The 56,776-nt window shown below is 44.6% G+C and overlaps 1 protein-coding gene across 1 annotated transcript; it reads left to right on the top strand.

Annotated features, from left to right (window-relative positions):
* Positions 1-13,404: 13,404 nt before the first annotated feature.
* Positions 13,405-33,346, top strand: LOC310866280 (cone cGMP-specific 3',5'-cyclic phosphodiesterase subunit alpha'-like; the record flags this gene model as incomplete). The annotated part of the gene is made up of 23 exons (XM_083775853.1): positions 13,405-13,638; positions 14,717-14,950; positions 15,644-15,796; positions 16,418-16,507; positions 17,216-17,356; positions 18,010-18,084; positions 18,793-18,860; positions 19,926-19,992; positions 20,452-20,499; positions 21,374-21,523; positions 22,440-22,583; positions 23,712-23,777; positions 24,190-24,336; positions 24,657-24,764; positions 25,899-26,008; positions 26,338-26,425; positions 27,479-27,579; positions 28,438-28,545; positions 29,840-29,903; positions 31,694-31,768; positions 32,006-32,089; positions 32,452-32,599; positions 33,309-33,346. 23 exons carry the CDS (start codon positions 13,405-13,407, stop codon positions 33,344-33,346), a joined length of 2,541 nt encoding a protein of 846 aa, XP_083631979.1.
* Between the last annotated feature and the right edge of the window lie 23,430 nt (positions 33,347-56,776).

Here is a 56,776-nt window from a genome sequence, read left to right as displayed (position 1 = left end):
GTTGACAGTTGTGCTTTCATTAGCGGCGTCGATCTCCTCCTTTCCCCATAAATCCCAAAATGGTGTAATAATAATATAATTCCCAAAGTGAGGTCCGGGGACCCCCAGAGGTCCTTGAGCGAGTTCCAGGGGGTACAGCTACATGATAGTTTGGAACCAAATGGACCCTTAAGTGGCATGTCATGTGGACGCTCTCAGTTTTTTAAATTAACATTGATTTTACATTATCAATTGGAGTCCCACAGCTAGAAATGGCATTAAAATAGGGTCTGTCCGTCATTTTTCGCGCAGACGAAATGAAAGCCTATCGAGGCTATCCGTAGCCTAATGGCAAATTAAGCATGTCAAACTGCGGGTCCTTGAAATTAAACGGGTTGAGAATCACTGCTAGAGCTGTATAAATCTTCTCTTATGGGGGTCCTTCTCTTCTCTTCAAATGGGGGGGGGGTCCGCGGGCTAATACGTGTCCATTCGGGGGTCCTTGACACGAAAAGGATAAAGCTTATCCATTCATCTACTGATATAGTCAATACACGTCTTACCAAAAGTGGTGCGTGACACCAAAAGTGGTGACATATTGAATCCTGTTCCTGTATTATTAGAATCATTACAGAGTGCAAAGCACATTGGGTCACTGATGGCGGTGTAACAACTCCCAAACTTCAGAAAACAGTAGAACGGGCCAAACCATTTTGGTATTTACACAGGGGTGGATCAAATATATATATATATTTATGAACGCAGGATTTCAAAAGTATTACTCCTAAGATAACTTTGGAGCCAGGGGGGATACAGGGGGGGACCCCCCCCAGCCAGGGGGGACCCCCTAACTCATTTGGGGGGGACCAATGTGACGCTGGCAGGGGATTCGTCCCCTCTGTCCCCTAAGTTATTGCGCCTCTACATCTGTATTCTGATCTGCTTAGTCTCACAAAACTCTGTTCAAATAAATTCAATTTAATTCAATTCTCAATTCAATTTAATTAAAGTGTCAAATCACAACAAGTTGTCTCAAGATTTTCATCACACAAAAGCATACAAGCACAAACACGTCGCCTTTGGGCTTGTAGATCTACTATTTCTGAATAGAATCCTGCTTTGGTGAGAGGTTTCCAACCGACAGCAAAGATATGCTAACCCAGTGTTCACTTAGACTTCATTTGGACAGGACATGGCCATAATAGATTTGGAAAATAAATTCCATGCCAGCCCTATCTGGGAGTTTAATTTGGAGTTTGAACAAAATGTGTGTTTTTGTTAATTTGTTAATTTTGTTATGTTCATAATATTGTGTCGTAGCACCAGGACCAGTCGAGGGCTGAAGCGTCGCTCTACCATCAGCTCAGAGATGTAAGTATTTATGACACAACTGGAGTTCTGAGATGCTCTGATCGATCGGACGGCCACAGATTTAACCTGCCAATTTTCACTCCAAATGACTGTAATTTTTCCGATCTGTGCGTGTGTGTGTGTGTGTGTGCGTGTGTGTTTGTGTGTGTGTGTGTGTGTGTGTGTGGAGGCCTTGGAGAGGAACCAGCAGTGGCTGGCGTACGAGCGGCAGAGAGAAGGCTGTGTGAAAGGGCTGCTGGCCAGAGTGTCGTGGCTGGAGGAGAAGCTGAACCGGGCCAACGAGGGCCTCTCGCGGCACAAAGAGACCCATTCAGAAGGTGAGCCATGCTGAACCGGGCCAACGAGGGCCTCTCGCGGCACAAAGAGGCCCATTCAGAAGGTGAGCCATGCTGAACCGGGCCAACGAGGGCCTCTCGCGGCACAAAGAGGCCCATTCAGAAGGTGAGCCATGCTGAACCGGGCCAACGAGGGCCTCTCGCGGCACAAAGAGGCCCATTCAGAAGGTGAGCCATGCTGAACCGGGCCAACGAGGGCCTCTCGCGGCACAAAGAGGCCCATTCAGAAGGTGAGCCATGCTGAACCGGGCCAACGAGGGCCTCTCGCGGCACAAAGAGGCCCATTCAGAAGGTGAGCCATGCTGAACCGGGCCAACGAGGGCCTCTCGCGGCACAAAGGGGCCCATTCAGAAGGTGAGCCATGCTGAACCGGGCCAACGAGGGCCTCTCACGGCACAAAGAGGCCCATTCAGAAGGTGAGCCATGCTGAACCGGGCCAACGAGGGCCTCTCGCGGCACAAAGGGGCCCATTCAGAAGGTGAGCCATGCTGAACCGGGCCAACGAGGGCCTCTCGCGGCACAAAGGGGCCCATTCAGAAGGTGAGCCATGCTGAACCGGGCCAATGAGGGCCTCTCGCGGCACAACCAGGGGGGCAGTCAGACAGATATTTTGTGAAGCCACCAAGGAAATCGGGATTTCCTGAAAGTTCATATAATGGCCTGTTGTGGCGCTGTCATTGGGCCCAAAAAAAAACCCATAGCCCCATAGAAGTCCATGTATTTGGGCCCAACTTCACCTAGACTGTATTACCTTAATAAACATGGTCATGAATACTTTCTGCTTCCAGTCACTAGTTTAAAGTCTAATTTCATAATATTCATTTGGGAAAATGATGGTCCCATTTATTTAAAAAATGACCATAAAGTCGCGTATGTTCTGAGGGGCGTGGCTACCGTTACAGTCTATGATCGGGATTCCCCACCCACTCGAGTCAAAATAAAAACCAACTAAGAAGAAGGGGGGAAGTCCCGCCTCGTTGTCTGGGCCAGCCAATGGGCCAGCTGGGCCCAAACGGATCTAGAAAGATGGCGATTCACAATACAAGGACTGACAGGCTTCATTTTACGTTCATGTTAGACCCGGGGAACGCTTTGTCCATATTTTGTACAGTCTATGGGCACAACGAGGCCCATTCAGAAGGTGAGCCATGCTGAACCGGGCCAATAAGGGCCTCTCGCAGCACACGGCCCATTCAGAAGTTGAGCCGTGCACGTCGTGCATATATATCCCATTTAGACCTATGTTTCTATATCAGTCGTTCTCAAACTATTTCATATTTCAAGGACCCCTGGAATTATATGTATTTGGCTGCTGACCCCTATCTGAAAATATGTAGTTCTAGGGACCCCCAGAAGCAAACATTTTCTGAAAGAATATATATTCAAAGATTTGTGCCACATTATATATATAATATATATATAATATATATATATATATATATATATATACATATGCGAGCTTGACAATGTAACTGAACCAGGTAAGATCTGGTATTGGTTCAGAATGAACAGAACCAGAGGATGATGTATCACGATCACAAGTGTCAAGTTTATTCAACAGGTATATAACAGATTAAAACCGAAAGGGAAAATGGAAGACTGACCTCCCAGTCTCAGGGCGGACACTCTAACCACACTCTAACCAAGCTGGTTGGAGGTGAAGAATTCCAAGTGGTTTTCCCTCTCTTGAGTCCAGTATTTATTGACACGCCTAAGAGTTCATCATCATGCTTATATCATGGCCACTTCACCAAAGAAGGAACAAGCAAGGCTGTCTTTTTTTCCCACTTTAAATAATAATTGAGAAAAACAACAACCACTTCACTTTCTAGTCTAGTCTATTAAAAGCATAATATACATTGACTTAACCCATTTAGGCCTGACGTCGAAATAAAAAAAAATGTCTTTCTGAAATACCTAGGTTTCTATATCAGTGGTGCTCAATATTTCATGTCAAGCACGCCAAAAATTATATGTAATTGGCCGCCGACCCCCATCTGAAAATATGTAGTTCCAGGGACCCCCCAGAAGCAAAGATTTTAAGTTAAAAAGTTAAAAACGTTCGCTCTGAAAGAATATTCAAAGATATGCGCCACATTTTCACGACTTAAAAATAGCAGACCTACAAGTTCATAGCTTGTAGTTCATGAGCTTGTAGATCTGCTTAAAGCATAACATAATGCATAACATAATGCTTTAAAACACCAAAAGGGGTTCCGCCCCAAAATGGGTATAACGTTGCGAGTGTGTTTTTGTTTTTGTTGTTGTTGCCATCCTGTCACTGCAGAGATAAGGAGGAGAGTGCAGGAGATGCAGGAGCACTATGACAAGCTCCTGCACAGCGCCAACGTCCAGCGAGACCATCTCAGGGAGCAGGTCAGCGCGGCACAGCAACACACGGCTGACGTGCAGTGGAGGTGAGTCAACACCAAGACCCAAGCCAAAGAATCATTACACCTGTTTTCAAATTCACTTCTCAGCTTCACCCAACAGAGTGCTTCTATCACTCTGGGAGAGTATAAGGGAGGGTGGAGGGCAGTTGGGGTTGGGTGTTAACTAAGTGTCTTGCTCAGTGACCTCTCCTCAACACATCACCTGCATGGCCCTGAATCGAAACCTGGGAACCTTTTGCTTCCCAGGTCGGGCCGCGTAGTAAGCTTGTAGATCTGGTATTTATATAACATCATGAGATGGTCAATAGAACTTTTGAATTGTACTGTACCTATATTGCACTTGCATTAACACTTTTGTTTTTGAGGGGCACTAGCCCTTCCTATATACAGGTTTGTTTTTAGTTAATTGTTTCTTTTAAAAGTGCCATTGACAACATTTACGTCATCTTGTCCCTAACCAAACATTAAATGCCATTAACAATAAAGAGAATGTAATGGGTTTTTTTGTCACCGTTTGTTTTACATCACCTAATCAACATGAGTGAAGGCTCATTCATAGACTGGATTTTCGGTGGTGAGGTGACCACTGCTCCGGTGGTGAGTGGACCACCGCAGCTGAAATATCGTGGTGGTGGTGGTGAGTAAAAACAGAGAGAAGGGCTGTGGCGGTGGTTTGCTCTTCACTGCGGCTCGTGACGTCATGTTGTAGTTCGGTGGTCACCTCACCACCGAAAATCCAGACTATGTATGAGCCTTTAGACTTTAATATATTAGCGCCCCACACTTCACACGGGTGTGATTCTTTTTTACTGTTGTTTGTAATGCCCCTTTGTTGCTGTTTTTAATGTCTTTTGTTGAGTTGCAAAGAACGGTATTTTGCTCCCGTGTAGCCTATGCCGAATGTCTATTATGGAAGTGACAATAAAACAGATTCTCATATTTGATATCATAGCGCAAAATGTCTTTTTCTATCGATTACTCACCCCATAGAGACTTACCTATGGAGACACAAAGAGTCTCCTTTGTGTCTCCGTCTCCATAGGGAACCACTGCTGGTCATCAAATTATTGGCTTAGGAATGCGACAAAAGTAAGAGTAATCGATAGAAAAAAAGGGGTAAGTGGTTCATTCATAATTGCGACCGAAGGTCGCAGTTAACTATGGAATCGTGCATTTCCCGTCAGTGTGTCGGGCAACATCAGTGTGTTGGTCGGGCACCATATATGGTGCCCAAGTCTCGTGACATCATGTGACATTATCAGGGATGGAGATGTGGAGACCCTGATGTCATAGTAAATGCGACCATATATGGGCTTAACTGCGACAGCGCAGTTAAGCCCATATATGGAGACCCCTGATGTCATCAATATTGGCCAGCAACTCTATCTGACCTCAAACCCTTAGATCTCCATATATGGATATATGTCAGAACCCAACCATACTTCCTCGTTTGGGACCTAAGAGTCAGAGTAATTTCCTACAATATTTCTATTTTGAAATGTAGCGGAGTGAAAGTCTATAATATGCTTGCAAAATATATAAGTCAAGTAAATGTACTCAGTTAGCACATCCACCCCTGGGTGTACTGTAGGTGTGAGGCAGCGCAGAGGCAAGTGGAGGAGCTGGAGCAGGATGCGGAAGACGAGAGGCTGCAGCACAGGAAGAGTGTCCAGGAGGAGAGACGTCGCTGGGGCCTGAAGGAGGAGCAGCTGAGGAAAGAGGCCCAGGAGGAGAGGGCCCAGGCCCAGGAGGAGAGGGCAGAGCTCCAGGAGGAGATGGCCCTGGCCCAGGAGGAGAGGGCAGGGCGCCAGGAGGAGAGACGTCGCTGGGGCCTGAAGGAGGAGCAGCTGAGGGAAGAGGCCCAGGAGGAGAGGGCCCAGGCCCAGGAGGAGAGATGTCGCTGGGGCCTGAGAGAGAAGCAGCTGAGGGAAGAGTTCCAGGAGCTGAGGGCTGAGGCCCAGGAGCTGAGTGCTGAGGCTCAGGAGGAGAAATGTGTCTGGGGCCTCAAAGAGCAGCTGCTCAGGGCAGAGGCCCAGGAGCTACAGTGCAGCCTGCAGCTGGAGGTGAGCAGGGCTGCCCAGCTCAGGGCCGAGGCCCAGGAGGAGAAACGTCGCTGGGGCCTCAAAGAGGAGCAGCTGAGGGCCCAGGCCCAGGAGCTGAGGGCCGAGGCCCAGGAGCTGAGGGTCGAGGCCCAGGAGCTGCACAGCAGCCTGGAGCCGGAGGCACGCAGGGCTGCCCAGCTCGCACAGCAGGTACTGTACGAAATGCAGTGGTGGGAAGAAGTACTCAAAGTTTTTTTTTACTAATTTCTCTAACTAGTCTATATGCAAACTAGTGACATGTATTGTAAACTTATTTATATAACTAGTCGATATGCAAACTAATGAAACTTGTGTCTCTAAACTAGTGACATGTACAGTAGTTTCTCTAAACTAGTGACATGTACAGTGGAGTCTCTAAAGTTTAGAGAAACCACTGTACAATGTGTACATGTCACTAGTTTAGAGTCTAAACTAGTGACATGTTGAGGTCAGGCCTAAATGGGTTAAACAGTAATGGAATAAACTGGTGGTAATAAAGAGGAGCCCAGGTTTCCTGCTGTTAATCCACTTGAACCTTTAAACGATACCACAGCCATTCATTCTTCTTTAATGAGGATCATCCACCCGTGTCAGTGACCGTGACACCGTCCATTAGCGTCGCTGAGCTCTGCTCATTCACAGGAGCACAGTCCTTGCTTTCTTCATTCAGACTAATACATCTGAAATTGTAGCGTGATATATAAAATATTATAAATCAACGGCACGGTCAGGACTGGAGACAGTCTTGCGCACATGTTTCGCCATTTTGTCGCAGGTGTGCTTGATGACCAATATTAATCAAGCTTAATTCTTTCTTTCCAATGTCCGTATATATGGACTCCGCTAGGGGATGTCATATCCCAGGTAGGGATGGGTCCGATTAATCGATTATCGTTGATAGGACCCGAAATCGATTATGAAAATTAATAATCGATAATCGTTTTTTTTATTTTTATGAAAATCTGTTGGAAAGGCAATATTGTCATCCAAACAGGACAGGGCTATAGGCCTACCAAAGTGTGCCTGGGATGTGTCTGTGTAGCTGCATGACTGAGAGGAGTGTGAGTGGAGATTGATTCCAATCAAGATACAGGTTTGGAGGATTTAGCAGGTGTTGGGAATTTACCTAATCAGGCCTAGGCTGGGGTTGCTATGGTGATCAATTGGATCAACAGTGGTCCAGGGACCACCAGTGGTCCTCATTTAAAAGATGGAGTTAGTAACCAAATGGACCCTATTTAACTCAAGAGTTACAATTATTATTAATCAACTACATCAGGGGTTCCCAAACCTTTTTGACTTAGGTACCCCTTGGGGGGAAGATTTTTTTTTATTTGTAGGGTTCATTAAAAAAAAAGGAAATTATTAAACCCCCCCCCCCCCCCCCCCCCCCCCCCAAAAAAAAAAACGATTAATCGATTAATCGTTAATATTGAATTATACAAATCGATTTTCATTTTGGACACATTTACACATCCCTAATCCCAGGTCCGTATATATACGGACCCCAATGTGTACTCCGTCTATATAATGGTTGAGTCCCACGGCAGCTTTTAACATTTGTCCGGTTGCTATGGCAACGCCCCACCGCTCCAGCTATGGGATTGAAAATATAATCACCGTCTAAAGCAGTTGAAAGGAGAATTTTCAAACGTCCATAAATCGTAATCCAGGAGAGCTGTCCTTGGTGGATCTTTTGTCATCCGTGTGTGTAGTAAGTGTGTGTGCGGGGGGCGGGCAAACTCCGACTCTTAAAGCGAACTTGTATGGTGTAACCTGGAACTGGGATTTATGCTAACAGCTAGCCGCAATAAAATAGTTAATTAATAATCAACAACTTCAAAATGTCTGCAACATTTCTGAAACAGCTGGAGATATCTTCCAAAACCTTGGAAGACGAGCGGCGAGAGTGCCAGTGTCTGCAGAAGCAGCTGCACAAGGTTCTGAGGAACATGCAGCAGAGAAGCAAGCAGCATGAGGCACAACGCTCACAGGTGGGTCTCATCAGTCATCACACAGGAGCCACAGTGTGACAGTGTCACTTAGTTTTATTTCACGCTCGTCGTCTTCTTTCAGAAGGAACGACAGGGTGCCACCGCCGGGTCAGACGAGGCCAGGCCGTTGCGCTCCATGCGGAGCGCAAGGTCCTCCTCTCTCAGTCCTGGCGCCCCCGACCTGCTGGACGAGACCCTCCTGGAGTGTCCCGGGTGCCTGGCCCTGTACCCTGCCAGCCAGCACGCAAAGCTGCTGGCTCACCTGGAGCGATGTGTGGACTGAAAGGAGCCTGCCGGATGAACCGCTCACACAGCGGTTCTCAAGCTTTTCAGGCCGTTTCAGCGCTCTCTGTGCCCATCGTTTTTTTTTTGCTGAAGCATCCTGGACACGTTGAATCGTTACCGCAACAGTTTTACAGTTTTACAGAATGTTCAAGCTCTACATGCTGTTGATAGATGCTAATGTTGCGGGTGTCAATTTACACTGTGTGCCAGCAATCTGGGCATATGGCGGCCTATTTTCGCCGGAGTCTTACCCTATCTCTAAAGTTCTTTGCCTCTTTTTACTATACTTAAAGATATATATTTTTAAATAGTTCAAATGACGATCTACAAACTCACAAGCTATTTGAAGTATTTTAAAATGTTTTTAAAAATTGTTAAACAAAAGACGTATAGGGATATTTTATAATAGGGTAAGGCACCAGCGAAAATAGAGCCCGATATCCAAAGTGCTCAACCTTGCATTAAAAGGCTTTACATGGATAACGGCCCCTTATGGATCTCTCCTTGTAGCTTTCTGTTCGTTACCATTGGTTTTAAATCGTACACTTGTTTTACGTTTTGCTATTATTGAGTAAACCAGAAAACTGGTTTAAAACGTATTTTGTTAAGTTCAGTGAGCAATACCTTCTTAAAGGAGTATTGTTATAATAGGGTTATTACGTTGCTGAGCCTGTGTTTGTTCAGTATTGCACATACTGTACCTGTAGAACGTATTCGGCTACAAAGCGTTGCTTTGTAAAGATATAGATTACTTAAAAGGAATTAATATTGAACTAACCCTTTTGTTATGTTTATTTATTTTTCTTACATTTCACAATAACTATTACAATGCTCAGCGTGGAGTTATTTGTGAAATAAAAGTTCATACTTTTGATGTGCCACTGTCGGATCATCTTATTCTAATAGCCAAGTGCTTGTTTCGTCACAGTTCAAACCCCCATCAAATGAGCTCAAAACAGATTGTGTTTAATCCCCTTCCCATACTATTTAAGGCAGGGGATTAGTATTGCTGCTGCTGGCCGAGAATATGCAGCAGACGGTATACGTAGGGAGACCGTGACGTGGAACCAGGCTTCCAACACAGTTAGACACACCTCGGCCCTCCTGAGCTGTGAAGGAAGCCGAAGATACATCTCCATGGAAAGTTAGAATATCAGCTTAGCACGTCTGAGAAGAAAGTAAAGCCTCGCCGAGCCATGAGGCCCATAGACGCAGGAGCCTATCTACATTATGCAGTGTGACGCAGCATAATATACAAGTACACCCCCTGGACATGACACTACTATGTCACAGGGACTTAGCCCCGATACTGAGCACCAAGCAAGGAGGCACTGGGTGTTTGGTATGACCCGGCCGGGGATCGAACCCCAACCTCCCAGGCTCAGGGCGGACACTCACACCACAAGGCCACTAGTAGTAGAGCTGCTGGAATACTATACTAGCGTCGGCCACAAGACGATATATGAACATATACGAATGTCTTCTAAAACTTTGCAAATTTTTAATAGCACAAAGTATTAAATAATGGTTACGTTTAATTTGACAGGTGCTTTCCCGGTTTTAGTACTTGGTTAATCTAGTATTGTACCCAACTTCAACGTAGATGCATGCAGGAGCAGGATTGGCACTGAGTGAGGAGTAGAGAAGGAGGGAGACCCGCACACTGTCACTGGCTGCTTCATGAGCTTTTTCACACTGTCACTGGCTGCTTCATGAGCTTTTTATTTTTAATAAAAAGCTCTTGAAGCAGCAAGTGACAGTGTGCGGGTCTCCCTCCTTCTCTACGTGTCTGCAGTCTGCTGCTTTGTCGCCAACGCACCTGTTGTGATTAGTAAGTCAAGTGTCTTCCCTTCACTGAGTGAGGAGTAAAAAAAGTTTAAAAAAAATTGCCACTATGGAGTAATAATGCTGTTTGCTTTAAGCTTTTGTCCCGTGACACGGCAGCCGGAGTAAATGGCATGACAAAGCATCTCATTCTCTGCCCTCCTGCTGGTCTCGCTGGCCGGCCAACACAGGAGCGTCAGGATGGTGTCTGCTGCAGGCGGGCCCCACTCTCAACGTCAGGATGGTGTCTGCTGCAGGCGGGCCCCGCTCTCAACGTCAGGATGGTGTCTGCTGCAGGCGGGCCCCACTCTCAACGTCAGGATGGTGTCTGCTGCAGGCGGGCCCCGCTCTCAACGTCAGGATGGTGTCTGCTGCAGGTGGGCCCCACTCTCAACGTCAGGATGGTGTCTGCTGCAGGCGGGCCCCACTCTCAACGTCAGGATGGTGTCTGCTGCAGGCGGGCCCCGCTCTCAACGTCAGGATGGTGTCTGCTGCAGGCGGGCCCCGCTCTCAACGTCAGGATGGTGTCTGCTGCAGGCGGGCCCCGCTCTCAACGTCAGGATGGTGTCTGCTGCAGGCGGGCCCCGCTCTCAACGTCAGGATGGTGTCTGCTGCAGGTGGGCCCCGCTCTCAACGTCAGGATGGTGTCTGCTGCAGGCGGACCCCGCTCTCAACGTCAGGATGGTGTCTGCTGCAGGCGGGCCCCGCTCTCAACGTCAGGATGGTGTCTCCTGCAGGCGGGCCCCGCGCTCTCAACGTCAGGATGGTGTCTGCTGCAGGCGGGCCCCGCTCTCTCAACGTCAGGATGGTGTCTGCTGCAGGCGGGCCCCGCTCTCTCAACGTCAGGATGGTGTCTGCTGCAAGCGGGCCCCGCTCTCTCAACGTCAGGATGGTGTCTGCTGCAAGCGGGCCCCGCTCTCTCAACGTCAGGATGGTGTCTGCTGCAGGCGGGCCCCGCTCTCAACGTCGGGATGGTGTCTGCTGCAGGCGGGCCCCGCTCTCTCAACGTCAGGATGGTGTCTGCTGCAGGCGGGCCCCTCTCTCTCAACGTCAGGATGGTGTCTGCTGCAGGCGGGCCCCGCTCTCTCAACGTCAGGATGGTGTCTGCTCTGCTGTGTTCGCCTTCATCTGAAGCTTCTCTGCCCTCGCGTCCGTTCCCATAAGCCTGTTCTTCAGGATGGAGGAGGAATTCCCACGCCAGGTATGAAGGGAGGGAGGGAGGGAGGGATGGGTCTGATTCCATTATGCTTTTTGCTCTTCAGGCTGCAAAAGAACAATGTATAGTCCAATCTGGATAGGCCACAAATCTGAGCTTTTGACCTGACGAAGCCCTGATAGGTAGAAACGTTGCAGCTTTTTTGCCATTTAAAATAAAGTAAGTCCTCGGAGCACTAAACTATTGTGCAGATGTTTCTTCCTTCTCCCCCGACATTGATGCCTTGACAGTACATGCATATGATGTGCACACAAATGACACAATCCTCTGAACCACACATCAGGGCTGCCAGTCTGAGCAGCCCTGGCCTGAGCTTCCTGCTCCCTTCGCCTCATCATCGTGGTTATTCTACAGTTAGGAAAGACCGGGGGGGCATACGTTTAGACGTCTTAAAAACAACCGATCTATTATTCAAATAAGCAGCTACTGTTACACCTGTACATTCATCAGCATCGGTTCACCTTGTGAACTAGGCGAACTCGTTGGGATAATCTGATTTGTTTAGCAACAACAAGTGGTGTGATTGCCAAAGGAGAGAATTAAACCTAGAGCAGTGATTACCAAATCCCTAATTAGGCTCATCCCAGGGGTGAATGGCAGCCACCATTCAACTACATTCGATAAAGAAAGACTAATTCTAAAATTAGACCCCGGCGTCGCAAACTGCCTGCGTTCACAAAGAGCAGTCGTCCCTCTGTCTTAACTGGAGCGCTGTCGCCTCAGGTGGTCCGGTGTCACCATCATTAGATTAACACCCTGGCAGCCCTTTGTTCTCTGCGTATTGACCTCTCACTGTGGTAGACACACAACCTGCAACCTGCAAACACTTAGGTATACATAGGTAGGTGGGTAGGTAGGTAGACTAGTACTATGTAGACCTTTAGTGATCCTGCGAGTGGAATTCAGTTGTCATAGCACAGTGGTTATAGTTGGATAAGATGTTGTCCATGCTGTATTGATGTTGGAAAAAAAATAACAATTCTCTAATGCATAGACTTCTTGTAAATTAAGTAATGCAGATGTTTAACAATAACATCGGCCTCTTTACTATTCTGTCGCATGCTGGTCACATTTCTCATTGCAGCTCAGAGTTACAAACAGATGCTGTGTACTCCTCGTAACAATGTCGTCCTGCGCCCGAACTTAGCGTCACACGACCGTCTCTGTACTACTCTGTCCCATGCAGGTCACATTTCTCATCTTCATACAAAGCCTCTCAGACTCAATAAGGCAGTTAAAGGCAGCATTTATCATGCAGACAGCCTCTCCTGAGTCCTGCCCCTCTTTGAAGGGATTTATATTTATGGTATTATCCTTATCCTCCTTAAATGTGCACCGAAATTCATACGTAAGTCCATGAAGCCGCACAAATTGACGCCACTGTCAGCATACAGCAGAGACATTATTCATGATTATTGCATATTTCATGTGTATGCTCTGCTTCAGGGGACCTCCCCATGCACGTGCGTTCAGCGCGCTCCTCTTGACCTCTTACAAGCCCGGGTCAGAGGTGCCATAACTCATGCATGTCATCATTACCGGTGAGGGGATTGTCGCCGAAATGACAAGTTGGGCTGGATGGATTTACAAGTTAAGAAAGCTCAGGTGGGTTTATGACTCTTGCGTGTTACGTCAGAGTCGTCATAACGCCAGGGGATCCCCTTACTCTGTAAGCCACTATACCTTCTGTTGGCCCGAGGGAGTGAAAGGAGCCTGGAGCCACAGCTTGCGTACGTCGCTCAGAAGAAGATACGGAGGTGGAGGGATGCCTCGATAAGTGTCTCCTCTTCTCGCAACACGTCTTTGTGGATTTAGACCGCCGCCGCTCCTCTGCGCATTCTCTCCTCCTTGACACAGCACGGCTGGCACGGGATATACATACAGTACATATCGTCCATTCATACAACCCCTCAGCCTCAGGCAGAGATGGCGGATAAGGACACCTGCGAGAAGTTCTTGGACAACAACCCGCAGTTCGCCAAGGAGTACTTCGACAAGAAGGTGAAGGCGGACGTGATCACCGCCGCCTTCAACAACCAGGTGCAGCTGAAGGACCCGACCTCCTACAAGGATGCCACCAGCATCCAGGAGGCCCAGTTCATCTTCGAGCTGGTCAAGGAGATGCAGACCACGGACCCCTTCGAGAAGCAGCTGCACAAGGTCAGTGGTGGGAAGGAGGAACTAAGTATGTTTGCTTAAGTACCGTACTTATAGTAAGTACGATTTTGAGGTATTTGTATCTTTACTTGATTATGTCAAATTGTCAGTACTTTTGCTTGTACTCCACTGCATTTCAGAGGCAAATATTGTATTTTACTCCACTGAAAGCTTTGACAACTTTAGTTACTATAGCTACTTTGTACATAGTACATTACATACATGATACATATACAGCCCTGTATACATTTTGGCCGTTTGAAAATAGCCGATCTACAAGCTCACAATGCGTCGTACGACGCATTGTGGGCTAGATTTGGAGACTTCAAATTGTACATTCTGCACAATGAGCACTTTTACTTACTTACTTACTTTAAGTTTGTACTTTTACTCGAGTGCATTTTTTTTACTCGTAACAGAGTACTTCTATATTGCAGTATTGATACTGTGGTGGTCGATATGGTGATAAATATCGTGGAAATATCCTAAGTAAAAACATTTGAGTATGGCCTGGGCCGGCGGAGCGGTCCAGGCACCTATAGGCACACTGACAGTGTGTGTCGCGGGTTTGAGTCCTGATCCCGACGAACTTTGCTGTGTGTCTTCCCCCGCCATCTCTCTCCCCCTTTCCTGTCAAACTACTGTAATCTATCAATAAACCCCCTCCCCCAAAAAATACCATTTAGACCTGATGTCAACATTTTAAAAATGTCTTGCAAATCCTGAGAGTTTTCTGAAAAACCTATGTTTCTATGTCAGTCGTTCTCATACATTTTCATGTCAAGGACCCCCAAGATTATATTTAATTGGCCCCTGACCCCCATCTGAAAATATGTAGTTCCAGGGACCCGCCAGAAGCAAAGATTTGAGTTAAAAACGTTGAAACGTTGAAAGAATATACAGTATATTCAAAGATTTTCAAAAACAGCAGACCTACAAGCTCGTAGCTTGTAGATCTGCTATTTTTCAATAGCTAAAGTGTAACATAAAGCCTAAAGTTTTTTTTTTTAAACAAACAAAAAACAACAACATTTGAGTCTTTTTTCTTCCACTGCACGCCACAACAACAAACGAACAACAGGTCCTGCAGAGGATCTGTTTACTGGTGCAGGCTGACCGTCTCAGCTACTGGGCGTGCCGCTCCCGCAACGGCAGCCCGGAGCTGAACAACGTGCTCTTCGACGTGACGCCGACCTCGGCCTACGACAAGTGTCTGGTGAACCCCGGCGTGGAGATCGTCTTCCCCACCGACATGGGCATCGTCGGGTGGTCGGCGCACTCCAAGAAAGCGCAGAACATCGCCGACGTCAAGAAGGTAGGGTGAGGCCTGGGGCCGTGGCTCAGCGGTCCAGGCACCTTGGCCGCTATAGCCCAAGTCTGGCAGTGTGCCGCGGGTTCGACTCCCGATCCCGACGGCCTTTTACTGCATGTCACCCCCCCCCATCTTTCTCCCCATTTCCTGTCAGCATACTGTCTGTCCCTCCATAAAAAATAAAATAAAGGCCAAAGCCAAAAACAAAACCATTTTAAGGAGGTAGGGTGAGCCTTGAGGGAGCGAGGGAAGCATGAGGTCAGTCCGTTGCTCTCCCCAGGTTGGCAGAGGGAGTGTACTGTGTAGCTCCCAGGATTACATTAGATAATTGACACTGGGTGGAAAAAATGGGTTGCAAAAATCGTGGGATAAAAATGATACAAAAAAACAACAACATTCGGTATGTGTGTCACAAGTTAATATATTGAGACGGGCTTAGACCAGATTCTACAAATGTCTTCTAATTTTCTGAATATACAGTACCTACTGGTATGTTTTTATGTCAGTGGTGCTAAATCTTTGTCATGTCAAGGACCCCAGAATGATAATGTACAGTATTTGGCCCGTTGACCCGCATCTGAAAATAATTTGTTTCAGGGACCCCCCCAGAAGCAAATGTTTGCCTTAAAATATATACATTCAAAGATTTGTGTGTGTGTGTGTGTGTGTGTGTGTGCTTTGTCCTGACCATTCCAGGACAAACACTTCAGTGACTTTGTGGACAAGCAGACCAAGTACACGACTAAGTGCATGCTCACCGCGCCCATCATGAATGACAAGGAGCCCATGGGCGTGGTCATGGCACTCAACAAGCAGGGCGCTAACGAGTTCTCAAAGAGCGACCAGGAGGTTGGTATACATATTTATTTAGGCATTTAGCAGACGCTCTATTTAATCCAGAGCGACTTACATTAAGCAAGAACAAAACATGGCGATACATCATATACATAAGGTTTCTATACCCTGTTGTGTCTAACGCCCGGGATTCGAACTCGGGTCTCCCATGTGAAAGTCCAATATCTTAACCACTACTAGACGGGCGGCGGTGGCTCAGGGGTAGAGTGCCTGGATGGTAACCGTCCGTAAGGTTGCCAGTTCGAACCCGGGCTCCCCCAGAGTTACTGTCGAAGTGTCCTTGAGCAAGACACTGAACCCCTAATTGCTCCCGATGTGCTAGTTGGTGCCTTGCATGGTTTCCGCTGCCATCGGTGTATGAATGTGTGTGTGAATAGGTGAATGGGTGAATGTAATGCACAATCTCTGTAAAGCGCCTTGGATAAAGGCGCTATATAAATGCACCATTTACCATTTACTAGACCAAAGGGATATCCTTATGGACCGGAGGAGATATTAGACTTTTGAAGCCATGAGGCTCTGAGCCACTATCTTGTCGTGTCATTCTTTGCTACTGAAAGTGAAAATAGGAAATTAAACCAACGTGATTTTATTTCTCTCCTAAACCTGTTGCAGCTCTTCAACAAATATTTGAACTTTGCCGCTGTGATCATCCTCCAGGCCAACACTGCGTACATGTGGGACGTGGAGTCCCGAAGGAGCCAGGTAAAGCACCTAAAATATCTATCATACATGTGGTACGTGGAGTCTCGAAGGAGCCAGGTAAAGCACCTAAAATATCTATCATACATGTGGTACGTGGAGTCTCGAAGGAGCCAGGTAAAGCACAGTACACAACATGCACAGTAGCATTACCCACTTCACCCTTATATACATTTCGGCCATTTGAAAATAGCCGATCTACAGGCTCACATTTTTGTGAGCTTGTACATCGGCTTAATGTAAGCTTAATGTGAGCTTGTAGATTGGCTATTTTCAAAAGACGTTTTAACATTTGAAACAAGACATTCAGTGCTTTCTACTGCTCGTACTTATAAAGTACATGTTGATACAGATACTTTTGTACTTAAAGGTATATTCAGTGATTTCACTTAATTCAAATATCACTAATTTTTTTGTTTTGTTGTGATAATCCTCTCTACTATAGAGTGTGCTGACCATATAAGGAGTTCCTCCCTGTCCCCAGTTGACCCCTGGGGGTCAAAAAACCTTAGGTTTCGTTTTTGGCTCTCTATCCTGATTGGATGAAAGGCTTAGGTCCCAGCCAAAAACGAAACCTAAGGTTTTTTGAGTGAAATCACTGAATATACCTTTAAGTAAATGTTGAATTCCGGACTTTGCCTTGTAACAGAGTTGCAGTATTGATACTTTTAGTACTTTTCATGTGAGTCCTTTGTCCCCCTTTGGCCGTAGGTGATGCTGTGGTCGGCCAGCAAGGTGTTTGAGGAGCTGACTGACATCGAGAGGCAGTTTCACAAAGCTCTGTACACTGTCAGAATATACCTGAAGTGTGAACGTTACTCTGTGGGACTCCTGGACATGACCAAAGACAAGGTATGTCCACAAACATTCACTTCCGCCTAGTGAATGTTTGTTTTTTTGTGCATAAATCAGTGCTATTGAACGCCCTACCTTTACGTCAGTGTGTTGTTTCGAAAATATTGAACCAATGAAAAGTAGTAAAAAGTGCTTGGGACAAAACCTCTTAACTCCACTGCACCCTCAAACTGTCTGAAACAGTAAAACAGCTAACTCCACCAGCTCTCCTCCCTCACAAGTAATTGACAATATATAAAGTCACAACAGCAACTTTGATGAAGCAGTATTGCTTCGTTTTCAAAATATACGGTTTTCTTCATTTCCTGAAAATAAATATATAGATAGATAGATTTTGTTGTGGTTTCTTCATAATAATATAATAATAATCACGTTAACTTAACCGCTATCAATCCGACGTCCCTATTTTGAGCATGTCACTCATTATAGGCAAACATTTTCAAAACGATTGCAAGAAATGTGCCAGAATTCCTCCCGAATTTAAATAAATGTCAATAGCCGTTCTGCAAGCAACACATTGCATCACTAATCGATGTATTGTGAGCCTGTAGATCCACTATTTTTGGCATTCGGCGTACAACGAGTATTTTTTTGTGGTTAATAATAATATTGCAAATGAAATGACGAGTCTCTCTCCTTTTGTTTGATAGGAATTCTATGATGAATGGGCGATCAAACTAGGAGACCAGGAACCCTACAAGGGACCCAAGACACCTGATGGCAGAGTAAGAACACAGTTACAATGACATCACTACTCTGTGTGACATCATAGTCTGTTACAATGACATCACTACACTCTGTGACATCATAGTCTGTTACAATGACATTACTACTCTGTGTGACATCATAGTCTGTTACAATGACATCACTACTCTGTGTGACATCATAGTCTGTTACAATGACATCACTACACTCTGTGACATCATAGTCTGTTACAATGACATTACTACTCTGTGACATCATAGTCTGTTACAATGACATCACTACACTGTGACATCATAGTCTGTTACAATGACATCACTACTCTGTGTGACATCAGAGCCTGTTACAATGACATCACTACTCTGTGTGACATCAGAGCCTGTTACAATGACATCACTATTTTCAAAATATTTGTATCCATTTGAAAACTTGAAATATGGAACATTCTGCACAATCACTACTTTTACTTTTGGTACATTTTGATTCCAATACTTTTGTAGTTTTACTCAAGTACATGTTGAATTCCAAAGAGTAGTTCTACATTGCAGTATTGATACTTTTACTTAAGTAAAAAATGTGAGTACCTTTTTTCCACCACTGTCTGCCACAATCTTCCGATGCCACGGGATGCGATCGATCCTTTCACAAGGATTCACAAATCACACACACACATTCTGATGATTAAACAAATGCATAATAATCATCAAATGTTTTTGTATCTTTTTTTTTAGGAAATCAATTTCTACAAAATCATTGATTACCTTCTGGAAACGGAAAAGGAGGAGATCAAGGTCATCCCGTGAGTAGCATAACATACTGTATTGTATATGAACAGTGTTTTGATTTGATTTAGATTTTATTTTATTTAGCCCAATATAAAAACAATACACGTAGAATACAAAAAAGGAAAGTTCTAGGAGGAGGCAAGAAGTCCAGAGGGATTATATGAGGCCTCAACCTGTGTACAACAAAACATGAAACACACCCCAGCATCTCTATATTCTGTGTACAACAAAACATGAAACACTTACGCCCCAGCATCCCTATATTCTGGGGGGAACATTCACCAAAAAGAGCCGATCTACAAGCTCACAACGCGTCACAACCAAAAAGAGCCGATCTACAAGCTCACAACGCGAACGCGTCACAACCAAACATAGCCGATCTACAAGCTCACATGATGTGACTAAAATAATTGGAATTTTATTCAAAAGACTGAGTAAAATAAATCAAAATTTGTTGTGAAAACTAACACTGGTCATACAGGCAGCATTGGGTTGGTTACACATGTACATTCCGGGAATCTGTCTGTGCATCTGCATTTGTGCCTCTACGGTTTGTTGCCAAATATTGAGCTGGCGGACATCATAGTACTGTCTGGCACCATAGGGCGTCACTGTCCCGCCCCCTTTCATGACGACGCCAGGCCCAGGAAATACTTCCCCATGCATATTTCCCTCATAGCGTGGTACCGAGCTTGTAGATCTTGTGGCGCAAATCTTTTCTTCTGGAGGGTCCCTGGAACAACATATTTTCAGATGGTGAAAATATGTTGGGGGTCCTTGACATGAAAAAGGTAGAGCACCACTGACTAGAAACATGAGGTTTTTCAGATAACTGTTTTAGAAGATTGTTCTTTTTTAGAATCGGCCTCAATCCTAAATGGGTTAATGAACAGATCTACATCTATGAAGGACATTTTCTGAAGTACTGTACTTCAGTAATATGTTGAGGTGTTTTGTACTTTACTTGAGTATTTACACTTTCCAATACATCTCAGAATATTGTGCTTTTACAAAAAAGCGAGTACTTTTTTTCCCCACCACTGATGTTTCTTTCTTCATGATCTGGTCCGTTTCCACAGAGCCCCTCCTGCTGACCACTGGGCCCTGGTCAGTGGACTGCCCACATACGTGGCCGAGCAAGGATTTGTAAGTTGACCTCTTGTCCAACAACACATTTCATTCCAGTAGTAATCCTGGTCTCTATACTGCCTCCCCCTGGCCAGTCGGGGCGCCTGATGGAGGGGGGGAAAGGAACTGGTTGGAATAACGTTCCAAAAAAGGAAATGTTCCTTCCACGCGCTATAGGTCCAACCGGGCAAACTCCCAACCCCCCCCTTGTCAGGTGAAAAGAAGCGGCTTGGACTCTTCATGTATTGAAGGAATCATGAGGTCAGTCCGTTGCTCTCCCCAGGTTGGCAGAGGGAGTGTATATAGTGTCTAGGATTACATTAGACAATTGACACTGGGTGAAAAAAACAAAAATGGGTTACAAAAATCGTGGGATAAAGAAATTATAATAATAATTAAGTACACTACACATTTCATTCAAAACGTATCCTCCAATGATCCCAGACTGTCTTGAACCTCATGTCTCCTTGATCCCAGATCTGCAACATGATGAACGCCCCAGCAGACGAGTACTTCACATTCCAGGTGAGATCACTTTCACCCATTTTCCTTTTGTTTTGGGCGCCGCCGCCATCCCCTTCTACATCCAGCTTTTGGTTACCGTCCACAAACTTCAAACATTAAATTCCCATTGACAATGAATGGAGAATTTTCAGTGGTGGAAAGAAACAAAGTAATTTTACTTAAGTACTGTACTTAAGTACAATTTTGAGGTATTTGTACTTTACTTGAGTATTTCCAATTTCCAATACTTTTACTTCTACTCCATTACATTTTTACAATCGATCACGTGAACAGTTTCCTGTTGCTATATCAGTGGTTAATTATCAAACCTTTTCATGTTATAATTATATATTTGGACCACCGTCTCAAAGTATTGTGTTCCAGGGACCCCCCCAGAAGCAATGATCTGAGTTAAAAATTCTGCTTTAATATATATATTCATTCAAAGCTTTGTGCAGATTTTCAAGATTTTTCATTAATTGCAGATCTAAAAGTGACGCACTATGAGCTTGCATAATTATCTGCTATTTTTTAATAGCTAAAATGTCACGAATGCTTTTATTCCCGTCTGGATGTTTGATTGAATGTGCCTTTCAGAAAGATAATGGATGTTTGATTGAATGTGCCTTTCAGAAAGATAGTTTGATTAAATTATCTGTATTTGGCCACGGACCCCCGTCTGAAAATATGTTGTTCCAGGGACCCCCCAAAAGCAAAGATTTGAGTTAAAAATGGTCGCTCTGAAAGAATATATATTCAAAGATTTGTGCCACATTGTCACGATCTACAAGCTCATAGCGAGGCACTCAGTGCCGTGTTAACATGTGGATGTTTGGTTTAAATGTGCCTCTCAGAAAGATAACGTGTGGATGTTTGGTTTAAATGTGCCTCTCAGAAAGAAGCCGTGGACGAGACGGGCTGGAAGATAAAGAACGTCCTCTCTCTGCCCATTGTCAACAAGAAAGAGGAGATAGTGGGCATCGCCACCTTCTTCAACAGGAAGGACGGCAAGCCGTTTGACGAGCCGGACGAGCAAGTTACAGAAGTATGAATCGATTTTGACCGTTTCTTTATCAAAGTTTCTCTTGTTAATATTTTCAAGTCACATATGAGTCAAATAAAGATAACATACAAAAAAAAATATTTTCCCGAAAGAGCCACAACCCTGATGGGTCGTACCATTAATTTAAATAAAAGGCACATACAAATATACATATTCAAATATATAAGGGATTGATTTTGACAGCACATTTTGATTTAGTTTTAGTCACATTTAGGTGATCTGAAGTCTTTCACTGTTAGTCGACTAAATATCATACGATTTTAATCGTGTAAATTGTATTTTGGCAGGCCTTGGCGTCCTAATGGCTAGACATGCTGAAAATAGTCAATCTACAATGCGTTGTGCTGCATCGCACTGTGAGCTTGTAGATCTGCTATTTTCAGCATGCAACCAAGCATAAAATGACATGTCTTTTAGCTGTACTGGGTCTCTTATCCACTAGTCCCTCCCTAACATTTTTGTCAATATATTTAGTCTTAGTTTTAGTCATCATAGCTTAGTTTTTATTTAGTTTTTCTCAGTGAGAAAGGTTGGTCGACGAACATTTTTCATCTTAGTTTCAGTCGACGAAACCAAGCCAGTGTTAGACAATATGATTGCAGTAGTATACACAAGATTTGTGTTTCTAACAAAACGGTTATATTGGAATTTAAATATTGGCAGGTAACTTGTGTGTCAGAGCTAAATAGCTGCTATTTTTTTCAAAAGCCAAAGTATAAAATAATGGTTAAAATTGGTTAAAAGCTAAGGTGAAACGGATGTGTTCCCGGTCTTAATATTGGTTAAAGTTGGTGTTTCTGCGATGGATTGTGTCCTGGTATTACTTGTAGGCCCTCACCCAGTTCCTGGGCTGGTCCACGCTGAACTGTGATGGATTGTGTCCTGGTATTACTTGTAGGCCCTCACCCAGTTCCTGGGCTGGTCCACGCTGAACTGTGACACGTACGACAAGCTGAACAGGACGGAGTGGGCCATGGACATCGCCCAGGAGCAGCTCAACTACCAGAACAAAGCCACCCCACAACACGTCCAGTCCATCCTGGTAAGTCCTGACCAGTGTTTTTGTTTCGGCAGCAAATTTAGATTTTAGTTTAGTCATAGTCTTTGGAATAAAACTTACTTTAGTCACATTTTAGTCACCTGGAATGTTTTAGTGTTAGTCTAGTTTTAGTCGACTAAATGTCATAAGATTTTAGTCGACTAAATCTACAGTAGATTTAGTTGACAAAAATGTATTTTGGCATTGATGGTGTCGTAATGGCTGATTTTACACTTGCTGAAAATAGCCGATATACAAGTTCACAACGCGTCGCAGCACGACGCGTTGTGTGCTTGTAGATCTGCTATTTTCAGCATAACATGGCTTGTCTTACTTATACTGGATCTTTTGTCCACTAGTCCCTTCCTAACATTTTAGTCTAGTTTTTATTTGTTGACGAAATTGTCAATATATTTAGTCTAAGTTTTAGTCAACGTAGCTTAGTTTTCATGTAGTTTCCATTTAGTTTTCGTCAGTGAAAAATAATAGTCGACGGACATTTTTCGACATAGTATTAGTTGACGAAATCAACACTGGTCCTGAGACTCCTGACCTGCCACCGCCCGGCACTGAAAAAGAAGAAGAGTAAGCCTTGCCGAGCCATGAGGCCCATGATGAGGCTCCATGAGGCCCATGATGAGGCTCCATGAGGCCCATGATGAGGCTCCATGAGGCCCATGATGAGGCTCCTGTTTCTGTAGCTTGAGGCAGCTTGATGTACAAGTACACCCCTTTGAACATGATGCTAGTATGTCGCAGGGACTCCCCCCCCCCCCCCCCCCCCCCCAACCCTTGATGCTGAGTGTCGAGCAGGGAGGCATAATTTGGATCACATTTTTAAAGTCTTTGGTATGACCCGACCGGCCGGGGGTCGAACCCCCGACCTCCCAGTCTCAGGGCGGACACTTGATCGTTGAACTAGCTGTGGTTTTCAGGTCAAGACTCGACTTTTTCCCTCTAATCAAGTAGTGAAAACATTTTTTCTTCTAATTTACTTCTTAATTATATTTTTTATGTCTTTATATATATTTTTTTATTTTTTTCCCTTTTTTGTTAAATTTAAAAATACATATTTTGAAATGTGTTCATGATGTGTTATTAGATTATTTTACTTTCTTTGTATTCATGCAGAACACTGAGGAGAAGATGGGCAGTGCACCAGAGGACTGTGACCAAAAAGAAATGTACAAACTCTTGGTAAGAACATGGTGAAACGATAATGCTTTTAGGATAACATCATGGTCGACTCTACCTACAGTACAGTATATTGTTTATGGGTGATATGTAGAGCTTTGGTAGTCTGGTATGAAGACGGTAGCTATTTCTTTATTATTATTTAGCCCTACTAGACTCCAGAAAATTACATCTGGCCACAAAAGATCACGGGATGGTTGCCACTTGTTTGAATGCCCTCGCCCCCTGTCAAAAATAGCTGAATTCGTTAAAACGGAAGAAAGCAGCAAATGAAAAAAATGTAACACTCATATTTTACTTTCTCTAATAACCTAAAACGTGAACCTTGGTTGAAAAAACCCCAAAGTTGTCTGTAGTTGAGTCAAGCTAAGATATAACCAACCATCTCTCTCTCTCTCTCTCTCTCCCCCCCCAGAGGGCCAAGATCCCTGACGCCAAGAAGAGTAACCTGCTGGAGTTCCACTTCAGTGACCTGCCCTTGTCCGAGATTGACCTCATCCAGATGGGAATCCGCTGCTACTTTGAGATGGGAGTGGTGGAGAAGTTCAAAGTCCCAGCAGAGGTACAGGGTGTGTGTGTGTGTGTGTGTGTGTGTGTGTGTGTGTGTGTGTGTGTGTGTGTGTGTGTGTGTGTGTGTGTGTGTGTGTGTGTGTGTGTGTGTGTGTGTGTGTGTGTGTGTGTGTGTGTGTGTGTGTGTGTGTGTGTGTGTGTGTGTGTGTGTGTGTGTGTGTGTGTGTGTGTGTGTGTGTGTGTGTGTGTGTGTGTGTGTGTGTGTGTGTGTGTGTGTGTGTGTGTGTGTGTGTGTGTGTGTGTGTGTGTGTGAGAGCATTGCGAGTACTTCTTCCACTAGTGATTATGATGACGTGGTTTTCTTCTCCTCAGATCCTGACCCGGTGGATGTACACGGTGCGTCGGGGCTATCGTGACATCACCTACCACAACTGGAGGCACGGCTTCAACGTGGGCCAGACCATGTTCACTCTGCTCATGGTGAGTCACTTCAATGTGGACCAGACCATGTTCACTCTGCTCATGGTGAGTCACTGCTTCAATGTGGGCCAGACCATGTTCACTCTGCTCATGGTGAGTCACTGCTTCAATGTGGGCCAGACCATGTTCACTCTGCTCATGGTGAGTCACTGCTTCAACGTGGGCCAGACCATGTTCACTCTGCTCATGGTGAGTCACTGCTTCAATGTGGGCCAGACCATGTTCACTCTGCTCATGGTGAGTCACTGCTTCAATGTGGGCCAGACCATGTTCACTCTGCTCATGGTGAGTCACTGCTTCAACGTGGGCCAGACCATGTTCACTCTGCTCATGTTGAGTCACGTAGCGTTGATTATCTCCATTTATTTCACGGCTTGGTTGAATGCTTGATTATGATTGGTGAGTCAGTCGCCGAATTCAGCAGTGAGTTATTTATTGATAACAGACTGCTCCGCTCTATCTATAACGGACCACGCTGTCTAATCAAAGGCTCGGAGCACCTGGCTGTGGCCGCTGCACTGCTTGGACTTTATGCTGTACCCAACATGACAGCCATGTGAATTGTGAACTAACACACAATGTCATCTAACTAAACAACATGCTTTCAAGAATGTTTTTGAAAACATTTGAAGTGAGAAATAGACGACACAGTACCCGAAAATGTATTCCATTTGATCAACGCTCACTTCCTTGTTTCCGAGGCGACTCGTTTGCGCTCTTGCTGCGGGGCCAACTTGCAATACTTTCATTTCCAGCATAAGCAAGGAAATACTTTGGTTTGTTGTCATTTTTGGGTCAATTTAGTAATTTGTGTATTAAGTAGACGTGTAATGGGGAAGTGGGATAATGTATGGCTGGGTGGTCATTGTTGATAGATTAATCACCCTGTCGGTGATTTATCTATCGACAATAACCACCCAGCCATACATTATCCCTTACCTATCTTCAATGTGGGCCAGACCATGTTCACACTGCTCACGGTGGGTCACATCTCTGTCGGCTGTCCACAAACTGTTAACTTTTCAGGATTAAAATTAAAAAGCAGTTCAACAAAAGCACGGGTCAATACAAAAACTGCTACGAGGATAAAACCAGAAGACTTGTTTACATCCGGGTCTCTCTGTCTTCCCACAGACAGGTAAACTGAAGAAGTACTACTCTGACCTGGACATGTTTGCCATGGTCTCTGCAGGATTCTGCCACGATATCGACCACAGAGGAACCAACAATCTCTACCAGACAAAGTACGAGCATGCATTTTTTTAAATCATAAAAATAAATGAAAAAAGTCATTAAAAAAACACGTAGGCTATCACGAGGGCAGTATGTGTCCCCCGAAAAAAAGGTTAACCTTGTTTTCGATGAATCTAACATGGTTAAAAAGTTTGAAGTTACATGGGTTTGTATAGGTAGTCGACGAAAAAGGTAGTCGACGAACATTTTTCGTCTTAGTTTTAGTCGACGAAATCAACACTGCTCTGGCCAAACTGTTAGAATGTTGATGCTTGTTGTCTTGCAGGAGTCTGTCACCTCTGGCCAAACTGTTAGAATGTTGATGCTTGTTGTCTTGCAGGAGTCTGTCACCTCTGGCCAAACTGCACAGCTCTTCCATCATGGAGAGACACCACCTAGAGTACAGCAAGACACTCATGTCAGACGAGGTGGGTTTCATTTAAGGCCTATTCAATTCATACTCCAGTTTTCGGTGATGAGGTGACCACCGCTATCACCGAAAACTACAACATGGCGTCACTGAGTTGCGGTGAAGAGCTCTCTGTTTTTTGAGTGGTGCAACCACTCCTACAACCAGCAATGTCCGTTTGTATGTGTTGTTCACCTACCGTATGTGTTCATGAGTATGAGCACCAGTATGACTGACTACCAGTAGGGGTGCTGTTGTGCCAACAGAGAGAGAGAGATAGTATTAGTGCTGCACTGTTGCCTGCTAATGAGAGAGAGAGAGAGAGAGAGAGGAGGGGGGGGAGGAGAGAGGGGAGTTGCACCACTCAGTTCACACGGGTGTGATTTTATTAACCACCAACACGCTGGTCACAGAGACTTGCTCCGAATGTGATTGGTCTAGAAGTTTGGTTTTGCAAGCTCCCGACGTAAAAACAAAAAGCAAACTCGCGAAACACAGCAGCGGGAGAACGAGAACAAAGGAATTAAATAATAGTGACAGTGACAGAGATAGACTATAATATAGAATAGGAAAGAAACTGAAAAAGGACCAGAAAGGAATAGAATAGAGGGAGATATAGGCAGTGGACTGAGACACTGAGTAGAGCGAAAGTAGAGGGAAAACAATGAACGAATTTGAGGAATTGTTGGCCATGGAGGTTAGGAGATGTGAGCACAGTGATGGACTATGAAAAGGTGGCCACCTCTTCATCTAAAATATCTGAATATGCCTTTAGACTCCATCGCATGAACTTTGACTTGTGTTTCTAGAACGGTCAAACGAGTGAGAACAACCAAGCATACTCGGCAATACAAGCTTGAAATAAAAAAGAGCTTACCTTTCTGCACTGCTCATTCTGGGTGGATCATTTCTATTTTCCTGAAATGTCATAAAATTATAAAGTTTGTAAACTTTCAAATTTTTCCAAATAATTTTTTTCCCATCATAAAAACATTTTCTTTCAATTTCATTTACCGGTAGACACCATTCAAGTCTATCGCGACACTAACACGGGACTATCGTTGCTCCACAGAATCTGAACATCTTCCAGAATCTTCAGAAGCGCCAGTTTGAGACGGTGCAGCATCTGTTTGAAGTGTGCATTATTGCCACAGATCTGGCACTCTACTTCAAGTAAGAAACTTTTGTGTTTGCCATGCTTATTGTAAGTCGCTCTGGATCAAAGTAGTGGTTCACCCAAAACATTCACACCCCATGAAGCCTTGAATTCATGGGGTGTGATCAATTTTTTTTTTCTTTTAAATAAGTAATTTTTGGGTGAACTCCTTTGAGAGCAGTTATTCTCAATATTTTGAATCCCAGTTTGATACTTTATTTTTCTCTCTGGGAACCTATGCTACACTGTAAAATCCTCAGTGTTCATTGAACTGGTTGCACTCAGTGTTTTTGTACACTCTCAAAATAAATGTATTAATGTTATCCTGTAAAGGTCGTGAGACCGAAACGTCGTTAGCTGAATAAACTGCTGCCATTCAAGTGAAGACGGTGTGCGGGATTTCCTTTTGTCTCATTATTCGCACTGGTTGCCTGCTCCGATGCACCTGTCCCTGTAGGTGTGCGGAAGGACATTTTTTTCTACCATTTTTATTTTATCTAAAAAAGATATTATCACAATACAAACTTGGCATTTATAATATCGATATTGAGGTATTTAGTCAAACATATTTAGATATTGGATTTTTGTGATCCTCATGTGTGCCCAGCCCTAGTTGTTTAGTAGCAGTGGTAGTTCGTGTCAGACAGTCTGATTTATCGGTGGTGAGGTGACCACCGCAACTACAACATGATGTCACGGAGCCGCGGTGAAGAGCAAACCACCGCTCTCTGTTTTTACTCACCACCGCTCCACGTTATTACAGCTCCAGTGGTCAACTCACCACCGGAGCGGTGGTCACCTCGCCACCGAAAATCCAGACTATGAATGGGCCTTAAGACAAACTGCTCTCCCACCCTTTTGGCTTTGTCTTCCAGGAAGAGAACACTGTTCCAGAAGATCGTTGACCAGACGGAGCCGATGACGGACGAGAAGGCGAAGACAGACCACATCGCCAACAACGCAACCAGGAAGGAAATCATCATGTAAATACGTGACTTATTGTTTACTAGATGTTCGCAGACCTTTGACGCGCTCACATCTAGCGTAAAAATTAAAAAAAATCATGCACCTGTAACCCAACATGCCTTGCACTGCGTCAACGTGCGTGTCACGTGACGCAGTGACACACGTCACTGCGTAAGGAAGGAAACACAGGAGTCCAGTTCCTGTTTCTGGGCCGTTTTTTAAAAGGCTGTTTTCTCTGAATCGAGGCGGCGTCCGGGTGATTGAACACAACGCAGACGTTCTGGGATCATTTCTGATGTTATGCCGAGTCGACGTTGAATTAAATATATAATAAATGAAAGGTCGCACACACCAAGAAATAAATGGCAACCGATTTATTTGCTCTATTTCATTGGGACAAACATTTCGGCTAAATGCCTTCTTCAGTGTGTGTGGGACCTTTCATGATGTTAATTTAACCCATTCTGGACGGGAAGTCGGGAACCCCTTTTGGTGTTTTAAGCATTATGTCATACTTTAGCTATTGTAAAATAGCAGATCTTCAAGCTCAAAGCGTGGCACAGAGTGCCGCGCTACGAGCTTGTAGGTCTGCTATTTGCGGTATTTTGCGAAAATGCGGCACTTCCGCATACTCTGCATACAGCAGTCTATGGTGACGTTGACGACTTCCGTAGCCAAGCCGCACCAACTCAAATGTATACATAGAATGTATTAACGGCTGCTAAAGTTATTAATAATTAAAGATATTAACCCATTTAGGCCTGAAAAAAAGTCTTCTAAATCCTGACAGTTTTCTGAAATACCTATGTTTCGATATCAGTGGTGCGCAATATTTCATGTCAAAGACCCAAAATATTTGTGGTGCTCAATATTTCATGTCAAGGACCCCAAAAATTTGATGTAATTGGCCACCGACCCCCATCTGAAAATATGTTGTTCCAGGGACCCGCCAAAAGCAAAGATATGAGTTAAAAACTTTCGCTCTGAAAGAATATATATTCAAAGATTTGCGCCACATTTTCAAGATCTTAAAAAAATAGCTCGTAGCACGGCACTCTGCGGTAGATATGCTATTTTTTAATAGCTATAGAATACGATTTTTGAATAGCTATAGAATAAGATTTGCGCACTCTGTGCGGTAGATCTGCTATTTTTTAATATCTATAGAATAACAATGCTTAAAACACCAAAAAGGGGTTCCCGTCCTGAATGCCTTTGGCAGAACCTCATCTCGATGGCTGGACAGTCATTCACCCCAGTTTGTGTGTTGTGTGTGTGTTGACCTCTGACCTTTCGCTGTGTGCTCCACAGGGCCATGATGATGACTGCCTGTGACTTGTCAGCCATCTGTAAGCCATGGGAGGTCCAGAGCAAGGTGCGTTCAATTTGACCCATTTAGGACTGAGGCCGATTCTAAAATAAAATTCGTCTAAATCCTAAAAGTTTTCTGGAAAAACCTATGTTTCTATGTCAGTGGTGCTCAACCTATTTCATTTCAAGGACACCCCAGAATTATCTATATTTGGCCGCGGACCCCCATCAGATTTTTTTTTCCAGGGACCCCCAGAGAAGCAAAGAAAAACTTTAGTTCTGAAAGAATATATTTAAAGATTGGCGCCGCATTTTCTTATTTCAAACATAGCAGATCTACAAGCTATGAGCTTGTACATCTGCTATTTTCAACAGCTAAAGTATAACATAATGTTTAAAACACCACAAGGGGTTCCCGTCCAGAATGACAAAAGAAAGAAAGTTTGTATGAGTTTGTAGACTGGCTATCTATGGCCATTTTTGAATAATTTCCAGAAACTTTACAAATTAAATTGTTGGGATGTATCAAACATTATCCAACCAATCATCAGACAGTATACATTTCCCAACAGGAAATGCATGTATTTAATTCAGCCAATCAGCCCAATCTGGGAACCCATTCGGTGATAAATGGATTCCTTTTTTCCTTTTTGTTTGTTTGTTTATTTGTTTATTTATTACCCTAATGATCTATCATATTTATAATTAAATAAATAAATATGAAATGAATTGAAATGAAAGATATTTCATAAGCCTGCAGGAGAAAACTTTCGCACACCTAGAAATCAGGCGTATGCACAGGTGCGTAGGCCAGTGGACATCAATGAAAGCAATAGAATACACCCGCACACTGTATTTGCTCAGTACATGAGTATTTTCTTATTTAATGAAGCAACGTTTCGGTCCCTCCGGACCTTCCTCAGGCTTTAAGCCTAAACGTTAAATCCTCAATCTGCAATTTCTTCAACACTAGACCTGTACGTGCCCGTCGCAGTTGGCCACCGGCCTACTTGGGAACGATGCAACTTGGGAAGTGGGAACCTAATGATATACATTGCCATAGCACCCGTTTTAACTGTCAGCCGGTGTCCCACATGGAGATCTGTGTATGTGTGTTTGTGTGTGTGTGTGTGTGTGTGTGTGTGTGTGTGACTGTGTGTGTGTGTGGACTGCAAACTGAAAAGTGTACTTGGCAATCATCAACCCGGCCCACTCGCAGAGCATGATTGGTTGAGCCTCAATTTGCTGAGGCAGAGGCTGGAAATTGCACAGGTGAAAGGAGTTGGCCTCATTAGGTCCACTGGCAGAGCCTGGCCCAGGTGAAAGGAGTTGGCCTCATTAGGCCCACTGGCAGAGCCTGACCAGAGACTTTTGTGGTGGTTCTGGAGAACCGTGGGTCTGGCCGACTCGAAAACTGGCACTGCACTCCCTGTGGGGGTGTGGAACGCGTGTGTCGAATGTGAAGTTGGTGGGTCAAACGGTTCTCGAGTTACGTGCATTACAACTGTACACACACACGCGCACGCAGAGACGTGGCACATTTATAGCAGGATGGTTAGCTGTATGGCTAGCCAAAACATCATAATTTGACATGTTGTAGCGAGTGGAAACAAGTGCCAGTCTATGCCCAACTACAGTGTTATACCTGCGACCTATTGTGTGTGCGTTTACTGGTGTGCGTGTCATGTTCTGTTCCATGCTTGGTTTGAGTCAGTTCAGTTCATGTTCAGTTGTGAGATTTCACAAAAGATTCAGCTGTGAGATTTCATTTTGCTTTTAATCCATGAGTACAATACATTATTGTCACTCATATAGTACATATGACTGGTCTGGTCTGGTCTGGTCTGGTTCTAGGTGGCTCTGATGGTGGCAGCAGAGTTTTGGGAGCAGGGGGATCTGGAGAGGACTGTTCTGGAACAGCAACCCATTGTAAGAGCATTTCTTTCATCTTGGACAGTAGATATTGTGTCTGCATTATCATGTTCTTTTGTTGTTCATTATATTGCACTTTATTTAAAAAAAATATTTTTTCCCGTATATGTTTTGATCATGTTGTACTCTACTGAAAAATGGTCTGCCTTGAATAAATAAAAGTCAATAAAACATTGTCCATTCCTCATAACCTTTTTTAAAGCAACAATGTCATCCTGCTCTCTCTCTCCGTAGCCAATGATGGACAGAAACCACTCCGAAGAGCTACCCAAGATGCAGTGTGGCTTCATTGATTTCGTCTGCTCCTTTGTGTACAAGGTACTAAGGAGCCACTTGAACCTTTTAAGAGAGGTCCGTTCGTTTAACTCTAAAGGAGGACAAAGTGTTCTGCCCCCTCGCTCTTTTTGCTGTCCAACGTGTCGCTCAAACAGTCTTCATCAATCCATTCCTAATGGATAGATTGAACGAAGTGTTGAACAGTAATAAAAAAGAAAGGGTAGCTGAGATCCAGGGCGTGGACTTTATTCTCTTTTAATGTTGATCTGCCATTTGTACAGCATCTCTAGTACCATCTCTGTGCTTTCCGTTCAATTTCCCAGTGAAATATCTCATGCAATCGCTCTCCTTCTCCCCCCCGCTCCCCACCCTCGTTCTTTGCGTGTGTGCGTGTGCGAGTGCAGGAGTTTTCTAGGTTCCACAAGGAGATTCTGCCCATGTTTGACGGGTTGAATAACAACAGAAAAGAGTGGAGGGCGCTGGCGGATGTTCACGAGGCCAAGGTGAAGGCCGTCGAGGATGCGAAGAAGGGTGGAGGTGGAGGAGATGGAGGTACGTGCCGGAACCATAGTTATATATGATCTAGAGAACGGACAGCGCCGCCCCCATTGTTCATTTCAATGGAAGTTGCTCAGTGGCGTCGATTTGACCACCACCTGGTGGTCAATGTGCTCACGAGCACGCCATGTTAAACCCCAGCTGCTCGGAACTCGTGCTAAATGCACAGGCAAAAGAATGCATGCTTGCAGTTCCAGCTATGGCCAGTAGATTTGGCGGCTTCAACGTTTCCCAGCCACTCTGGGGGGCTTGGCCAGAACGGTGTAGATCCTTGCAGCCAGACGGTCTGCTGACGTGTAAATTGAGTGGACGGCTGTAGCTGAGTGGCTAGACTAAAACTAAATTGTGTGTTATTCAAAAGACTAAAGACTAAATCAGAATCTTCTGTCAAAATTAACACTGTTACGACCAAGACTAAAGCCCTAACCACACCAAAGGGTCACCATGCAACTCCTTGGGTCCAAACGGTTGCAAGGAGTTAACGCTAAAACCGTCTCGACCCTTTGGTGTGGTTTGGGCCATTGAATTCCATGCGTTGAATCACTATGGTCAACGTGGGTCAACGTGCAACAAGACATATCACACCGCAGGGACAACGCTAAAACAGTCTTGACTCTTTGGTGTGGTTAGGGCTTAAGACCACAGGTTCTGAATCAATCAATCTCTCTCTCTCTCCCTCTCCCTCTCTCTCTCTGTCTCATAGAAGATGGAGGGAAGTCGAAGACGTGCGTTGTCTGCTAGGACCACCCCGGCCAGATCGAGGCACATGAATGAAATGGATGCTTGCAGTAGTGAGGCAGGATGTGTGAGAGATGTGTAGCGTATATGTGAATATGAGAGACCCGAGATTGAACACAAAGACCCCCTGAAGTGGTTACTGTAGGTTTTGTAATAATAATAATAATCAAGTTTTGTAATAATAATCAAAATCTACAAAGTAACTAGTAACTAAGGTTTTCGAATAATTATAGTGGAGTGAAAGGTGCAGTATTTGCAAGTAAAACACAACAAATACCTCAAAATACGTGAGTAGATGTACTTAGTGACTTTACGCCACCGCCTGGGAGTGTGGAATGTGTGATGCATCCTCTCCACAGCCTGGCGGAGAGAATGCCAACATGCAAAATCCTAATTTTTCTCATGCTGTAATGTTAAGGGTCGTCCACACACCGAGCACTATTTTACTCATTTATAAAGGTACAGTTTTTAAAATCTCAATAACGACGACAATACTGGAACAGTATGTATTGCTTGGTGTGTGGACAGCCAACGCCTGACACAGAAAGTGAATTGAATGAAAGTGTGGTTTGTGTACTGTATATATTAACTCCCATATAATGGTAATTTAGCATTACTCATGGAGTTATGTACTGTATAATTGTATATAGACCTTTTAATTAAAACAAACTGCACTGAATGGAACTTTCTGAAATATGCAGTACATGTATTATTATGATCTACTATTATGGATAGTTAGATCTACTATAGACTGGGATTTAGGTATCCTGGTTTTTGTATCGTGTCCTTCTTGTTCGTGTATCTATGGTTGTCTGTATATGTTGAGTATGAACCAAGACAAATTCCTATCAACTTGGTAACATGGCAAATAAATTATTGAATCTTGAATCTTGAAACATCTGCAGTCAATACTGTCGTCTGTCTGTCATTGCGTCAGATCAAATCGATGCAATTGGTGGTATACAGTACGATATGCGCTTTTATTTCTACTGCACACATTCAGAGTTTCTGTGCTTTCGTTTAGTTCAGTTCAGTAAGTTCAGTTTATTTTTTTCCGATATTGGACATACATATACATAGAATACAAATCATTTTAAGCGTCACTTCTAAAGGTTTGTCAAAATGTCTGAAAAGGCGCTAGGGAGACGCACTAGGCTTGTCGGGCCCTACCCCTGGTTTCTTATGTCCTTTCTATGCAAACATAATGTCGACTTATTGTAAACGGTGCTTCTGTTCACATACAGTACATACCTGTACATACATATTTTAACTTCTTCTCGTGACGAGTGAAGTTACCCTGTTCAATATTTCAAGCCTGCTGTATATACTGCATGTACAGGTATGCCTCCATAGAAAATGGTCAAGACGAAGATGTAAGCAGATTTGACTAAATTGGATTTGATTATAAGCCAGGTAGAGCCGAAGGGGCTTTTCATTTTAAGACCCTGCTTACATAAAGTAAAAATACTGCTCTCTGCACGCCTCGTACGTCCTCAATACATGCAGGACTTATTGGACTTCCTGTTGGAAGGCTGGCTGTATGTAATATATCTGGCATATGGAAAAAAGGGGTCAACCTCAAACAAATTGCAACAGAAACTTTTTTTGTTTCATAATAGTAACAACATATCTAAAGACCTAAGAAATCCCAGTGGTGGAACATATAGAAAAATCCTAAAATAGGTGATGTACTGTATTAACAACCTATAGGGCAAAATCCGTTTTTAGCCCAAGGATTGTTTTTCGTGCAAAAACAAATGCTTGCAATGGATTCGGAATCATGAAAACCCCCTGGTTTGACACATGCTACTAAAATCAGAATGAGTGAGAATTTTGCCTTATAATAATAATAATAAACTTTATTTTTATTTATACAGTAGGTTGTTAATGGTACTGTACCATCACTTATTTTTTTGTTCCACCACTGGAACTTCTTACGACTTTTGTTGTTTGTTGTTACGAACATAATGAAGGGTTGTTGTACGATGGAAATGGCCATTGTTTAGGCGTGAAGCGAAATATGCAGTATAATCACAATATATTTTTTCTTAATCTTGAAATACGTGAAGTTTTATTTATTTACTTGTTTGTTTGTTGATTGTTTCTCACTACAGATGAATGTCTTATGTCGTCATTTGGGGGGCTGCGTAGCAAATCACATATTTTATTGTATTTTATTATGCAAATAATTTGTTGTACAAGCAGACAGATATATTATTGTAAAGCTATGACTCGAATCACGATTGCATACTGAATGTATATCTCAATTGATTTATGCACTAGCATCACATGGGGTGAATGTAAGGATAAATCTAAAGAAAATAAAATTAACAATTTTCAACGCTTTTGAAATGCATTATAGCCATGATATTGTACCATGATCCTGACATGATTGTTGACCATGATACTGACCAATAGTTATTAGATTAGTTAGTTTTCTAATTACACCCAGACCATCTATAGTTGTCAACATGCAGCATATTCTTTAAATGTCTGTCGTTAACATATTTTAATACTATGCAAAAAGCAAGACATTGGGTCCAATAATCCAACATAATCCAATGTATTGAAAATACTGACCATGTTTCTGACATGATACTGACCAGATAGTGATACTGACATGATACTGCCCATGATACTGACATGATACTGACCATGATACTGCCCATGATACTGCCCATGATACTGTCATGATACTGACATGATACTGACTATGATACCGACATGATACTGACATGATACTGCCCATGATACTGACTATGATACCGACATGATACTGACATGATACTGCCCATGATACTGACATGATACTGCCCATGATACTGACTATGATACCGACATGATACTGACCATGATACTGACATGATACTGCCCATGATACTGACTATGATACCGACATGATACTGCCCATGATACTGACATGATACTGCCCATGATACTGACCATGATACCACCATGATACTGACCATGATACTGAGGGGGGGGGGGTGCTCTTTGAGAGTGGTTTTGAAGAAGTCTATGGATTCACATTTCTTAACGGCCATTGGTATTGCATTCCACATTTTACTGGTATAGGAGTTTAACCCCTTGTTTGAGCTGAATCTGGGTTGAACGTGGTTTGTGGAACTCCCTCTGGTGTTGTGATCGTGGACTTCGTTTTAAGGAAGTATTTTTACAGGTACATGGGTATCTTAGTGGTGTAGCAAATCTTGTAGACCAGACCCATTGCAAGATGCTGTACTCTGTCGTCAACCCTAAGCCATTCCAACCTATCAAAATGAGCAGGGGTGAGGTGGGTTCTGGGAGTAAGGCCAAGAAGTACCTAGCTGACCAGTTTGTTTTGGCATGTCTGGAGCCTTTGAGGTACTGTGGCACCATGAAGAAACCTTATATGAGGGCTCCTGTTAGGGTCTTCAAAGTATTTTTGCTGACCAGTGAGGATCGAGATTCTGTACAGGAATATTGTTCTTTGGTTGACCTTTTTGATTACATTGGTAGCCATTTTATCACAGGAAAGATTGGCCTCCAGGAGTGAACCTAGGTAGGTAAGTTTGTTTTTCTTGTGATAATATTGTCACCAACTTTAACTGAGAAGCTGTCGGCCTTGCTGAGATTACTATTTGATCCAAAGAGAATGGATTCAGTTTTTCTCAGGTGTAATGAAAGTTTGTTATCAGTGAGCCAGGAGTTCAGAGATGAGGGCCTTTTCAACATGCGATTTGTCCCTGTCCGAGACCAGCAGGGCTGAGTCATCCGCAGACATGATACTGACCATGGTACTGACATTATACTGACATGATATGGACCATGGTACTAACATGATATTGACATGATACTGACCATGGTACTGACATGATACTGACCATTGTACTGACATGATACTGACCATGAATCGATACTGACATGATACTGACATCATACTGACCATGATACTGACCACGATAGGCTACTTAAATAAAACGCCATTGCACTGGTAAAATGATTAAAACACTGATTCATGCAGAGCATTGCTGAATGGAGTTATAAACTTATATTCCTGCATGAACCACAATAGAAATAAACGACCATGAACTGTATGTTGTTCACTGGAAGCGCATGTACTGAAAGAGATGAGATATGTTCTCACCTGGAGGGAGGAGGTGCTGTTTCAGTGCCATTCACATCTCAGTGCTGTTAGTTTTTAGTTTTTTTTGGCTTTCGCCTTTATTTTATATTTTTTATGGCGGGACAGACAGTAGGCTGACAGGAAATGGGGGAGAGATGGGGGAGTGACATACAGTAAAGGCCGTCGGGATCGAGAGTCGAACCCGCGGCACACTGCCAGACTGGATTACCAGCCAAGGTGCCTGGACCATTGAGCCATGGCCGATTCCAACCCTTTTGAAAGGGGCGTGCACAGATAGACACGAGGTAATGCTACATATCGAGGTACCTGCCCTTTTGCCCTTTGGACAACAATGTGCCCTTTTGAAAGTTCGTTTTTTTGTACAGTTTACAGTTTATTTTTGTTTTGTACAGTGTACAGTATGTGGCACATGGTGACATCGACCAATTCTGGATTTAAAGCTGCTATAATATCTATGCCCCAAAATCTATAAATCCCACACTATTAAGGCAGCCGGCCGGTTCCACGAGCTGCACAAGGTGCCCTTTTTCACACTAGCCCTTACCCGTTGTGAGATATTGCGAGTGTAAAATGACCAAATGGACCATTTGTACAGGTCCATTTGGTTTAATTTAACACTATCAAGAGAGTGTTAATGTCAGGACCCGGGAAGTACTTGAACCCATTATGCAGAACTCAACTTCAAAGTAGACTCAGGAACCAAGGTGGAACTTAAACGAACTTTACTGAAAATAACATATTACAAAACAAGGTACACCACACAGAGTGAAAACACAGACACCCGCAACCATCACCGCATGAGATGATGAGAATACAATGAACCAGCACAGAGAGCAGTCACAGACAGTCTTAAATACTCTGGGCACAGAGTGCGACAGTTAAATTAGAGGGTGGAGGGTCACGCGAGAGAGACTCTGTAGAGTCGCTGCTTCTTCGCCTGGAAAGGAGCCAGCTTAGGAGGTTCGGGCATCTGGTGCCTCTCGAGTGTCTCCCTAGGGAGGTCCTTGATGCATGTCCCACTGGGAGGAGACCTCAGGGCAGACCAAGGATGAGATGGAGGGATTACAACGACTCACTGGCCTTGGAATTGGAACCCAGGAGGAAGTTACTATAATGTTGGAGAGGGAAGTCTGGAGCGCTCTGGTGGAGCTGTTTCCCCCGCGACCCGACTACAGATAAGCGGTTGAAGATGGATGGATGGACTCTCAATGGTTAATTATCTAAAAGGGTCCATACAATTGGTTACCAACTTTCAATCATTTAGCTGGGGACCCCCTCAAGGACCACTGGTGGTCCCCGGACCACTGGTTGAAAACCACTGGTTTAGTCCACAAAGCTGAGCTAAGCCTCTATGAGACGTCTGCTATCTTTTTGTCACTGAAACTATGAACTATGAAGTTCAACACGCCACCTGTCAACTGTAATCTCCTAGCTTAGCAGGGGAGACCACACACACACACACACACACACACACACACACACACACACACACACACACACACAGTCACACACACACACACACACACACACACACACACACACACACACACACACACACACACACACACACACACACACACACACACACACACACACACACACATTTACTTATAGTATTTCTACATATTGCAGTATCGATACTTCTATACTCTTCTATGCTTTTTAATTGCAGCTCCATGTGAGTGGTGGGAGGGGAGGCAGAATGGGATCTGTAGCAGATCTCCTGGATATTCTCATAATGACGCACACTGTCACACACACACCGTCACATCTCCCTGCTGCATGGAGGATTATGACACGTCATGAGAGGCTCATACAAGACCAAACGCAATTAACGCATGTCTGCACATGTACTGTAGCCTATGTAAGTGCACTCACTGCACTGTAAACAACTTCTGAACACAGGACAGCTCACTGTACAAATACAATTGTCTACAGGATGATATATTATGGGCAGAGCATGCCAGTGGTAGATAAAGTACTGATATGTGTTACTTACGTAAAAGTATCAATACTGCAGTGTAGAATGTAGAAGTAAAAAATACAGAACATTTGAAATACTCAAGTAAAAAAATATATATGTCATTGATGTCTGGATGGACTGAATTATTTTTAGACAGACTTATGAAAGGCAGCCTGGCTCCAAGTGAAATAGTGAAATGATACACATTTAGTGAACAGGCCTGTGCAAATGGTAAAGTATTCTGCATGCTGACCCTACTGTATATATATATATTTTTTTTTAATTATTGTCTTTTATTTTTTATTTTTTTATACATATTATTTATTATTATTATTATTATTATTTGTTTGCATACTTCTATTAGTCTTCTATTATGTCTATGTATATTTGTATGTGCCTTTTATTTCATATGGTGCAAGATACCGGTGTTGTGGCTCTTTCAGAGCGGGAACTCTGGGGGGAGGGGAGGGAAAAAAGGGGAAAAAAGGGGGAAAAGAATGTTGTATAATATTTTCGTGTGAACATTAATAAAAAAACTTTGATCAAAAAAAAAGTATTCTGCATGCTGCAGACAGATAATTATTCATCTGTACAGTACACTACATGTACATAGGCCTACAGTACAGCATACAGTGTAATTAATAGACTAATATTTTAGCCTTAAATAAATAAAAAGGGCTTGAAAAATCTTGTGGGAAATATTTTTGAACATGCCCAAAATATGGGTGCAATGTAGGAAGAAAGGTTAAGGTCAAGGTTCATAAAGGGTCATGCGTTGAATGATGAGAGCTCAGGAATTGAATGCCCAGAAAAGGGGAGAAGAAAAACACATAGGCCCACATAGGTATCTGTGCGAGGTCTGACCTGAAAATGATTCACAAACTTGCAAAAAGAAATTGCTAAATTGGTAAATATCAGCAGACTGAATTGAGGCGGGAAAAGCAAGTAAACGTCCAGCAGTAATCTAATTAACCTCCTGATTATATAGGTTAATGTGTGGTCACTGCTTGCGTTGACCTCAGAAGCAGATTAGCCGGCTGTGAGAGTAGATGTCAGTGAATGTATACAGATTACAGACAGTGTACAGTGTACACAACATGGGGTTGTGTCCTCAACACTGTGACAGTGAGTTCCAGAAGATTTCGCCAGCTCCCGCATTACAAACTGGAGGGCCCAGAACAGTCATAGTGTACAACAGATGAGGTTGCGTGACACAACAGCAAAAAAAGTACTAATTTGTTTTACTTAAGTAAAGGTCTCAATACCACAATGTAGAAATACTCTAATTTACTTGAGTAAAAGTACAAAGGTATTGGTCAGTATCATGTCCATGTATCAGTATAATTAATGGTCAACAATCATGTCAGTATCAATATAATATTCAACAACCATATGTCAATGTCATGGCCGTAGTATGGCCAGTAGCAATGCATGTCAGGATCATAGTCTGGATAGGCGAAACGTTTGTCCCTTATAAGACATAGAATAAATAAAATAAGTTAACTCACTCTTGTTACTCTGGGTGCTAAGACCCGTCACGTATTTAAATGTTATTGGTCCAAGAGCATATCTTGATTTATTAGGCAATGCATTATGGCTTAACCCAATGTCTTGCTTTCTGCATAGCATTAAAATAGGTTAACGAGTAACGACAGATATTTAGAGAATATGGTGCATGTTGTCTGGGTGTGATTAGAAAATGTATTTATTTTTTCTTCCCTACAACAGAAACCTAACACTAGCTCTTATAAATTTATAATATCAAACAAGGCAAGGTGTTCTTGCCCAATTATGTATTTGGTAACCAGATGATGTGATTAATGAATGTTAGAATACTACTGTTACTCTTATCCACTTTAGATGAGAGAGGCATATCACATTCTCTTCAAGAAGAAATACTACAACCAAAAACCAGACCATCTTAAGACCACCTCAGACTGTGGTCTAAACCGTGGATCTACACTGCCCTCTAGTGGGGAAGCCAGGCTCCGCAGCTGAAGACAGCATGGCTGAAAATTGAATGGTCAGTCAGTATAAAATGAATGGTCTTGACTGCCAAGACCATTCATTTTATACTTTAACAGTTTGCAGACAAAAGCACAGTCCAATACAAGGACGCCTATGGCTTATTGCCTTGTTTCCATTGGGGCACCTTCAATTAATTTAATATAATTCACAAATGCATTAAAATAGCCTCCTGCTTGATGGTAAGAGATCAAAGGGTGAATTGCATTTTTGGTTATGAAGCGGTTGTCCTGACCCCCCCCCCCCCCCCCCCCCCCCTCAGTTTAAAAGTACAGGAAAAATCTCAAAGTAGGCCTACAGGTAAAAATATAGTAGGCTACAGGTAAAAATCTCTCTCTCGATCTCTGAGAGAGAGAGATAGCCACGGATTGGCTGGTTTGGGGCGAGCCGTCTGTAGGAGCCATTAGAAGAGAGGCATTATTTGTATTATTATTATTACCAGTATTATTTTTGACCACCTGGTGGCGGGCTTGAGACACACAGCTGCTAGAAGGTGACCACTTATAAGGTGACACAGGGGCACTAGGAAGGGACTAGACACAGGGAACCAGGGAGGCTCCGTCTTTTGAGCTAATTTAGAACTTCCTGTCTGAGAGCTAGCTAATTTAAGACATCCGGTTGCCTTCAGAATAAAATAAGGTTATTTAATTAATAATTATTACATTACATTATTAGTATTAGTATTACATTACAGTTATTGTAAAGACACACATTATGTTTCTGTGTAAAAATAAGTAATTAAATAACATCAAAAAGTTATCTAAATGGATAAATGCTATTCACTGGAGTGAATATTCTATTATATTCTAAAAACGACTTATAAATCCTAAAGCCTTGTTTATACTTCACTGTGCAACGGTCCTATGCTGGACAATAGCAGATATGCAAACTCACAGCACATCTCATTCAAGACACTGAACTTGCAGATCTGCCATTTTTGAACACACTATAAAGTTAACCATTTATCATGCTGCTCTACGTGGCACTGCATTCTGTGACATTAAACCAAATGGCATTTTCCACTCTATGACACTACTGTTCTACATTTTTGTCTAATAAAATAGGCTATTAATTTAATCAATCAAACTGCATTAACTAACAGAGATACTACTAACCAAGCTATCCATGTCAACATTCTCTATAGGAGTCTCAATAACAGGTATAAGTAACGTTTAATGTTTAGTAATGTTTAATGTAGCAGAAGAGGCCATTCATTGAACAGAGTTTTGCACAATTTTAACATCCCAGATCGATTGAAATATGAATCTACTGTGCTGTGCTACACCATGATATATTAAGAGTACAATAACATTCCATTGTGAATAAAAACCTATTAACCACAGTGTAATGCTAAAGGTTTCATCACAGGGCTGTCTGCTTCATGTAATATCATTAAAAGTGTTGTTGGTGACAGTTATATGAGTTGGAAGCATTAAGACCCATTTTAACCCTCAATGGCTTCCTTTCTGACAAATAACGTTATTGTAAAAAAAAAAAAAAGATTCACGCGTTCATAATATGTAGCTATTTTGCATTAGAAGCGGATGGGACCAAGGGACCCGGATGTAACGTAAGAGGACTACAATAGATTCGCGGTTAAATCTCGCGGGCGTGGCCTCACACCGGAAGGAAGTGCCGCCGCCCTCAAATACGGAAGAGACGCGTGGAGGTAGGTTTGGTCAGTGTTTGTTTGGAACGTGCCACGTCACCATCGCGGGTCCGTCTTCGGAGCAAGTAAGTGATTAAATGTTATTTAATACTTAACGCTGTTGTTGTTTGTGTGTTCAAACGTCTATCACTTGAAGTTACTTGTTATGATGTTTATATATGATGTTTGTACGAAACTGTAAAACAGTGTTTCAGTAGCCGAATGGTTAGTGTCGAAGGTTTATAAACAACTATGCCCGGCCTCAATGTTTACTAACCGTCGACAGTACCCACTCGACTACCGAAACACGGCTTTAAAGAGTAGTATTTACATATCTAAACACAACAAGTAACTTCAAAAGTGATAACATGTTTGAGCCACGGACCACCATTTCACATTAATAGACTCTCACAATGGTGGTCAGTGGCTCAAATGGGTCTGAGAGACTAGATGGCCTCAAATGGTGGTCCGTGGCTCAAACGCTGAATAAATAATCGACTAGAGGTGAAAATAGTATTGTTTGGTAGGTAAAAGGACAAACATTCTGTGAAAATTGGCACGAAGCAACAAACATTCTTTGAAATTGGTGGGAAACGATCCCGGGCACTCATGTTAACAAAGCTCAGTCACTAACCACTATGCTACAATCAGCATTATATAATCAAAGGATCAAAAGTAGCAATCTTCTACATTCTCTAATTGTGTAGTTTTTTTTGGAAATTAAGCAGATGCTTAACAACAATTGAACTATTGAGAGTGTAAAGATCTACTATTGGGGTCAATTTGGTTACCTAAATTAAATTGCTCTGTATTGTGACAGTAATCATTGCTATAGTGTGTGTTCAGTAACAGTGTTAAATAGCTCTATAGTGTGACAGTAATCATTGCTATAGTGTGTGTTCAGTAACAGTGTTAAATAGCTCTATATTGTGACAGTAATCATTGCTATAGTGTGTGTGTTCAGTAACAGTGTTAAATAGCTCTATATTGTGACAGTAATCATTGCTATAGTGTGTGTGTTCAGTAACAGTGTTAAATAGCTCTATATTGTGACAGTAATCATTGCTATAGTGTGTGTTCAGTAACAGTGTTAAATAGCTCTATAGTGTGACAGTAATCATTGCTATAGTGTGTGTTCAGTAACTTGCAACACAGCAGCCAAGTATATGCAGAACACATATACACGCATTTGACATAACACAAACAACAAGACAATTTACATACATAAAGACATGAAGAAAAGAGCAATATCCACCGCTTAGATTATCCTGTGGCTACTACAACTCCTGATTAAACCCTTTTCTATTTATTAAAGAGCTGGAGAGACAGGAATATTCCTGTTACTGAACACACACTATAGCAATTATTACTGTCACAATAACTTTGTACTTTTGCTACTGATGTTTGTGTGCAACATTTGAGCTGGTGTCAAGTCACCTTAATTCAAGTGATAGATTATATACAGGGGCATGCCATATGGTCTACCTGCACAGCCTTTGTGATTACTGGTAGATCACGATGTACCTTTTGGGCACCCCTGCAATACAGGATTCCTGTCCAGAATTGTTTTTTTATTAAATATAGAGGGTTTAAGTGTAGGGTTTGTCATGTTGGTGTTCTCTATAACTTTTCGTCCTGGGCATGACGTTAAACTGTCCAGTGTAACTCCAAGTTACATGGGGTGGGTATGGTTTGAGAGTTTGTGATGCTCAGTTCTTTTTTTGCGTCTCGGTTCCTCAGGTGGAAGCTGCATAGTTGGGTTTTTGATGGGTTGGGTTTCAAGTGGCTGGTCGTTTGTTTAGATATTGAAAAGGAGGGGGGCGAGCGCGCTACCTTGTGGGAGGCAGTTCTTTTCGGCTTTCCATTTACTCCTCTGGTCATTTAACTGAACATAGAAGCGCCTGTTGTTGAGGAGGCTTTTCCTGACCATTGTGCGGTGTTGGACAGTGTCGTAGGCAGCAGAGAGATCTCTGAATGCTGCTCCAGTTATTTGTTTCCCCTCAAACCCATCCTCAATGTGTTGGGTGAGGTTGAGCTCTGTCCAGCACAGGAGCGGCTGGGACGGAAACCAGCTTGGTCTTTAGTCAGCTTGGTATCTATGAGTGGCAACAAGGCGTTGGAGTAGCAGCTTCTCATATAGCCTTGTAGGTGATGCAGAGGGAAATGGGTCGGTAGCTCTTTGTGGATAATGGGTCTTTGCCAGGTTTAGGGATTGCAACCACTTTGGCCTTTTCCCAGACAGAAGGGATGGTTTTCTGTGCTATGCATGTGTTCAGCATCCCCACAAGCCAGGTCTTTGCGTTGGGTCCCAGGTGCTGTAACGTTTCTGCCAGTAGGTCATCAATCCCTGCTGCTTTTCCGGGTTTCAACTTTCCCATTGCAGTTTCAAGTTCTTCTAGGTCGAAGGGTTTGGTTTGAGGGCTGGCTGATTGTGGTTGGTCTGATACCACTGTGCGATGGTATTCTCCTGTGGGTCGGTGGCGGTCTTGGTCACAACTGGTGGCCAACAGTTGTAACCAACACCGCCACCGACCCACATAGAATACCATCGCACAGTGGTATCAGACCAACCACAATCAGCCAGCCCTCAAACCAAACCCTTCGACTTAGAAGAACGTGAAACTGCAATGGGAAAGTTGAAACCCGGAAAAGCAGCAGGGATTGATGGCATACTGGCAGAAATGATACAGCACCTGGGACCTATCGCAAGGACCTGGCTTGTGGGGATGCTGAACACATGCATAGCACAGAAAACCATCCCTTCTGTTTGGAAAAAGGCTGGAGTAGTTGCAATCCCTAAACCTGGCAAAGACCCATTATCCCCGAAGAGCTACCGACCCATTTCCCTCCTCTGCATCACCTACAAGCTCTATGAGAGGCACTACAATTTCTGAACAGACTATATTTACATCAATATGTCTGGGTCCCCACCTACTCACTCAGGGTTGACGTGTCACACCTGCAGTGATGGGAGGGGCACCAAAATGTGGTATTTTGATTGTTTAATGGGGGCACTCCCTTAGTATAAAAGTGTATGTTTTGTGTACACAATGACCTGATGAAGATCAAATGGATCGAAACGCTGTCAGTATTTCAACAAAGAACGTCTTTCTTATACCTGTGGTGTGCGGGCTCCATCCAATACCTACACCAGTTGTGATGCAACAGAGTTTGCTGTGACCGTTGTGAATTATGGGTGGTGTGGTTTTTGCCAAGACGGTGGATTGTGGCCCATGCCTTCCTGCTGTTATTTGACATGTTGGTGTTCTCTATATCTTTTCGTCCTGGGCATGACGTTAAACTGTTCCGTTCGAGAGGACCAGCGACCCTCGAATGTAAACGGCCACGAAAGGAAATTATGTGTGTGTGAGGTGTTCTCTATAGGTTGGGTTTCAGGTGGTTGTATTGTAGTAGCTTGACATTTCTTGGAGGGCACTTTCAAGGACAGACTCAATCTTCTGGAAGTCTGCTTGTTGGGTCGTAATGCAGAGGTTGTCGGCGTAGATGAAACGCTGGCATTAGGCATTGGGTAGTGGCTGGTCGTTTGTGTAGATATTGAAAAGGAGGGGGGCGAGTACGCTACCTTGTTGGAGGCCGTTCTTTTGGGCTTTCCATTTACTCCTCTGGTCATTTAACTGGACATAGAAGCGCCTGTTGTTGAGGAGGCTTTTCCTGACCATTGTGCGGTGTTGGACAGTGTCGTAGGCAGCAGAGAGATCTCTGAATGCTGCTCCAGTTATTTGTTTCCCCTCAAACCCATCCTCAATGTGTTGGGTGAGGTTGAGCTCTGTCCAGCACAGGAGCGGCTGGGACGGAAACCAGCTTGGTCTTTAGTCAGCTTGGTATCTATGAGTGGCAACAAGGCGTTGGAGTAGCAGCTTCTCATATAGCCTTGTAGGTGATGCAGAGGGAAATGGGTCGGTAGCTCTTTGTGGATAATGGGTCTTTGCCAGGTTTAGGGATTGCAACCACTTTGGCCTTTTCCCAGACAGAAGGGATGGTTTTCTGTGCTATGCATGTGTTCAGCATCCCCACAAGCCAGGTCTTTGCGTTGGGTCCCAGGTGCTGTAACGTTTCTGCCAGTAGGTCATCAATCCCTGCTGCTTTTCCGGGTTTCAACTTTCCCATTGCAGTTTCAAGTTCTTCTAGGTCGAAGGGTTTGGTTTGAGGGCTGGCTGATTGTGGTTGGTCTGATACCACTGTGCGATGGTATTCTCCTGTGGGTCGGTGGCGGTCTTGGTCACAACTGGTGGCCAACAGTTGTAACCAACACCGCCACCGACCCACATAGAATACCATCGCACAGTGGTATCAGACCAACCACAATCAGCCAGCCCTCAAACCAAACCCTTCGACTTAGAAGAACGTGAAACTGCAATGGGAAAGTTGAAACCCGGAAAAGCAGCAGGGATTGATGGCATACTGGCAGAAATGATACAGCACCTGGGACCTATCGCAAGGACCTGGCTTGTGGGGATGCTGAACACATGCATAGCACAGAAAACCATCCCTTCTGTTTGGAAAAAGGCTGGAGTAGTTGCAATCCCTAAACCTGGCAAAGACCCATTATCCCCGAAGAGCTACCGACCCATTTCCCTCCTCTGCATCACCTACAAGCTCTATGAGAGGCACTACAATTTCTGAACAGACTATATTTACATCAATATGTCTGGGTCCCCACCTACTCACTCAGGGTTGACGTGTCACACCTGCAGTGATGGGAGGGGCACCAAAATGTGGTATTTTGATTGTTTAATGGGGGCACTCCCTTAGTATAAAAGTGTATGTTTTGTGTACACATGACCTGATGAAGATCAAATGGATCGAAACGCTGTCAGTATTTCAACAAAGAACGTCTTTCTTATACCTGTGGTGTGCGGGCTCCATCCAATACCTACACCAGTTGTGATGCAACAGAGTTTGCTGTGACCGTTGTGAATTATGGGTGGTGTGGTTTTTGCCAAGACGGTGGATTGTGGCCCATGCCTTCCTGCTGTTATTTGACATGTTGGTGTTCTCTATATCTTTTCGTCCTGGGCATGACGTTAAACTGTTCCGTTCGAGAGGACCAGCGACCCTCGAATGTAAACGGCCACGAAAGGAAATTATGTGTGTGTGAGGTGTTCTCTATAGGTTGGGTTTCAGGTGGTTGTATTGTAGTAGCTTGACATTTCTTGGAGGGCACTTTCAAGGACAGACTCAATCTTCTGGAAGTCTGCTTGTTGGGTCGTAATGCAGAGGTTGTCGGCGTAGATGAAACGCTGGCATTAGGCATTGGGTAGTGGCTGGTCGTTTGTGTAGATATTGAAAAGGAGGGGGGCGAGCACGCTACCTTGTTGGAGGCCGTTCTTTTGGGCTTTCCATTTACTCCTCTGGTCATTTAACTGGACATAGAAGCGCCTGTTGTTGAGGAGGCTTTTCCTGACCATTGTGCGGTGTTGGACAGTGTCGTAGGCAGCAGAGAGATCTCTGAATGCTGCTCCAGTTATTTGTTTCCCCTCAAACCCATCCTCAATGTGTTGGGTGAGGTTGAGCTCTGTCCAGCACAGGAGCGGCTGGGACGGAAACCAGCTTGGTCTTTAGTCAGCTTGGTATCTATGAGTGGCAACAAGGCGTTGGAGTAGCAGCTTCTCATATAGCCTTGTAGGTGATGCAGAGGGAAATGGGTCGGTAGCTCTTTGTGGATAATGGGTCTTTGCCAGGTTTAGGGATTGCAACCACTTTGGCCTTTTCCCAGACAGAAGGGATGGTTTTCTGTGCTATGCATGTGTTCAGCATCCCCACAAGCCAGGTCTTTGCGTTGGGTCCCAGGTGCTGTAACATTTCTGCCAGTAGGTCATCAATCCCTGCTGCTTTTCCGGGTTTCAACTTTCCCATTGCAGTTTCAAGTTCTTCTAGGTCGAAGGGTTTGGTTTGAGGGCTGGCTGATTGTGGTTGGTCTGATACCACTGTGCGATGGTATTCTCCTGTGGGTCGGTGGCGGTCTTGGTCACAACTGGTGGCCAACAGTTGTAACGCTGTGTCGACCAATTTGGTGTGACGTGATCGGCTCCAGCTTGAGCAGGCATACTCTGCTGTAGAGAAAGACAGGGCCATGGCAGTTGCACGGATTGTTTGTGGGTCTGCGCCCCACTTGGGAGTTCACTAGTTTTCACAGGATGTTATTGTGGGTGTTGACCGTGGCTTTTGTGTTCTCCAGGTGTTTTTTTGAAGAAGAGTGTCCTGTCCAGTGTAACTCCAAGATACATGGGGTGGGTATGGTTGGAGAGTTTGTGACCATCCCAAGTGACGCTCAGTTCTTTTCTCGCGTCTCGGTTCCTCAGGTGGAAGCTGCATAGTTGGGTTTGTGTGTCTTTCTTTTTCTGTCTTTCTTTCTTAGGACGGAGATCAAGGTAGACGCCATAGGAAGGCTCAACACTAGCCGATGCCCCTAGAGATCCATCCCAAAGCTTCCCTCAGGGAGCACAGCAAGCCAGCTAGCCAGCAAGCCTGCCCAGTTAGCCAACGCAGCCAGTCAGCTCCACCAGTCAGCCAGTGTAGAAAGTCAGGCTGCCAAGCCAGAGCATATCAGCCCTTGCAGTCAGCCATTGCAGCCATACCAGCCTTGCTCAGTCAGCTCAGCCAGGCCTCTCTTGAGGCCTGGCTCTCTGTCTGCCTGGCCCGGTCTGCCCTGCCCTGCCTTGCAGCAACAGAACCAGCCTTTCTGGAAAGCCAGCCAGCTCAGAATGCGAGCTGAGCAAGCCAGTGCAGCAGCAAGCCCAGACTAGGTTACCGCAGCCTTACTGTGCAGCCACAGCCACTCAGTCTAGACCAGCAGGAGCTGGCCAGGCTCCAACCCTTGCAGCGCAGCCTTAGGCCGGACAGTCCCCCTGCCTGCACTTTGTTGCCTTCCTGGCCTGTCTGCCTGCCTAGGCGCCTCGGTCTTCCTGTCTGTCTGCCTTGGCCTGCCAGTCTGAAACTGGTTTAGACTAACTGCGTGCTTGCCAGCTGCGCTGGCTTGCTGAGCTCGTATTCTGAGCTGGCTGGCTTGCCAGCAAGGCTGGTTCTGTTGCTGCAAGGCAGGGCGGGGCAGACCGGGCCAGGCAGACAGAGAGCCAGGCCTCGAGAGAGGCCTGGCTGAGCTGACTGAGCAAGGCTGGTATGGCTACAATGGTTGACTGCAAGGGCTGATGTGCGCTGGCTTGGCAGCCTGACTTTCTACACTGGCTGACTGGCGGAGCTGGCTGGCTGCGTTGGCTGACTGGGCGGGCTTGCTGGCTAGCTGGCTTGCTGGACTCCCTGAGGGAAGCTTTGGGATGGATCTCTAGGGGCATCGGCTTGTGTTGAGCCTTCCAACGGCGTCTACCTTGATCTTCGTCCTAAGAAAGAAAGACAGAAAAAGAAACACACACACAAACTCAACTATGCAGCTTCCACATGAGGAAGGCAGGCAGGCACGCAGGCAGGCACAAGCTGCCTGCGTGCTTGCTTCGCCCTCCAGTTGCTGCTCCAGTTATTTGTTTTCCCTCAAACCCATCCTCAATGTGTTGGGTGAGGTTGAGCTCTGTCCAGCACAGGACGGGACGGAAACCAGCTTGGTCTTTAGTCAGCTTGGTGTCTATGAGTGGTATGAGGCGTTGGAGTAGCAGCCTCTCTTGTAGGTGATGCAGAGGAGGGAAATGGGTCGGTAGCTCTTTGAGGATGATGGGTCTTTGCCAGGTTTGGGGATTGCAACCACTTTGGCTTTTCTCCAGACAGAAGGGATGGTTTTCTGTGCCATGCATGTGTTCAGCATCCCCACGAGCCAGGTCTTTGCGTTAGGTTCCAGGTGCTGTATAATTTCTGCCAGTATGTCATCAATCCCTGCTGCTTTTCCGGGTTTCAACTTTCCCATTGCAGTTTTGAGTTCTTCTAGGTCGAAGGGTTTGGTTTGAGGGCTGGCTGATTGTGGTTGGTCTGATACCACTGTGCGATGGTATTCTCCTGTGGGTCGTGGCGGTGTTGGTTACGACTGTTGGCCACCAGTTGTGATGCAACAGAGTTCGCTGTGACCGTTGTGAATTATGGGTGGCTCCCTGAGGTCCTTGATCGCCATTGGGTCCAACAGTGGTCATTGAAGCGTGCACACACATGCACACATGCACCTACACACACAGGGGCACATGCGTATGCACACCTGGACCTTTAAATGAACAACAACACAAAAACTAAGGCACTGGTGTCGGACTTCTGGTTTACCGGAACGGGGTTCAACTCCCTGCAGTGCCCTGCTCAATGTGTTGTATTTCATTCATTGGTCCATGGTCTCAGGTCATTGAGCGGCGCGCTATAGTGTGCGATTCTTCATCATTGTTGAGGATTTTTTAAAGGTGAAAATCAAGGAAAAGCAAAATGCTATAGTCCATGGTCACGGACCGCATACTGGTCAAGGTCATTTATACTGGTGAAGATCATTTACTAGTCTTCTAAAGGTCATTTATACTGGTGAAGATCATTTACTAGTCTTCTAAAGGTCATTTATACTGGTCAAGGTCAATTACTAGTCTCATGAAGGTAATTTATACTGGTCACAGTCATATACTGGTCACGGTCATTTCTACTGGTGAAGGTCATTTATACTGGTCAAGGTCATTTGTACTTGTCAAGGTCATTTATACTGGTCAAGGTCATTTACTAGTCTTATTGAAGGTAATTTATACTGCTCAAGGTCATTGATATTGGTCAAGGTCATTAAGTGGCACGCTATAGTTCGCGATTCTTCATCATTGTTGAGGATTTGAAAAAAGGTTAAATTGCAGAAAAGCGAAAGGCTAAAGTCCATGGTCACGGAGGGCATACTATAGTATGTTGTTTTTCTTTTTTTTGGTGGTGTGCGGGCTCCATCCAATAACTACACCAGTTGTGATGCAATAGAGTTTGCTGTGACCGTTGTGAATTATGGGTGGTGTGGTCTTTGCCAAGACGGTGGATTGTGGCCCATGCCTTCCTGCTGTTATTTGTCATGTTGGTGTTCTCTATATCTTTTCGTCCTGGGCATGACGTTAAACTGTTCCGTTCGAGAGGACCGGCGACCCTCGAATGTAAACAGGTGTTGGGACAGGGTCAGGTGTTGTCTTGATGCATCCTATGATGATGCCACAGGTGTCATTTAGGGCTGTGTCGACCAATTTGGTGTGACGGGATAGGCTTGTAGGTGATGCAGAGGAGGGAAATGGGTCGGTAGCTCTTTGGGGATAATGGGTCTTTGCCAGGTTTAGGGATTGCAACCACTTTGGCCTTTTTCCAGACAGAAGGGATGGTTTTCTGTGCTATGCATGTGTTCAGCATCCCCACAAGCCAGGTCTTTCCGTTAGGTCCCAGGTGCTGTATCATTTCTGCTAGTAGGTCATCAATCCCTGCTGCTTTTCCGGGTTTCAACTTTCCCATTGCAGTTTCACGTTCTTCTAGGTCGAAGGGTTTGGTTTGAAGGCTGGCTGATTGTGGTTGGTCTGATACCACTGTGCGATGGTATTCTCCTGTGGGTTGGTGGCGGTCTTGGTCACAACTGGTGGCCAACAGTTGTAACCAACACCGCCACCGACCCACATAGAATACCATCGCACAGTGGTATCAGACCAACCATAATCAGCCATCACTCAAACCAAACCCTTCGACCTAGAAGAACTTGAAACTGCAATGGGAAAGTTGAAACCCGGAAAAGCAGCAGGGATTGATGACCTACTGGCAGAAATGATACAGCACCTGGGACCTAACTCAAGGCCCTGGCTTGTGGGGATGCTGAACACATGCACAGCACAGAAAACCACCCCTTCTGTCTGGAAAAAGGCCAAAGTGGTTGCAATCCCTAAACCTGGCAAAGACCCATTATCCCCGAAGAGCTACCGACCCATTTCCCTCCTCTGCATCACGTCTTTCTTATACCTGTGGTGTGCGGGCTCCATCCAATACCTACACTAGTTGTGATGCAACAGAATTTGCTGTGACCGTTGTGAATTATGGGTGGTGTGGTCTTTGCCAAGACGGTGGATTGTGGCCCATGCCTTCCTGCTGTTATTTGTCATTTGTCATTATGGTGTTCTCTATATCTTTTCGTCCTGGGCATGACGTTAAACTGTTCCGTTTGAGAGGACCGGCGACCCTCGAATGTAAACAGCCACGAAAGGAAACTGTGTGTGTGAGGTGTTCTCTATCATTTCATTCCAGACTTCACTGTCTATCTCCTGTGTTTTCCATTCATCTTGAGCGTTACACAGTCGTCTGATGTGCGGGGGGAGGTGCCGGCTAGCGCATAAAGGCACGGACGGGACAGGTGTTTTCTTGACCCATCCCGTGATGATGCGACAGGTGTCATTTAGGGCTGTGTCGACCAATTTGGTGTGACGTGATCGGCTCCAGCTTGAGCAGGAATACTCTGCTGTAGAGAAAGACAGGGCCATGGCAGTTGCACGGATTGTTTGTGGGTCTGCGCCCCACTTGGGAGTTCACTAGTTTTCACAGGATGTTATTGTGGGTGTTGACCGTGGCTTTTGTGTTCTCCTGGTGTTTTTTTGAAGAAGAGTGTCCTGTCCAGTGTAACTCCAAGATACATGGGGTGGGTATGGTTGGAGAGTTTGTGACCATCCCAAGTGACGCTCAGTTCTTTTCTCGCGTCTCGGTTCCTCAGGTGGAAGCTGCATAGTTGGGTTTGTGTGTCTTTCTTTTTCTGTCTTTCTTTCTTAGGACGGAGATCAAGGTAGACGCCATAGGAAGGCTCAACACTAGCCGATGCCCCTAGAGATCCATCCCAAAGCTTCCCTCAGGGAGCACAGCAAGCCAGCTAGCCAGCAAGCCAGCCCAGTCAGCCAACGCAGCCAGTCAGCTCCGCCAGTCAGCCAGTGTAGAAAGTCAGGCTGCCAAGCCAGAGCATATCAGCCCTTGCAGTCAGCCATTGCAGCCATACCAGCCTTGCTCAGTCAGCTCAGCCAGGCCTCTCTTGAGGCCTGGCTCTCTGTCTGCCTGGCCCGGTCTGCCCTGCCCTGCCTTGCAGCAACAGAACCAGCCTTTCTGGAAAGCCAGCCAGCTCAGAATGCGAGCTGAGCAAGCCAGTGCAGCAGCAAGCCCAGACTAGGTTACCGCAGCCTTACTGTGCAGCCACAGCCACTCAGTCTAGACCAGCAGGAGCTGGCCAGGCTCCAACCCTTGCAGCGCAGCCTTAGGCCGGACAGTCCCCCTGCCTGCACTTTGTTGCCTTCCTGGCCTGTCTGCCTGCCTAGGCGCCTCGGTCTTCCTGTCTGTCTGCCTTGGCCTGCCAGTCTGAAACTGGTTTAGACTAACTGCGTGCTTGCCAGCTGCGCTGGCTTGCTGAGCTCGTATTCTGAGCTGGCTGGCTTGCCAGCAAGGCTGGTTCTGTTGCTGCAAGGCAGGGCGGGGCAGACCGGGCCAGGCAGACAGAGAGCCAGGCCTCGAGAGAGGCCTGGCTGAGCTGACTGAGCAAGGCTGGTATGGCTACAATGGTTGACTGCAAGGGCTGATGTGCGCTGGCTTGGCAGCCTGACTTTCTGCACTGGCTGACTGGCGGAGCTGGCTGGCTGCGTTGGCTGACTGGGCGGGCTTGCTGGCTAGCTGGCTTGCTGGACTCCCTGAGGGAAGCTTTGGGATGGATCTCTAGGGGCATCGGCTTGTGTTGAGCCTTCCAACGGCGTCTACCTTGATCTTCGTCCTAAGAAAGAAAGACAGAAAAAGAAACACACACACAAACTCAACTATGCAGCTTCCACATGAGGAAGGCAGGCAGGCACGCAGGCAGGCACAAGCTGCCTGCGTGCTTGCTTCGCCCTCCAGTTGCTGCTCCAGTTATTTGTTTTCCCTCAAACCCATCCTCAATGTGTTGGGTGAGGTTGAGCTCTGTCCAGCACAGGACGGGACGGAAACCAGCTTGGTCTTTAGTCAGCTTGGTGTCTATGAGTGGTATGAGGCGTTGGAGTAGCAGCCTCTCTTGTAGGTGATGCAGAGGAGGGAAATGGGTCGGTAGCTCTTTGAGGATGATGGGTCTTTGCCAGGTTTGGGGATTGCAACCACTTTGGCTTTTCTCCAGACAGAAGGGATGGTTTTCTGTGCCATGCATGTGTTCAGCATCCCCACGAGCCAGGTCTTTGCGTTAGGTTCCAGGTGCTGTATAATTTCTGCCAGTATGTCATCAATCCCTGCTGCTTTTCCGGGTTTCAACTTTCCCATTGCAGTTTTGAGTTCTTCTAGGTCGAAGGGTTTGGTTTGAGGGCTGGCTGATTGTGGTTGGTCTGATACCACTGTGCGATGGTATTCTCCTGTGGGTCGTGGCGGTGTTGGTTACGACTGTTGGCCACCAGTTGTGATGCAACAGAGTTCGCTGTGACCGTTGTGAATTATGGGTGGCTCCCTGAGGTCCTTGATCGCCATTGGGTCCAACAGTGGTCATTGAAGCGTGCACACACATGCACACATGCACCTACACACACAGGGGCACATGCGTATGCACACCTGGACCTTTAAATGAACAACAACACAAAAACTAAGGCACTGGTGTCGGACTTCTGGTTTACCGGAACGGGGTTCAACTCCCTGCAGTGCCCTGCTCAATGTGTTGTATTTCATTCATTGGTCCATGGTCTCAGGTCATTGAGCGGCGCGCTATAGTGTGCGATTCTTCATCATTGTTGAGGATTTTTTAAAGGTGAAAATCAAGGAAAAGCAAAAGGCTATAGTCCATGGTCACGGACCGCATTGGTCAAGGTCATTTATACTGGTGAAGATCATTTACTAGTCTTCTAAAGGTCATTTATACTGGTGAAGATCATTTACTAGTCTTCTAAAGGTCATTTATACTGGTCAAGGTCATTTATTAGTCTCATGAAGGTAATTTATACTGGTCAGTCATATACTGGTCACGGTCATTTATACTGGTCAAGGTCATTTGTACTTGTCAAGGTCATTTATACTGGTCAAGGTCATTTACTAGTCTTATTGAAGGTCATTTATACTGCTCAAGGTTATTGATCAATATCAATGACCTTCATGACCCCAAGGTCATTAAGTGGCATGCTATAGTGCGCGATTCTTCATCATTGTTCACGATTTGAAAAAAGGTTAAATCGCGGAAAAGCGAAAGGCTATAGTCCATAGTCTCGGAGGGCATACAAAAATGTGTGGTGCTATACAGGCCGTTCTGGAAAATTTGGGACAGAGGTTCATCGTTGGCATCCAGGGAGTGTGTGTGCAAAATTTGGCATCGACCGGGTTAATGGTGCTGGAGATTAGCTGTTAACAAACTGACGGACACACACACACACACACACTCACTCAGAGTGCAAAACATACTCTATCCCCATGGCTTTGGCCTGGTGCCATACCGTTATTAATTATTGCCTACAATGTCAATTGTGAAATTACTTTACCGTTGCAATGCAAAATTTACATTTCAACGAATGGACCTCGTAAAACAAAACAAAAACCAAGGCACTGGTTGTGGTACTTCTGGTTTACCGGAATGGGGTTCAACTCCCTGCAGTGCTCTGCTCAATTTGTTGTATTTACATGGTTCATTTTTATTTTCTGCTCATTGTGTTGCCTTTTCATAGATGATAACCCCCAGGTTCTTTAATGTGTTTGCACTCCCTACAGTTAGGTTACCAAGTCTATTTATTTATTATTTCTGTTCACTAGAACTAGAACCAATTA

Source organism: Protomyctophum parallelum (assembly GCF_964188405.1).
Source record: "Protomyctophum parallelum genome assembly, chromosome: 10".
NCBI classification, from domain to species: Eukaryota; Metazoa; Chordata; class Actinopteri; order Myctophiformes; family Myctophidae; genus Protomyctophum; species Protomyctophum parallelum.
Note: the sequence above shows the minus strand (reverse complement) of the source record. Positions and strands in the feature narration are given on the sequence as shown.